Source organism: Musa acuminata, chromosome BXJ1-5, assembly GCF_036884655.1.
Source record: "Musa acuminata AAA Group cultivar baxijiao chromosome BXJ1-5, Cavendish_Baxijiao_AAA, whole genome shotgun sequence".
Classification (NCBI taxonomy): Eukaryota; Viridiplantae; Streptophyta; class Magnoliopsida; order Zingiberales; family Musaceae; genus Musa; species Musa acuminata.
Genome location: NC_088331.1, coordinates 32,959,309 through 33,031,397, shown reverse-complemented (window position 1 = coordinate 33,031,397; position 72,089 = coordinate 32,959,309).

Sequence of the window (72,089 nt, the reverse complement as noted above, 5' to 3'; positions counted from 1 at the left end):
TTGCATAAATCCAAGGACATCACAATATATATATGTACATATGCAATAGGTATAAAGTGATATACGCCAAAATATAATATGCAAAAAGATTTTGTATCAAGTCACACGTGCCATCACTCACGTGATTGGCTTGCTGGGCACCTATGACTAGCAATCTCCCACTTGACCTAAAGCCAATCACCTATGTGTCTGATCCCCATCAGACCCTTGTGATGCTTAAAGACAATATAAGACAATGGCTTTGTTAGTGGATCTGCAATATTATCTTCGGATGGAACTCTTTCCACTACTACATCTCCTCTGGTTACGATCTCTCTAATAAGTTGGAACCTCCTCATAACACTTCTGATGAGACCCGGGTTCCCTTATTTGAGTAATCGCCCCATAGTTGTCGCAATATAAGGAAGTCGGCTTCTCGCTATCCGGCACTACTCCCAAATCTGTGATGAACTTTTTCAACCAAACTCCCTCCTTTGCTGCATCTGATGCAGCAATATACTCCGCCTCTGTGGTCGAGTCAGTAGTAGTATCTTGCTTGGAATTCTTTCAGCACACTACTCCTCCATTCAAGGTGTACACATACCCTGAATTCGACTTCCTATCATCGACATCAGACTGAAAACTTGAGTCTATGTAGCCTTCAACCTTAAGGCTACTACCTCCGTATATTAGTAAAAAATCCTTAGTCCTTCTCAAGTACTTAAGGATACACTTACTTCTTTCTAGTGCTCCAAGCCTGGATCCGCCTGATACCTGCTCGTGATACTCAGAGCATGCGCTATATCAGGCATAGTACATAGCATAGCATACATGATAGACCCTATTGCTGAGGCATTCGGTATCATATCCATGTTCGCCCTTTCTTCTGGAGTCTTTGAGGACATACTCGTAGAAAGCGATATCCCATGTCTCATCGTTATGAGACCTCTCTTGGAATTTTTCATGCCAAACCATTTAACAATGGTTTCTATATACCTGGACTGGGACAAGCCAAGCATCCTCTTGGATCAATCTCTATAGATTCTAATCCCCAAGATATAAGATGCTTCCCCTAAGTCCTTCATGGAGAAGTGTCTAGATAACCAAGCCTTTACTATGGATAGCATTCCTACGTCATTCCCAATTATTAGGATGTCATCCACATATAACACCAAAAAGGTGATAACGCTCCCACTTACCTTCCTGTACACACAAGGCTCATTTTCGTTCTTACGAAGTCATAAGATTTGATTGCCTCATCAAATCTTATGTTCCAACTTTGAGAAGCTTGCTTTAGTCCATAAATGGATCTAAGCAACCAACACACCTTATTTGGGCAGTTCTTGGACACGAATCCTTCAGGTTGAATCATATACATCTCATCCTCGAGGTTCCCATTAAGGAATGCGGTTTTCACATCCATCTGCTAGATCTCATAATCATAGTGTGCTGCAATAGCCAATAGAATTCTGATGAAATTTAGCATTGCTACGGGTAAGAAGGTTTCGTCGTAGTCAACACCTTGCCTTTGACGATACCCCTTAGCCACTAGCCTTGCTTTATAGGTCTCTATCTTTCCATCTACTCCAATCTTTTTCTTAAAGATCCACTTGCAACCGATGGGTACAATACCTTCGGGCATATCAACTAGGTTCCAAACCTTGTTGGAGTACATAGAATCCATCTCAGAATTCATGGCTTCTTGCCACTTCCCAGAGTCTATACTCATAATAGCCTCTTCGTAGGTCTGAGGATCAATATCCTCAACATCCTCTCCTCTAATATGTCCCACATATCTCTCAGGAGGATGAGATACTCTATCAGACCTACGTAAAGTTGAAACTTGTGTATTAGGTACCTGAATAGACTCGGGCTGTAGAGTGGTGCTTGAGCTTGGTTCTCCAAACTCGCTCAACTCTATCATTCTCCCACTATCTCCGCCAAGAATGTGTTCCTTCTCAAGGAACACTACTCTCTTAGCTACAAAGACCTTTTGGTCCTCGAGATGATAGAAATAATACCCACAAGTTTCCTTGTGGTATCCCATAAATTTGCATCGCTCTGTCCTCGATTCTAACTTATCGGAGTTGTGTCTTTTAACGTGGGCAGGACAGCCCCAAATCTTAACAACCTTAAGATCAGGCTTCTTCCCTTTCTATATTTCATGATGACGTGTTGCAAGTATTCATGATGAATATTGCAATGACTTGAATTCAGAGTTATATCAATATGGCATATTGATAGGGGGAGTTTGTTTAAACTCCGAGAGTTAAGGATAACTCCGTCATCAAGTAGTTGTCATCATCAAAAAGGGGGAGATTGTTGAATCTCGTATTTTGATGATGAAACCACTTGATATGTGTTTATGGTTTAATTTGAGTTCTTAGTGATGCAGGATGCTCCGATCAGGATGAGACAATTAAAGCAGGAAAAATCATGTTGTGCGGGAGGAACATATCAGAAGATTGGACATCGGGCCGGTGGATCGGTCGACGTATCGACAGAAGGCTTTAGGTCGTGGACTCAGGCATCGGGCCAAGAAGAGCGGGTATTGTGCCAAGGATATCAAAGTTACGGAGTCAACTAGCCGATTGGGCAATAGGCCGTAGGAGAGGACGATGCACCGAAGAATCGGACGAAGCGTCGAGGGACCAATGACATGCCAGACAACTTGGTTAATTGCTTAGGATTAATTGTCTCGATTGAAGTTTTGTTTTACATGTGCAGGATTAACTACAATGAAAGTAAGACATGCAGCAGGAGTTGCGCCGGAGTTAAGGCTATGATCACGTTGGGAGTTCGAGAGTTCGACGGAAGTCCAGATAGTCGTCGGAGGTTCTGCGGGAACAAATCCGAGAAGTCCAGGAGCTTGCCAAAGAACCGTGTTGAAACTCACTAAGTGGGTCATCGCAAGTCCAGGAGTTTGCCGGAAATCCGCCGGAGCATCGCCGAAGGTTCGTCGGATGTTCGCCGGAAGCTCGCCGAAAGAAGCGATTGATGCAACAGAGCAAGTTGCAATAAATGTCTTAAGAAATTCATAGTTAGCACGATGATTAAGTTAGAAATGGGAGATGATCCCATTAACTTAATCTTAGGGCAATTGGGCCCTTGATAGACCCAAATTGGGCCGAATGGATGAGCCCATTCGGACCTAGATTTCTTGGCCAGAGGTGGCACCGCCTAGGTCGATGGTGGCACCGCCCAGGGCTCAGTCTCCGAGCTCTGGCTGGGCGGTGCAACCGCCTCTGATAGAGGTGCAACCGCCTGAGCTCGGTCTCATAGCTCTGGCTGGCCAGTGCAACTGCCCTAGTCAGGCGGTGGCACCGCCTGAGCTCGGTCTCCGAGCTCTGGCAGGAGGTGCAACAGCCCCTGATAGGAGGTGGCACCGCCCAGAGGCTCAGTCTTCGAGCTCTGCCAGGCGGTGCAACCGCCCCAGTCAAGTGGTGCAACCGCCAGACCTCGAAATTCCGAGAGATGACAGTTTTGAGCTCGAAATTCAAATTGGGTTGGGGCCTATAAATACCCCACCGTTTCAGCAATGAAAGGGAAACCCAAAGGCACCAAAATCCTGATCTTACTCTATGATTTTTAGAGCTCAAAAGTGTCATTTGAGTTAAAAGTTCTCCTTCCTCTTTTCTTCCAAGTTTTGATCTGTCAAGAGAGGAAAGAAAATCCTGTAAGGGTTGTCTCCTAATCCAGTCAAAAGGAGTGAAACTGTAAAAGGGTGGTTGGCCTTCGCCTATTGAAGGAAGGCCTCTAGTGGATGTCGGTGACCTCGTCGGTGGAGGAAGCCAGAAGTGGATGTAGGTCAAGATTGACCGAACCACTCTAAAATCGCGGTGCTCTTTGGTTTGCATTTACTTTGAGCATATTATCTTTACTGCAAACCTCCTCAATAGCTTACTATCTTTTGTGCTTTTATGATCGTATTTTAAAGTTCAGTATTTTCCGAATCGGTGTTTAGACGTAAATCAATTTTATCATACGAACATCATATTTCAGTTTGCGCTTACATTCTGATTTCCATTATAACTACAAACTACCTTTATAGATTCGCTTTAACTGTATCTTGCTTGATCACAAGTTAAAGTGATTTATGAATTGGCTTTTCTACCGAAATCGCTCTTATCGAACGAACGAAGTTTTAATCGTTGATTGTTTTTCGCTGCATTAATTCACACCCCCCCCCCTCCCTTAGTGCTCTTGATCCTAACACAAAGTTCTTTTATTAAAAATATGAAATGCTTTAGAAATAGAAGAATAGCCAAAAAAAATTCCTTCATCAGATTTTGCATCAAACTTTCCTAAGGCATCTTTTTCATTCAAGAGAAAACATTTACACCCGAAAATTTTAAAATATGAAACATTGGGTTTTTTATTATTTCACAACTCATAAGTGTTGAATCTCGGATTTTGATGATGAAGTCAATTGTCATTTGTTATCTAATCTATGTGTTGAGATAAGTGTGCAGGATTAACTACGATGAGAGTAAGACAAGCAGCAGGTGTTGCGCCGGAGTCAAGATCATGATCACGTTGGGAGTTCGAGAGTTCGACGGAAGTTCGGACGGTCGTCGGAGGTTCAGCGAGAACAGATCCGAGAAGTCTAGAAGCTTGCCAAGCGAAGCTCGTCGGAACTCGCCAAGTGGATCATCGCAAAGTCCAGGAGTATGCCGGATGTCCGCAGAAGGATCACCGAGGGTTTATCGGATGATCGACGGAAGTTGGCCGGAAACTCGCCGGAAGAAGCGATTGACGCATCGGAGCAAAGCTGCAGAAGTTGTCTTAGAGTTAATCGTAGTTAGCATGATGATTAAGCATGAAAATGGGAGGTGATCCCATTAGCTTAATCTTGGGGCAATTGGGCCCCTGAAAAGATTCGAATTGGGCCGAATGGAGCGAACCATTCGGACCCTGATTGCACCAGGAGGTGCAACCGCCCCAGCCAGGAGGTGCAACCTCCAGGGCTGTGAGGTTGGGAGGTGCAACCGCCCCAGCCAGGAGGTGCAACCGCCAGGGCTGCGAGGCTGGGAGGTGCAACCGCCCCAGCCAAGAGGTGCAACCGCCCAGAGCTCAGTCTTCGAGCTAGACTGGGCGGTGCAACCTCCTCTGTCAAGAGGTAGCACCGCCAGAGCTCAAGTTTCGAGCTCTGCCAGGCGATGCAACCACCGAGCTCAGTCTTCGAGCTCTGGCAGAGAGGTGCATCAGCCTGAGCTCAGTCTTGAGCTCTGGCAGGTGATGCAACCACCGAGCTCAGTCTTCGAGCTCTGGCAGAGAGGTGCATCAGCCTGAGCTCAGTTTCGAGCTCTGCCAGGTGATGCAACCACCGAGCTCAGACTTCGAGCTCTGCCAGGTGGTGCAACCACCAAGCTCAGTCTTCGAGCTCTACCAGGTGATGCAACCATCGAGCTCGGTCTTCGAGCTCTGGCAGAGAGGAGCAATCGCCTGAGCTCAGTCTTCGAGCTCTGCCAGGCGGTGCCACCTCTCCAGTCAAGAGGTGCAACCGCCTGATCCCAGAATTCTGGGATTTGATCGATTTGATCGTTTTGAGCTCGAATTTTGAATTGGGTTGGGGCCTATAAATACCCCACCCATTCAGCACTGAAAAGATACAGACCTACACCGAAATCTTGATCTTTTCTGTGATTCTAAGAGCTCAAAAGTGTTGTAAAGCCTTTAAGTTTCCTCCTTCTGTTCTTCAAGTTTTCAGTTGTAAAGTGAGGAGAGAAAGGTCTGTAAAGGTTGTCTCCTGAGCCTGTCAAAAGGAGAGAAACTGTAAAAGGGCAGTTAGCCTTCGCCCATTGAAGGAAGGCACCTAGTTGACGTCGGCAACCTCGTCGGTGGAGGAAGCCAAAAGTGGAGTAGGTCAAGGCTGACCGAACCACTCTAAATCTCTGGTTTGCGTTTATTCTCGAGCACTTTATCATTACTGCAAACCTCCTTCATTACTACTGCTCTCTGCGCTTTCACGAACAAGTTCTAAGTGTTGTTCTTCCGAATCTGCATTCAGACGTAAATTCGTATTTTCATACATTACAGTTTACGTTTACGTTTGATTCTGCAGAACTGTCTTCCGTGCTTTTACGAACGAGCTTCTTTGCAGTTTACCCTTACATTTTGATCCTATTGATAACTGCAAACTGTCCTCTACAATTTTACGAACGAGTTTCAACATTTAGACGTAAAATTGCATTCAGACGTAAATCGGCTTTCCTCGCACAATCATCATATCTCAGTTTACGTTTACGTCTTGATTTCAACTGCATACTGCTTTCTGCGAGTATACAAACGAGTTTCAAAGTTTAGACGTAAATCTGCGTCTAGACGTAAAACTGCGTTTAGACGTAAATCTGCGTTTAGACGTAAAACTGCGTTTAGACGTAAATCTACGTTTCGACGTAAATCTGAGTTTAGACGTAAATCTGAGTTTAGACATAAATCTGCGTTTAGACGTAAATCTGCGTTTAGACGTAAAACTGCGTTTAGACGTAAATCTGAGTTTAGACGTAAACTGCGCTTAGACGCAAAACTGCGCTTAGACGCAATCTGCGCTTAGATGCAAACTGCACTTAGATACAAACTGAGAATTTGCTTCTGCATCATAATAGTTTTTGAACGAACGCAGCTTTTGGTTTTTAATCGCTGTAAGATTTCCGCTGCACTAATTCACCCCCCCCCTCTTAGTGCTCTCGATCCTAACAATTGGTATCAGAGCAAGGTTAACTCTCTAGAGGATTAAAACCCAAGAGAGATGGCATACGCCGGAAACCAAGAGGGGCATTCGATTACACGTCCACCCATGTTCAGTGGAACGGACTACACTTACTGGAAGACCCGAATGAGGATCTTTCTTATTTCTATGGATTTTGAACTGTGGAACCTTGTTGAAAATGGATTTTCAAAATCTTCTCTTCCAATGATCGATTGGAACGATTTGGAGAAGAAGGCTTTCGCTCTTAATGCAAAGGCTATGAATGCCTTATTTTGCGCACTTGATAAAAACGAGTTTAATCGTGTTTCAACTTGCGAAACTGCTTTTGATATTTGGCACACACTTGAAGTGACCCACGAGGGCACAAGTAGAGTGAAAGAGTCAAAAATCAATCTGTTGCTGCATTCTTTTGAACTTTTCCGAATGAAACCGAGCGAAACCATTGGCGACATGTTTACCCGTTTCACGGATGTCGTCAACGGTCTAAAAGGACTCGGAAAGAGCTTTTCGGATTTTGAGCTTGTTAATAAGATACTAAGATCCCTTCCTAAGAGTTGGGATCCTAAAGTCACTGTCATTCAAGAGGCAAAGGATCTGCGCAACTTCCCTCTTGAAGAACTAATCGGGTCATTAATGACCTACGAAATGACTTGCAAAGCTCATGAAGAGCAAGAAGACATCCTTCCAAAGAACAGGAAGGATATGGCACTTAAAACTTCTGAATGCCACTTGAGAGAAAACTCAAGTGATGAGGACTGTGATGATGACTTGGCACTTTTGACAAGAAAGTTTAAGAAATTCTTCAAAAGAAACAAGTTTAAAAACGATGTGAAAAATAAACTTGAACCCAAGAAGGACCAAGTGATCTGCTACGAATGTAAAAAGCCGGGACACTACAAGAGTGATTGTCCCCATGTCAAGAAAAGAACAACAAAGAAGAAGGCGCTCCAAGCAACATGGGATGATTCGAGCGCATCTGAGGAAGAGGAGTCCAACACCGAGCAAGTTGCTCATTACGCCTTTATGGCCATCGAAGAGGAGGTAACGGATTTATTAGATGCTGATTTATCTTTCGATGAATTATTAAATGCCTTCCATGATTTATTTGATGAATGCAAAGTTATAAATAGAAAATACAAGTTGCTAAAAAAGGTACATGATAATCTTACTTGTGAGTTTGATAAGTTAAAAGTCGAACATCATGATAGTTTAAATTCATGTATCAAATGTCATGATTTAGAAACTATACAAAAAGAAAACTTGCTACTTAAGGACACCTTGAAGAAATTCGAGGTTGGTAGCAAGTCATTAAACATGATCCTTACAAACAAGGGTCATGCTCCCAAAAGAAGTGGGATTGGATTTGTGAGGAGTCCTCACCGAAATCCAACTACCTTTGTAAAAGGCCCCATCTTACATGTTCAACACCAAACCAAGTGCAACTTTTGTTGCAAATCTGGACACAAGACACATTGTTGTCCATTCAAGAAAATAAGTCCAAACAAATTAATTTGGGTTCCTAAAGGAACCATGATAAACTCTATGCAACATGATAGAAAATGTAGATCTATTTATGAGGCACCCAAAAGCAAATGGGTTCCTAAAGATCATCCCTTCCTATAAAAACATTAAAAGTCTAGGCCGGAGCAAGAAATAACATTCTGCTCCTTGACTCTCAATGGTCATAAACCAAGAATCAAAAAGGAACTCGCAACGCTTAAGTAACAAGTGGAAGTTGTGAAATCACAAATACGATACAACCTTATTAGAAACATATGATATCCAAATTCACATACCCCCCTGATCTTCAAAACCCGTTCATCTACGAATTAATTCTTGTAGAAACTAAATATGTCATGATCTTAAAAGGGATACCAAACAAACATACGTATGCACGTTAAAAGATCTATCTTGATCGTACAAAGAGCTTCCTCCTTAAATAAAAACTCATACGAAATCATGTAACAAACATTAATTGCTCTGAAACTCTCCTCAAGGCAAAGGCTCCCTAATCAAATCATCTTAGGTGCTCACTGGCTGCAGGCGGTGGCACCTCTCCAGCTGGAGGTGGCACCTCCAGCTATCACGGGTTGCCAGAGGTTGCACCGCTCCAGCCAGAGGTGCAACCGCCAGCAGCTCTGCCTTTTAAACCCACACTAGGGCCGGCTAAGGAACCGACCCCAACTCACCCCCATTTCCTCCTCTACTCTTCCAAGTCTCCTCCATTCCCATTTCACTCCTCTAAGCCTTCCAAATACCTCCCATTTCGGAGCAAAACATCAAGAATCCTTCCTTCTCTTGAAGATTTCACAAAGGTACTCTCTAAGAAACTCTTAAATTCTGTTTTGTTCTTCATTTACTTTAGCTCATCATCATCCCTCTAAAACAGCAGTAGTTATGGGATCTAGAAGATCCTCAAGGGACAAGGGAAAGAGGAGAGTAGTAGAAGAGTTTGATCTCACTCTTTTTGATTCCAAAAACCATGCTGAAAAATTTCTCTCCTTCGAACTAAGAAGCATCAATAAGGGAAAATACGTAGATCTGAATGAACTAAGAGATGTAGAGACTATCCAATGGTTTGCAAACCTAAATCTACTTCCAATTTTGCAGATCAACGAACCCATTTATCCTAGACTAGTTAGATTGTTTTACAACAACATGCAAATAGATGATGAAGAAAGGATGTCAACCTATCTCTTAGGACAACACATCTCAATCACTGATAGATTCATTTGTGATATGATAGGTATTCCCATGAAAAGCATAGGACTTTACTTTAAAGGATCATGGGATGAAAAAACCATTGAAACATCCTACGTTGAAGCCTTAGGAATAATCCTTGCCAATCCTAACATAGAATCTGTTCCTAAAAGTTGTGAACATCTATTGCCCTTTAACACTAAGATACTTCATCATATCATGACTAGTATAATTCTTCCTAAACAATACCATCATGATGAAGTGAGTCAATTGGAATTAGGAATTATGTACCTAATCATGAAAGGACGTGATATTTGTCTTGGCTATCTGATCCAACAAAACATGTTAGAATTATCTACGAAAGATATGATGCTCCCATATGGTGGAATAATTACTAGAATAATGAAAGCTTACGACATTCAAATACCACTAGAAGAAGAAGTAATGAAAACAGATAGATTCAACATAATAAACAAAAATCTACTTCACCGACTAAGATGTCACTATAGAAACGGTAACTGGGTTAGAATGCCTAGAAGAACTGATCCCCCTCAGCCTGAACCTGAACCTGAACCAGAACCGGAAACCCCAGTCTTTAGGAGTACCCACTCTCCTCCGATCTGTCCCTTTGAGGAAACATATCCGGTTGAGCAAACTCACACATCATCCATCGAAGATATTGGGATTCGGATGGACCGATTTGAACAAAGACAAGAACGGCTTGAACTTCGACAAGATCAAATCCTAACCGAGCTGCAGCAAATCCATCGACAATTTGACTCTTTACTTAGGCACTTTAATCTTCCACCTCATGAATAAGCTTGTATGAACGTCTGCTGTTTTTGATATGACATGTTGTAAACTCCTTATGTTATTCATGAAGGACTTTGTCTTTATGGTTACCTGATATGCTGTATATATGTTACCCTGATATGGTTATCTTTGTTTGTGTAAGCATATTTGCAAACATCTCTTGTTGTTTATCTCGGTTTTTGCACTGAAACAAAAAAGGTTTAAAAGCCTATGCCTTGAAAAATATGAAGCAACATACCAATATAGTTGATAAGTCAGCAGTATGACATTGATATGGTTGCTATTACTAATATGATTGCTATCATGCCATGTATCAAGATATCAAACAAAAATTTGCATCGTACGAGCTGATATCTTACCATGTGATGCAATGCTACACTTGCTAAAATAAAAATCTTGCTATGCAATATGATAGAATGCTGCACTTGAAATAATTGTGTTACTACATCAAAAGCTTAACACTCAAGAATCAAACACATTGATATTAGACATCACTTTATAAGAGATCATGTCACTAATCATGATGTAACCATAGAGTTTATTGATACCAAACATCAACTGGCTGATATCTTCACAAAACCCCTATGTGAAGAACAATTTGATTACATAAGAAGAGAATTAGGAATGTTGATGTGTCCGAATACTTAAACTAGTTAAAATTATTTTTCGGATGTTATTACTATTACATGCCTTGACAACGCTTGATCAAATAACATGTTGCAAATTATGTGACAAATATTTTTAACCAAATGCATGTAAGAAGTTCATTTTTTGGTTTGTATGGGATGTTCCTGTACACTCTTATGAAAACTCTTTGAAAAATGACTTTCCTCCGTCAAGCAACAAACAATAAAGAGATATATGTGTCATGACTTCCTTTATATGCTTGATAATGCTATCATGCTTTTTGTTGATGACAAAGGGGGAGAAACATATGAATTGATAAACACTATGTCATAGCTGAACTGCCATAATCATGTCTATGTCATAGTTGCAAATACTTGAGTGATGCTATAAACAATGTTATGCCATCCTTGCATCACCAAGAGATATGTGAACATGTGCTATAGTTTGCATCATATCTTGATTTAATATTCTATATTGTGAAGAAAATGCAAACTTGCTAGAAAATCTCAAATGTGTGCATCATGTAAAAAGTCCTTCGTAGCTTTATATTATTACATGATGAATAGTTACAAACACTATCATACAAACCTGATGATGTATGTCATGCCTTGACATCATTCTTGAAGAGATACATCATGATGGGTATCATGATGAGAGCATTGATAAGTTTAACTGATCTAACTTATCAATACGTCACTTGAATTCTTAGATCTTGAATTCAAGGTTGACTTATCTCAACTATGGCATATAGATAGGGGGAGTTAAGGACAACTCCTTTATCAATTGATTGTCATCATCAAAAAGGGGGAGATTGTTGAATCTCGGATTTTGATGATGAAGTCAATTGTCATTTGTTATCTAATCTATGTGTTGAGATAAGTGTGCAGGATTAACTACGATGAGAGTAAGACAAGCAGCAGGTGTTGCGCCGGAGTCAAGATCATGATCACGTTGGGAGTTCGAGAGTTCGACGGAAGTTCGGACGGTCGTCGGAGGTTCAGCGAGAACAGATCCGAGAAGTCCAGAAGCTTGCCAAGCGAAGCTCGTCGGAACTCGCCAAGTGGATCGTCGCAAAGTCCAGGAGTATGCCGGATGTCCGCAGAAGGATCACCGAGGGTTTATCGGATGATCGACGGAAGTTGGCCGGAAACTCGCCGGAAGAAGCGATTGACGCATCGGAGCAAAGCTGCAGAAGTTGTCTTAGAGTTAATCGTAGTTAGCATGATGATTAAGCATGAAAATGGGAGGTGATCCCATTAGCTTAATCTTGGGGCAATTGGGCCCCTGAAAAGATTCGAATTGGGCCGAATGGAGCGAACCATTCGGACCCTGATTGCACCAGGAGGTGCAACCGCCCCAGCCAGGAGGTGCAACCTCCAGGGCTGTGAGGTTGGGAGGTGCAACCGCCCCAGCCAGGAGGTGCAACCGCCAGGGCTGCGAGGCTGGGAGGTGCAACCGCCCCAGCCAAGAGGTGCAACCGCCCAGAGCTCAGTCTTCGAGCTAGACTGGGCGGTGCAACCTCCTCTGTCAAGAGGTAGCACCGCCAGAGCTCAAGTTTCGAGCTCTGCCAGGCGATGCAACCACCGAGCTCAGTCTTCGAGCTCTGGCAGAGAGGTGCATCAGCCTGAGCTCAGTCTCGAGCTCTGGCAGGTGATGCAACCACCGAGCTCAGTCTTCGAGCTCTGGCAGAGAGGTGCATCAGCCTGAGCTCAGTTTCGAGCTCTGCCAGGTGATGCAACCACCGAGCTCAGACTTCGAGCTCTGCCAGGTGGTGCAACCACCAAGCTCAGTCTTCGAGCTCTGCCAGGTGATGCAACCATCGAGCTCAGTCTTCGAGCTCTGGCAGAGAGGAGCAATCGCCTGAGCTCAGTCTTCGAGCTCGGCCAGGCGGTGCCACCTCTCCAGTCAAGAGGTGCAACCGCCTGATCCCAGAATTCTGGGATTTGATCGATTTGATCGTTTTGAGCTCGAATTTTGAATTGGGTTGGGGCCTATAAATACCCCACCCATTCAGCACTGAAAAGATACAGACCTACACCGAAATCTTGATCTTTTCTGTGATTCTAAGAGCTCAAAAGTGTTGTAAAGCCTTTAAGTTTCCTCCTTCTGTTCTTCAAGTTTTCAGTTGTAAAGTGAGGAGAGAAAGGTCTGTAAAGGTTGTCTCCTGAGCCTGTCAAAAGGAGAGAAACTGTAAAAGGGCAGTTAGCCTTCGCCCATTGAAGGAAGGCACCTAGTTGACGTCGGCAACCTCGTCGGTGGAGGAAGCCAAAAGTGGAGTAGGTCAAGGCTGACCGAACCACTCTAAATCTCTGGTTTGCGTTTATTCTCGAGCACTTTATCATTACTGCAAACCTCCTTCATTACTACTGCTCTCTGCGCTTTCACGAACAAGTTCTAAGTGCTGTTCTTCCGAATCTGCATTCAGACGTAAATTCGTATTTTCATACATTACAGTTTACGTTTACGTTTGATTCTGCAGAACTGTCTTCCGTGCTTTTACGAACGAGCTTCTTTGCAGTTTACCCTTACATTTTGATCCTATTGATAACTGCAAACTGTCCTCTACAATTTTACGAACGAGTTTCAACATTTAGACGTAAAATTGCATTCAGACGTAAATCGGCTTTCCTCGCACAATCATCATATCTCAGTTTACGTTTACGTCTTGATTTCAACTGCATACTGCTTTCTGCGAGTATACAAACGAGTTTCAAAGTTTAGACGTAAATCTGCGTCTAGACGTAAAACTGCGTTTAGACGTAAATCTGCGTTTAGACGTAAAACTGCGTTTAGACGTAAATCTACGTTTCGACGTAAATATGAGTTTAGACGTAAATCTGAGTTTAGACGTAAATCTGCGTTTAGACGTAAATCTGCGTTTAGACGTAAATCTGCGTTTAGACGTAAAACTGCGTTTAGACGTAAATCTGAGTTTAGACGTAAACTGCGCTTAGACGCAAAACTGCGCTTAGACGCAATCTGCGCTTAGATGCAAACTGCACTTAGATACAAACTGAGAATTTGCTTCTGCATCATAATAGTTTTTGAACGAACGCAGCTTTTGGTTTTTAATCGCTGTAAGATTTCCGCTGCACTAATTCACCCCCCCCCTCTTAGTGCTCTCGATCCTAACAATTGGTATCAGAGCAAGGTTAACTCTCTAGAGGATTAAAACCCAAGAGAGATGGCATACGCCGGAAACCAAGAGGGGCATTCGATTACACGTCCACCCATGTTCAGTGGAACGGACTACACTTACTGGAAGACCCGAATGAGGATCTTTCTTATTTCTATGGATTTTGAACTGTGGAACCTTGTTGAAAATGGATTTTCAAAATCTTCTCTTCCAATGATCGATTGGAACGATTTGGAGAAGAAGGCTTTCGCTCTTAATGCAAAGGCTATGAATGCCTTATTTTGCGCACTTGATAAAAACGAGTTTAATCGTGTTTCAACTTGCGAAACTGCTTTTGATATTTGGCACACACTTGAAGTGACCCACGAGGGCACAAGTAGAGTGAAAGAGTCAAAAATCAATCTGTTGCTGCATTCTTTTGAACTTTTCCGAATGAAACCGAGCGAAACCATTGGCGACATGTTTACCCGTTTCACGGATGTCGTCAACGGTCTAAAAGGACTCGGAAAGAGCTTTTCGGATTTTGAGCTTGTTAATAAGATACTAAGATCCCTTCCTAAGAGTTGGGATCCTAAAGTCACTGTCATTCAAGAGGCAAAGGATCTGCGCAACTTCCCTCTTGAAGAACTAATCGGGTCATTAATGACCTACGAAATGACTTGCAAAGCTCATGAAGAGCAAGAAGACATCCTTCCAAAGAACAGGAAGGATATGGCACTTAAAACTTCTGAATGCCACTTGAGAGAAAACTCAAGTGATGAGGACTGTGATGATGACTTGGCACTTTTGACAAGAAAGTTTAAGAAATTCTTCAAAAGAAACAAGTTTAAAAACGATGTGAAAAATAAACTTGAACCCAAGAAGGACCAAGTGATCTGCTACGAATGTAAAAAGCCGGGACACTACAAGAGTGATTGTCCCCATGTCAAGAAAAGAACAACAAAGAAGAAGGCGCTCCAAGCAACATGGGATGATTCGAGCGCATCTGAGGAAGAGGAGTCCAACACCGAGCAAGTTGCTCATTACGCCTTTATGGCCATCGAAGAGGAGGTAACGGATTTATTAGATGCTGATTTATCTTTCGATGAATTATTAAATGCCTTCCATGATTTATTTGATGAATGCAAAGTTATAAATAGAAAATACAAGTTGCTAAAAAAGGTACATGATAATCTTACTTGTGAGTTTGATAAGTTAAAAGTCGAACATCATGATAGTTTAAATTCATGTATCAAATGTCATGATTTAGAAACTATACAAAAAGAAAACTTGCTACTTAAGGACACCTTGAAGAAATTCGAGGTTGGTAGCAAGTCATTAAACATGATCCTTACAAACAAGGGTCATGCTCCCAAAAGAAGTGGGATTGGATTTGTGAGGAGTCCTCAACGAAATCCAACTACCTTTGTAAAAGGCCCCATCTTACATGTTCAACACCAAACCAAGTGCAACTTTTGTTGCAAATCTGGACACAAGACACATTGTTGTCCATTCAAGAAAATAAGTCCAAACAAATTAATTTGGGTTCCTAAAGGAACCATGATAAACTCTATGCAACATGATAGAAAATGTAGATCTATTTATGAGGCACCCAAAAGCAAATGGGTTCCTAAAGATCATCCCTTCCTATAAAAACATTAAAAGTCTAGGCCGGAGCAAGAAATAACATTCTGCTCCTTGACTCTCAATGGTCATAAACCAAGAATCAAAAAGGAACTCGCAACGCTTAAGTAACAAGTGGAAGTTGTGAAATCACAAATACGATACAACCTTATTAGAAACATATGATATCCAAATTCACATACCCCCCTGATCTTCAAAACCCGTTCATCTACGAATTAATTCTTGTAGAAACTAAATATGTCATGATCTTAAAAGGGATACCAAACAAACATACGTATGCACGTTAAAAGATCTATCTTGATCGTACAAAGAGCTTCCTCCTTAAATAAAAACTCATACGAAATCATGTAACAAACATTAATTGCTCTGAAACTCTCCTCAAGGCAAAGGCTCCCTAATCAAATCATCTTAGGTGCTCACTGGCTGCAGGCGGTGGCACCTCTCCAGCTGGAGGTGGCACCTCCAGCTATCACGGGTTGCCAGAGGTTGCACCGCTCCAGCCAGAGGTGCAACCGCCAGCAGCTCTGCCTTTTAAACCCACACTAGGGCCGGCTAAGGAACCGACCCCAACTCACCCCCATTTCCTCCTCTACTCTTCCAAGTCTCCTCCATTCCCATTTCACTCCTCTAAGCCTTCCAAATACCTCCCATTTCGGAGCAAAACATCAAGAATCCTTCCTTCTCTTGAAGATTTCACAAAGGTACTCTCTAAGAAACTCTTAAATTCTGTTTTGTTCTTCATTTACTTTAGCTCATCATCATCCCTCTAAAACAACAGTAGTTATGGGATCTAGAAGATCCTCAAGGGACAAGGGAAAGAGGAGAGTAGTAGAAGAGTTTGATCTCACTCTTTTTGATTCCAAAAACCATGCTGAAAAATTTCTCTCCTTCGAACTAAGAAGCATCAATAAGGGAAAATACGTAGATCTGAATGAACTAAGAGATGTAGAGACTATCCAATGGTTTGCAAACCTAAATCTACTTCCAATTTTGCAGATCAACGAACCCATTTATCCTAGACTAGTTAGATTGTTTTACAACAACATGCAAATAGATGATGAAGAAAGGATGTCAACCTATCTCTTAGGACAACACATCTCAATCACTGATAGATTCATTTGTGATATGATAGGTATTCCCATGAAAAGCATAGGACTTTACTTTAAAGGATCATGGGATGAAAAAACCATTGAAACATCCTACGTTGAAGCCTTAGGAATAATCCTTGCCAATCCTAACATAGAATCTGTTCCTAAAAGTTGTGAACATCTATTGCCCTTTAACACTAAGATACTTCATCATATCATGACTAGTATAATTCTTCCTAAACAATACCATCATGATGAAGTGAGTCAATTGGAATTAGGAATTATGTACCTAATCATGAAAGGACGTGACATTTGTCTTGGCTATCTGATCCAACAAAACATGTTAGAATTATCTACGAAAGATATGATGCTCCCATATGGTGGAATAATTACTAGAATAATGAAAGCTTACGACATTCAAATACCACTAGAAGAAGAAGTAATGAAAACAGATAGATTCAACATAATAAACAAAAATCTACTTCACCGACTAAGATGTCACTATAGAAACGGTAACTGGGTTAGAATGCCTAGAAGAACTGATCCCCCTCAGCCTGAACCTGAACCTGAACCTGAACCGGAAACCCCAGTCTTTAGGAGTACCCACTCTCCTCCGATCTGTCCCTTTGAGGAAACATATCCGGTTGAGCAAACTCACACATCATCCATCGAAGATATTGGGATTCGGATGGACCGATTTGAACAAAGACAAGAACGGCTTGAACTTCGACAAGATCAAATCCTAACCGAGCTGCAGCAAATCCATCGACAATTTGACTCTTTACTTAGGCACTTTAATCTTCCACCTCATGAATAAGCTTGTATGAACGTCTGCTGTTTTTGATATGACATGTTGTAAACTCCTTATGTTATTCATGAAGGACTTTGTCTTTATGGTTACCTGATATGCTGTATATATGTTACCCTGATATGGTTATCTTTGTTTGTGTAAGCATATTTGCAAACATCTCTTGTTGTTTATCTCGGTTTTTGCACTGAAACAAAAAAGGTTTAAAAGCCTATGCCTTGAAAAATATGAAGCAACATACCAATATAGTTGATAAGTCAGCAGTATGACATTGATATGGTTGCTATTACTAATATGATTGCTATCATGCCATGTATCAAGATATCAAACAAAAATTTGCATCGTACGAGCTGATATCTTACCATGTGATGCAATGCTACACTTGCTAAAATAAAAATCTTGCTATGCAATATGATAGAATGCTGCACTTGAAATAATTGTGTTACTACATCAAAAGCTTAACACTCAAGAATCAAACACATTGATATTAGACATCACTTTATAAGAGATCATGTCACTAATCATGATGTAACCATAGAGTTTATTGATACCAAACATCAACTGGCTGATATCTTCACAAAACCCCTATGTGAAGAACAATTTGATTACATAAGAAGAGAATTAGGAATGTTGATGTGTCCGAATACTTAAACTAGTTAAAATTATTTTTCGGATGTTATTACTATTACATGCCTTGACAACGCTTGATCAAATAACATGTTGCAAATTATGTGACAAATATTTTTAACCAAATGCATGTAAGAAGTTCATTTTTTGGTTTGTATGGGATGTTCCTGTACACTCTTATGAAAACTCTTTGAAAAATGACTTTCCTCCGTCAAGCAACAAACAATAAAGAGATATATGTGTCATGACTTCCTTTATATGCTTGATAATGCTATCATGCTTTTTGTTGATGACAAAGGGGGAGAAACATATGAATTGATAAACACTATGTCATAGCTGAACTGCCATAATCATGTCTATGTCATAGTTGCAAATACTTGAGTGATGCTATAAACAATGTTATGCCATCCTTGCATCACCAAGAGATATGTGAACATGTGCTATAGTTTGCATCATATCTTGATTTAATATTCTATATTGTGAAGAAAATGCAAACTTGCTAGAAAATCTCAAATGTGTGCATCATGTAAAAAGTCCTTCGTAGCTTTATATTATTACATGATGAATAGTTACAAACACTATCATACAAACCTGATGATGTATGTCATGCCTTGACATCATTCTTGAAGAGATACATCATGATGGGTATCATGATGAGAGCATTGATAAGTTTAACTGATCTAACTTATCAATACGTCACTTGAATTCTTAGATCTTGAATTCAAGGTTGACTTATCTCAACTATGGCATATAGATAGGGGGAGTTAAGGACAACTCCTTTATCAATTGATTGTCATCATCAAAAAGGGGGAGATTGTTGAATCTCGGATTTTGATGATGAAGTCAATTGTCATTTGTTATCTAATCTATGTGTTGAGATAAGTGTGCAGGATTAACTACGATGAGAGTAAGACAAGCAGCAGGTGTTGCGCCGGAGTCAAGATCATGATCACGTTGGGAGTTCGAGAGTTCGACGGAAGTTCGGACGGTCGTCGGAGGTTCAGCGAGAACAGATCCGAGAAGTCCAGAAGCTTGCCAAGCGAAGCTCGTCGGAACTCGCCAAGTGGATCGTCGCAAAGTCCAGGAGTATGCCGGATGTCCGCAGAAGGATCACCGAGGGTTTATCGGATGATCGACGGAAGTTGGCCGGAAACTCGCCGGAAGAAGCGATTGACGCATCGGAGCAAAGCTGCAGAAGTTGTCTTAGAGTTAATCGTAGTTAGCATGATGATTAAGCATGAAAATGGGAGGTGATCCCATTAGCTTAATCTTGGGGCAATTGGGCCCCTGAAAAGATTCGAATTGGGCCGAATGGAGCGAACCATTCGGACCCTGATTGCACCAGGAGGTGCAACCGCCCCAGCCAGGAGGTGCAACCTCCAGGGCTGTGAGGTTGGGAGGTGCAACCGCCCCAGCCAGGAGGTGCAACCGCCAGGGCTGCGAGGCTGGGAGGTGCAACCGCCCCAGCCAAGAGGTGCAACCGCCCAGAGCTCAGTCTTCGAGCTAGACTGGGCGGTGCAACCTCCTCTGTCAAGAGGTAGCACCGCCAGAGCTCAAGTTTCGAGCTCTGCCAGGCGATGCAACCACCGAGCTCAGTCTTCGAGCTCTGGCAGAGAGGTGCATCAGCCTGAGCTCAGTCTCGAGCTCTGGCAGGTGATGCAACCACCGAGCTCAGTCTTCGAGCTCTGGCAGAGAGGTGCATCAGCCTGAGCTCAGTTTCGAGCTCTGCCAGGTGATGCAACCACCGAGCTCAGACTTCGAGCTCTGCCAGGTGGTGCAACCACCAAGCTCAGTCTTCGAGCTCTGCCAGGTGATGCAACCATCGAGCTCAGTCTTCGAGCTCTGGCAGAGAGGAGCAATCGCCTGAGCTCAGTCTTCGAGCTCGGCCAGGCGGTGCCACCTCTCCAGTCAAGAGGTGCAACCGCCTGATCCCAGAATTCTGGGATTTGATCGATTTGATCGTTTTGAGCTCGAATTTTGAATTGGGTTGGGGCCTATAAATACCCCACCCATTCAGCACTGAAAAGATACAGACCTACACCGAAATCTTGATCTTTTCTGTGATTCTAAGAGCTCAAAAGTGTTGTAAAGCCTTTAAGTTTCCTCCTTCTGTTCTTCAAGTTTTCAGTTGTAAAGTGAGGAGAGAAAGGTCTGTAAAGGTTGTCTCCTGAGCCTGTCAAAAGGAGAGAAACTGTAAAAGGGCAGTTAGCCTTCGCCCATTGAAGGAAGGCACCTAGTTGACGTCGGCAACCTCGTCGGTGGAGGAAGCCAAAAGTGGAGTAGGTCAAGGCTGACCGAACCACTCTAAATCTCTGGTTTGCGTTTATTCTCGAGCACTTTATCATTACTGCAAACCTCCTTCATTACTACTGCTCTCTGCGCTTTCACGAACAAGTTCTAAGTGCTGTTCTTCCGAATCTGCATTCAGACGTAAATTCGTATTTTCATACATTACAGTTTACGTTTACGTTTGATTCTGCAGAACTGTCTTCCGTGCTTTTACGAACGAGCTTCTTTGCAGTTTACCCTTACATTTTGATCCTATTGATAACTGCAAACTGTCCTCTACAATTTTACGAACGAGTTTCAACATTTAGACGTAAAATTGCATTCAGACGTAAATCGGCTTTCCTCGCACAATCATCATATCTCAGTTTACGTTTACGTCTTGATTTCAACTGCATACTGCTTTCTGCGAGTATACAAACGAGTTTCAAAGTTTAGACGTAAATCTGCGTCTAGACGTAAAACTGCGTTTAGACGTAAATCTGCGTTTAGACGTAAAACTGCGTTTAGACGTAAATCTACGTTTCGACGTAAATATGAGTTTAGACGTAAATCTGAGTTTAGACGTAAATCTGCGTTTAGACGTAAATCTGCGTTTAGACGTAAATCTGCGTTTAGACGTAAAACTGCGTTTAGACGTAAATCTGAGTTTAGACGTAAACTGCGCTTAGACGCAAAACTGCGCTTAGACGCAATCTGCGCTTAGATGCAAACTGCACTTAGATACAAACTGAGAATTTGCTTCTGCATCATAATAGTTTTTGAACGAACGCAGCTTTTGGTTTTTAATCGCTGTAAGATTTCCGCTGCACTAATTCACCCCCCCCCTCTTAGTGCTCTCGATCCTAACAATTGGTATCAGAGCAAGGTTAACTCTCTAGAGGATTAAAACCCAAGAGAGATGGCATACGCCGGAAACCAAGAGGGGCATTCGATTACACGTCCACCCATGTTCAGTGGAACGGACTACACTTACTGGAAGACCCGAATGAGGATCTTTCTTATTTCTATGGATTTTGAACTGTGGAACCTTGTTGAAAATGGATTTTCAAAATCTTCTCTTCCAATGATCGATTGGAACGATTTGGAGAAGAAGGCTTTCGCTCTTAATGCAAAGGCTATGAATGCCTTATTTTGCGCACTTGATAAAAACGAGTTTAATCGTGTTTCAACTTGCGAAACTGCTTTTGATATTTGGCACACACTTGAAGTGACCCACGAGGGCACAAGTAGAGTGAAAGAGTCAAAAATCAATCTGTTGCTGCATTCTTTTGAACTTTTCCGAATGAAACCGAGCGAAACCATTGGCGACATGTTTACCCGTTTCACGGATGTCGTCAACGGTCTAAAAGGACTCGGAAAGAGCTTTTCGGATTTTGAGCTTGTTAATAAGATACTAAGATCCCTTCCTAAGAGTTGGGATCCTAAAGTCACTGTCATTCAAGAGGCAAAGGATCTGCGCAACTTCCCTCTTGAAGAACTAATCGGGTCATTAATGACCTACGAAATGACTTGCAAAGCTCATGAAGAGCAAGAAGACATCCTTCCAAAGAACAGGAAGGATATGGCACTTAAAACTTCTGAATGCCACTTGAGAGAAAACTCAAGTGATGAGGACTGTGATGATGACTTGGCACTTTTGACAAGAAAGTTTAAGAAATTCTTCAAAAGAAACAAGTTTAAAAACGATGTGAAAAATAAACTTGAACCCAAGAAGGACCAAGTGATCTGCTACGAATGTAAAAAGCCGGGACACTACAAGAGTGATTGTCCCCATGTCAAGAAAAGAACAACAAAGAAGAAGGCGCTCCAAGCAACATGGGATGATTCGAGCGCATCTGAGGAAGAGGAGTCCAACACCGAGCAAGTTGCTCATTACGCCTTTATGGCCATCGAAGAGGAGGTAACGGATTTATTAGATGCTGATTTATCTTTCGATGAATTATTAAATGCCTTCCATGATTTATTTGATGAATGCAAAGTTATAAATAGAAAATACAAGTTGCTAAAAAAGGTACATGATAATCTTACTTGTGAGTTTGATAAGTTAAAAGTCGAACATCATGATAGTTTAAATTCATGTATCAAATGTCATGATTTAGAAACTATACAAAAAGAAAACTTGCTACTTAAGGACACCTTGAAGAAATTCGAGGTTGGTAGCAAGTCATTAAACATGATCCTTACAAACAAGGGTCATGCTCCCAAAAGAAGTGGGATTGGATTTGTGAGGAGTCCTCACCGAAATCCAACTACCTTTGTAAAAGGCCCCATCTTACATGTTCAACACCAAACCAAGTGCAACTTTTGTTGCAAATCTGGACACAAGACACATTGTTGTCCATTCAAGAAAATAAGTCCAAACAAATTAATTTGGGTTCCAAAAGGAACCATGATAAACTCTATGCAACATGATAGAAAATGTAGATCTATTTATGAGGCACCCAAAAGCAAATGGGTTCCTAAAGATCATCCCTTCCTATAAAAACATTAAAAGTCTAGGCCGGAGCAAGAAATAACATTCTGCTCCTTGACTCTCAATGGTCATAAACCAAGAATCAAAAAGGAACTCGCAACGCTTAAGTAACAAGTGGAAGTTGTGAAATCACAAATACGATACAACCTTATTAGAAACATATGATATCCAAATTCACATACCCCCCTGATCTTCAAAACCCGTTCATCTACGAATTAATTCTTGTAGAAACTAAATATGTCATGATCTTAAAAGGGATACCAAACAAACATACGTATGCACGTTAAAAGATCTATCTTGATCGTACAAAGAGCTTCCTCCTTAAATAAAAACTCATACGAAATCATGTAACAAACATTAATTGCTCTGAAACTCTCCTCAAGGCAAAGGCTCCCTAATCAAATCATCTTAGGTGCTCACTGGCTGCAGGCGGTGGCACCTCTCCAGCTGGAGGTGGCACCTCCAGCTATCACGGGTTGCCAGAGGTTGCACCGCTCCAGCCAGAGGTGCAACCGCCAGCAGCTCTGCCTTTTAAACCCACACTAGGGCCGGCTAAGGAACCGACCCCAACTCACCCCCATTTCCTCCTCTACTCTTCCAAGTCTCCTCCATTCCCATTTCACTCCTCTAAGCCTTCCAAATACCTCCCATTTCGGAGCAAAACATCAAGAATCCTTCCTTCTCTTGAAGATTTCACAAAGGTACTCTCTAAGAAACCCTTAAATTCTGTTTTGTTCTTCATTTACTTTAGCTCATCATCATCCCTCTAAAACAGCAGTAGTTATGGGATCTAGAAGATCCTCAAGGGACAAGGGAAAGAGGAGAGTAGTAGAAGAGTTTGATCTCACTCTTTTTGATTCCAAAAACCATGCTGAAAAATTTCTCTCCTTCGAACTAAGAAGCATCAATAAGGGAAAATACGTAGATCTGAATGAACTAAGAGATGTAGAGACTATCCAATGGTTTGCAAACCTAAATCTACTTCCAATTTTGCAGATCAACGAACCCATTTATCCTAGACTAGTTAGATTGTTTTACAACAACATGCAAATAGATGATGAAGAAAGGATGTCAACCTATCTCTTAGGACAACACATCTCAATCACTGATAGATTCATTTGTGATATGATAGGTATTCCCATGAAAAGCATAGGACTTTACTTTAAAGGATCATGGGATGAAAAAACCATTGAAACATCCTACGTTGAAGCCTTAGGAATAATCCTTGCCAATCCTAACATAGAATCTGTTCCTAAAAGTTGTGAACATCTATTGCCCTTTAACACTAAGATACTTCATCATATCATGACTAGTATAATTCTTCCTAAACAATACCATCATGATGAAGTGAGTCAATTGGAATTAGGAATTATGTACCTAATCATGAAAGGACGTGACATTTGTCTTGGCTATCTGATCCAACAAAACATGTTAGAATTATCTACGAAAGATATGATGCTCCCATATGGTGGAATAATTACTAGAATAATGAAAGCTTACGACATTCAAATACCACTAGAAGAAGAAGTAATGAAAACAGATAGATTCAACATAATAAACAAAAATCTACTTCACCGACTAAGATGTCACTATAGAAACGGTAACTGGGTTAGAATGCCTAGAAGAACTGATCCCCCTCAGCCTGAACCTGAACCTGAACCAGAACCGGAAACCCTAGTCTTTAGGAGTACCCACTCTCCTCCGATCTGTCCCTTTGAGGAAACATATCCGGTTGAGCAAACTCACACATCATCCATCGAAGATATTGGGATTCGGATGGACCGATTTGAACAAAGACAAGAACGGCTTGAACTTCGACAAGATCAAATCCTAACCGAGCTGCAGCAAATCCATCGACAATTTGACTCTTTACATAGGCACTTTAATCTTCCACCTCATGAATAAGCTTGTATGAACGTCTGCTGTTTTTGATATGACATGTTGTAAACTCCTTATGTTATTCATGAAGGACTTTGTCTTTATGGTTACCTGATATGCTGTATATATGTTACCCTGATATGGTTATCTTTGTTTGTGTAAGCATATTTGCAAACATCTCTTGTTGTTTATCTCGGTTTTTGCACTGAAACAAAAAAGGTTTAAAAGCCTATGCCTTGAAAAATATGAAGCAACATACCAATATAGTTGATAAGTCAGCAGTATGACATTGATATGGTTGCTATTACTAATATGATTGCTATCATGCCATGTATCAAGATATCAAACAAAAATTTGCATCGTACGAGCTGATATCTTACCATGTGATGCAATGCTACACTTGCTAAAATAAAAATCTTGCTATGCAATATGATAGAATGCTGCACTTGAAATAATTGTGTTACTACATCAAAAGCTTAACACTCAAGAATCAAACACATTGATATTAGACATCACTTTATAAGAGATCATGTCACTAATCATGATGTAACCATAGAGTTTATTGATACCAAACATCAACTGGCTGATATCTTCACAAAACCCCTATGTGAAGAACAATTTGATTACATAAGAAGAGAATTAGGAATGTTGATGTGTCCGAATACTTAAACTAGTTAAAATTATTTTTCGGATGTTATTACTATTACATGCCTTGACAACGCTTGATCAAATAACATGTTGCAAATTATGTGACAAATATTTTTAACCAAATGCATGTAAGAAGTTCATTTTTTGGTTTGTATGGGATGTTCCTGTACACTCTTATGAAAACTCTTTGAAAAATGACTTTCCTCCGTCAAGCAACAAACAATAAAGAGATATATGTGTCATGACTTCCTTTATATGCTTGATAATGCTATCATGCTTTTTGTTGATGACAAAGGGGGAGAAACATATGAATTGATAAACACTATGTCATAGCTGAACTGCCATAATCATGTCTATGTCATAGTTGCAAATACTTGAGTGATGCTATAAACAATGTTATGCCATCCTTGCATCACCAAGAGATATGTGAACATGTGCTATAGTTTGCATCATATCTTGATTTAATATTCTATATTGTGAAGAAAATGCAAACTTGTTAGAAAATCTCAAATGTGTGCATCATGTAAAAAGTCCTTCGTAGCTTTATATTATTACATGATGAATAGTTACAAACACTATCATACAAACCTGATGATGTATGTCATGCCTTGACATCATTCTTGAAGAGATACATCATGATGGGTATCATGATGAGAGCATTGATAAGTTTAACTGATCTAACTTATCAATACGTCACTTGAATTCTTAGATCTTGAATTCAAGGTTGACTTATCTCAACTATGGCATATAGATAGGGGGAGTTAAGGACAACTCCTTTATCAATTGATTGTCATCATCAAAAAGGGGGAGATTGTTGAATCTCGGATTTTGATGATGAAGTCAATTGTCATTTGTTATCTAATCTATGTGTTGAGATAAGTGTGCAGGATTAACTACGATGAGAGTAAGACAAGCAGCAGGTGTTGCGCCGGAGTCAAGATCATGATCACGTTGGGAGTTCGAGAGTTCGACGGAAGTTCGGACGGTCGTCGGAGGTTCAGCGAGAACAGATCCGAGAAGTCCAGAAGCTTGCCAAGCGAAGCTCGTCGGAACTCGCCAAGTGGATCGTCGCAAAGTCCAGGAGTATGCCGGATGTCCGCAGAAGGATCACCGAGGGTTTATCGGATGATCGACGGAAGTTGGCCGGAAACTCGCCGGAAGAAGCGATTGACGCATCGGAGCAAAGCTGCAGAAGTTGTCTTAGAGTTAATCGTAGTTAGCATGATGATTAAGCATGAAAATGGGAGGTGATCCCATTAGCTTAATCTTGGGGCAATTGGGCCCCTGAAAAGATTCGAATTGGGCCGAATGGAGCGAACCATTCGGACCCTGATTGCACCAGGAGGTGCAACCGCCCCAGCCAGGAGGTGCAACCTCCAGGGCTGTGAGGTTGGGAGGTGCAACCGCCCCAGCCAGGAGGTGCAACCGCCAGGGCTGCGAGGCTGGGAGGTGCAACCGCCCCAGCCAAGAGGTGCAACCGCCCAGAGCTCAGTCTTCGAGCTAGACTGGGCGGTGCAACCTCCTCTGTCAAGAGGTAGCACCGCCAGAGCTCAAGTTTCGAGCTCTGCCAGGCGATGCAACCACCGAGCTCAGTCTTCGAGCTCTGGCAGAGAGGTGCATCAGCCTGAGCTCAGTCTCGAGCTCTGGCAGGTGATGCAACCACCGAGCTCAGTCTTCGAGCTCTGGCAGAGAGGTGCATCAGCCTGAGCTCAGTTTCGAGCTCTGCCAGGTGATGCAACCACCGAGCTCAGACTTCGAGCTCTGCCAGGTGGTGCAACCACCAAGCTCAGTCTTCGAGCTCTGCCAGGTGATGCAACCATCGAGCTCAGTCTTCGAGCTCTAGCAGAGAGGAGCAATCGCCTGAGCTCAGTCTTCGAGCTCTGCCAGGCGGTGCCACCTCTCCAGTCAAGAGGTGCAACCGCCTGATCCCAGAATTCTGGGATTTGATCGATTTGATCGTTTTGAGCTCGAATTTTGAATTGGGTTGGGGCCTATAAATACCCCACCCATTCAGCACTGAAAAGATACAGACCTACACCGAAATCTTGATCTTTTCTGTGATTCTAAGAGCTCAAAAGTGTTGTAAAGCCTTTAAGTTTCCTCCTTCTGTTCTTCAAGTTTTCAGTTGTAAAGTGAGGAGAGAAAGGTCTGTAAAGGTTGTCTCCTGAGCCTGTCAAAAGGAGAGAAACTGTAAAAGGGCAGTTAGCCTTCGCCCATTGAAGGAAGGCACCTAGTTGACGTCGGCAACCTCGTCGGTGGAGGAAGCCAAAAGTGGAGTAGGTCAAGGCTGACCGAACCACTCTAAATCTCTGGTTTGCGTTTATTCTCGAGCACTTTATCATTACTGCAAACCTCCTTCATTACTACTGCTCTCTGCGCTTTCACGAACAAGTTCTAAGTGCTGTTCTTCCGAATCTGCATTCAGACGTAAATTCGTATTTTCATACATTACAGTTTACGTTTACGTTTGATTCTGCAGAACTGTCTTCCGTGCTTTTACGAACGAGCTTCTTTGCAGTTTACCCTTACATTTTGATCCTATTGATAACTGCAAACTGTCCTCTACAATTTTACGAACGAGTTTCAACATTTAGACGTAAAATTGCATTCAGACGTAAATCGGCTTTCCTCGCACAATCATCATATCTCAGTTTACGTTTACGTCTTGATTTCAACTGCATACTGCTTTCTGCGAGTATACAAACGAGTTTCAAAGTTTAGACGTAAATCTGCGTCTAGACGTAAAACTGCGTTTAGACGTAAATCTGCGTTTAGACGTAAAACTGCGTTTAGACGTAAATCTACGTTTCGACGTAAATATGAGTTTAGACGTAAATCTGAGTTTAGACGTAAATCTGCGTTTAGACGTAAATCTGCGTTTAGACGTAAATCTGCGTTTAGACGTAAAACTGCGTTTAGACGTAAATCTGAGTTTAGACGTAAACTGCGCTTAGACGCAAAACTGCGCTTAGACGCAATCTGCGCTTAGATGCAAACTGCACTTAGATACAAACTGAGAATTTGCTTCTGCATCATAATAGTTTTTGAACGAACGCAGCTTTTGGTTTTTAATCGCTGTAAGATTTCCGCTGCACTAATTCACCCCCCCCCTCTTAGTGCTCTCGATCCTAACAATTGGTATCAGAGCAAGGTTAACTCTCTAGAGGATTAAAACCCAAGAGAGATGGCATACGCCGGAAACCAAGAGGGGCATTCGATTACACGTCCACCCATGTTCAGTGGAACGGACTACACTTACTGGAAGACCCGAATGAGGATCTTTCTTATTTCTATGGATTTTGAACTGTGGAACCTTGTTGAAAATGGATTTTCAAAATCTTCTCTTCCAATGATCGATTGGAACGATTTGGAGAAGAAGGCTTTCGCTCTTAATGCAAAGGCTATGAATGCCTTATTTTGCGCACTTGATAAAAACGAGTTTAATCGTGTTTCAACTTGCGAAACTGCTTTTGATATTTGGCACACACTTGAAGTGACCCACGAGGGCACAAGTAGAGTGAAAGAGTCAAAAATCAATCTGTTGCTGCATTCTTTTGAACTTTTCCGAATGAAACCGAGCGAAACCATTGGCGACATGTTTACCCGTTTCACGGATGTCGTCAACGGTCTAAAAGGACTCGGAAAGAGCTTTTCGGATTTTGAGCTTGTTAATAAGATACTAAGATCCCTTCCTAAGAGTTGGGATCCTAAAGTCACTGTCATTCAAGAGGCAAAGGATCTGCGCAACTTCCCTCTTGAAGAACTAATCGGGTCATTAATGACCTACGAAATGACTTGCAAAGCTCATGAAGAGCAAGAAGACATCCTTCCAAAGAACAGGAAGGATATGGCACTTAAAACTTCTGAATGCCACTTGAGAGAAAACTCAAGTGATGAGGACTGTGATGATGACTTGGCACTTTTGACAAGAAAGTTTAAGAAATTCTTCAAAAGAAACAAGTTTAAAAACGATGTGAAAAATAAACTTGAACCCAAGAAGGACCAAGTGATCTGCTACGAATGTAAAAAGCCGGGACACTACAAGAGTGATTGTCCCCATGTCAAGAAAAGAACAACAAAGAAGAAGGCGCTCCAAGCAACATGGGATGATTCGAGCGCATCTGAGGAAGAGGAGTCCAACACCGAGCAAGTTGCTCATTACGCCTTTATGGCCATCGAAGAGGAGGTAACGGATTTATTAGATGCTGATTTATCTTTCGATGAATTATTAAATGCCTTCCATGATTTATTTGATGAATGCAAAGTTATAAATAGAAAATACAAGTTGCTAAAAAAGGTACATGATAATCTTACTTGTGAGTTTGATAAGTTAAAAGTCGAACATCATGATAGTTTAAATTCATGTATCAAATGTCATGATTTAGAAACTATACAAAAAGAAAACTTGCTACTTAAGGACACCTTGAAGAAATTCGAGGTTGGTAGCAAGTCATTAAACATGATCCTTACAAACAAGGGTCATGCTCCCAAAAGAAGTGGGATTGGATTTGTGAGGAGTCCTCACCGAAATCCAACTACCTTTGTAAAAGGCCCCATCTTACATGTTCAACACCAAACCAAGTGCAACTTTTGTTGCAAATCTGGACACAAGACACATTGTTGTCCATTCAAGAAAATAAGTCCAAACAAATTAATTTGGGTTCCTAAAGGAACCATGATAAACTCTATGCAACATGATAGAAAATGTAGATCTATTTATGAGGCACCCAAAAGCAAATGGGTTCCTAAAGATCATCCCTTCCTATAAAAACATTAAAAGTCTAGGCCGGAGCAAGAAATAACATTCTGCTCCTTGACTCTCAATGGTCATAAACCAAGAATCAAAAAGGAACTCGCAACGCTTAAGTAACAAGTGGAAGTTGTGAAATCACAAATACGATACAACCTTATTAGAAACATATGATATCCAAATTCACATACCCCCCTGATCTTCAAAACCCGTTCATCTACGAATTAATTCTTGTAGAAACTAAATATGTCATGATCTTAAAAGGGATACCAAACAAACATACGTATGCACGTTAAAAGATCTATCTTGATCGTACAAAGAGCTTCCTCCTTAAATAAAAACTCATACGAAATCATGTAACAAACATTAATTGCTCTGAAACTCTCCTCAAGGCAAAGGCTCCCTAATCAAATCATCTTAGGTGCTCACTGGCTGCAGGCGGTGGCACCTCTCCAGCTGGAGGTGGCACCTCCAGCTATCACGGGTTGCCAGAGGTTGCACCGCTCCAGCCAGAGGTGCAACCGCCAGCAGCTCTGCCTTTTAAACCCACACTAGGGCCGGCTAAGGAACCGACCCCAACTCACCCCCATTTCCTCCTCTACTCTTCCAAGTCTCCTCCATTCCCATTTCACTCCTCTAAGCCTTCCAAATACCTCCCATTTCGGAGCAAAACATCAAGAATCCTTCCTTCTCTTGAAGATTTCACAAAGGTACTCTCTAAGAAACTCTTAAATTCTGTTTTGTTCTTCATTTACTTTAGCTCATCATCATCCCTCTAAAACAGCAGTAGTTATGGGATCTAGAAGATCCTCAAGGGACAAGGGAAAGAGGAGAGTAGTAGAAGAGTTTGATCTCACTCTTTTTGATTCCAAAAACCATGCTGAAAAATTTCTCTCCTTCGAACTAAGAAGCATCAATAAGGGAAAATACGTAGATCTGAATGAACTAAGAGATGTAGAGACTATCCAATGGTTTGCAAACCTAAATCTACTTCCAATTTTGCAGATCAACGAACCCATTTATCCTAGACTAGTTAGATTGTTTTACAACAACATGCAAATAGATGATGAAGAAAGGATGTCAACCTATCTCTTAGGACAACACATCTCAATCACTGATAGATTCATTTGTGATATGATAGGTATTCCCATGAAAAGCATAGGACTTTACTTTAAAGGATCATGGGATGAAAAAACCATTGAAACATCCTACGTTGAAGCCTTAGGAATAATCCTTGCCAATCCTAACATAGAATCTGTTCCTAAAAGTTGTGAACATCTATTGCCCTTTAACACTAAGATACTTCATCATATCATGACTAGTATAATTCTTCCTAAACAATACCATCATGATGAAGTGAGTCAATTGGAATTAGGAATTATGTACCTAATCATGAAAGGACGTGACATTTGTCTTGGCTATCTGATCCAACAAAACATGTTAGAATTATCTACGAAAGATATGATGCTCCCATATGGTGGAATAATTACTAGAATAATGAAAGCTTACGACATTCAAATACCACTAGAAGAAGAAGTAATGAAAACAGATAGATTCAACATAATAAACAAAAATCTACTTCACCGACTAAGATGTCACTATAGAAACGGTAACTGGGTTAGAATGCCTAGAAGAACTGATCCCCCTCAGCCTGAACCTGAACCTGAACCAGAACCGGAAACCCCAGTCTTTAGGAGTACCCACTCTCCTCCGATCTGTCCCTTTGAGGAAACATATCCGGTTGAGCAAACTCACACATCATCCATCGAAGATATTGGGATTCGGATGGACCGATTTGAACAAAGACAAGAACGGCTTGAACTTCGACAAGATCAAATCCTAACCGAGCTGCAGCAAATCCATCGACAATTTGACTCTTTACTTAGGCACTTTAATCTTCCACCTCATGAATAAGCTTGTATGAACGTCTGCTGTTTTTGATATGACATGTTGTAAACTCCTTATGTTATTCATGAAGGACTTTGTCTTTATGGTTACCTGATATGCTGTATATATGTTACCCTGATATGGTTATCTTTGTTTGTGTAAGCATATTTGCAAACATCTCTTGTTGTTTATCTCGGTTTTTGCACTGAAACAAAAAAGGTTTAAAAGCCTATGCCTTGAAAAATATGAAGCAACATACCAATATAGTTGATAAGTCAGCAGTATGACATTGATATGGTTGCTATTACTAATATGATTGCTATCATGCCATGTATCAAGATATCAAACAAAAATTTGCATCGTACGAGCTGATATCTTACCATGTGATGCAATGCTACACTTGCTAAAATAAAAATCTTGCTATGCAATATGATAGAATGCTGCACTTGAAATAATTGTGTTACTACATCAAAAGCTTAACACTCAAGAATCAAACACATTGATATTAGACATCACTTTATAAGAGATCATGTCACTAATCATGATGTAACCATAGAGTTTATTGATACCAAACATCAACTGGCTGATATCTTCACAAAACCCCTATGTGAAGAACAATTTGATTACATAAGAAGAGAATTAGGAATGTTGATGTGTCCGAATACTTAAACTAGTTAAAATTATTTTTCGGATGTTATTACTATTACATGCCTTGACAACGCTTGATCAAATAACATGTTGCAAATTATGTGACAAATATTTTTAACCAAATGCATGTAAGAAGTTCATTTTTTGGTTTGTATGGGATGTTCCTGTACACTCTTATGAAAACTCTTTGAAAAATGACTTTCCTCCGTCAAGCAACAAACAATAAAGAGATATATGTGTCATGACTTCCTTTATATGCTTGATAATGCTATCATGCTTTTTGTTGATGACAAAGGGGGAGAAACATATGAATTGATAAACACTATGTCATAGCTGAACTGCCATAATCATGTCTATGTCATAGTTGCAAATACTTGAGTGATGCTATAAACAATGTTATGCCATCCTTGCATCACCAAGAGATATGTGAACATGTGCTATAGTTTGCATCATATCTTGATTTAATATTCTATATTGTGAAGAAAATGCAAACTTGCTAGAAAATCTCAAATGTGTGCATCATGTAAAAAGTCCTTCGTAGCTTTATATTATTACATGATGAATAGTTACAAACACTATCATACAAACCTGATGATGTATGTCATGCCTTGACATCATTCTTGAAGAGATACATCATGATGGGTATCATGATGAGAGCATTGATAAGTTTAACTGATCTAACTTATCAATACGTCACTTGAATTCTTAGATCTTGAATTCAAGGTTGACTTATCTCAACTATGGCATATAGATAGGGGGAGTTAAGGACAACTCCTTTATCAATTGATTGTCATCATCAAAAAGGGGGAGATTGTTGAATCTCGGATTTTGATGATGAAGTCAATTGTCATTTGTTATCTAATCTATGTGTTGAGATAAGTGTGCAGGATTAACTACGATGAGAGTAAGACAAGCAGCAGGTGTTGCGCCGGAGTCAAGATCATGATCACGTTGGGAGTTCGAGAGTTCGACGGAAGTTCGGACGGTCGTCGGAGGTTCAGCGAGAACAGATCCGAGAAGTCCAGAAGCTTGCCAAGCGAAGCTCGTCGGAACTCGCCAAGTGGATCGTCGCAAAGTCCAGGAGTATGCCGGATGTCCGCAGAAGGATCACCGAGGGTTTATCGGATGATCGACGGAAGTTGGCCGGAAACTCGCCGGAAGAAGCGATTGACGCATCGGAGCAAAGCTGCAGAAGTTGTCTTAGAGTTAATCGTAGTTAGCATGATGATTAAGCATGAAAATGGGAGGTGATCCCATTAGCTTAATCTTGGGGCAATTGGGCCCCTGAAAAGATTCGAATTGGGCCGAATGGAGCGAACCATTCGGACCCTGATTGCACCAGGAGGTGCAACCGCCCCAGCCAGGAGGTGCAACCTCCAGGGCTGTGAGGTTGGGAGGTGCAACCGCCCCAGCCAGGAGGTGCAACCGCCAGGGCTGCGAGGCTGGGAGGTGCAACCGCCCCAGCCAAGAGGTGCAACCGCCCAGAGCTCAGTCTTCGAGCTAGACTGGGCGGTGCAACCTCCTTTGTCAAGAGGTAGCACCGCCAGAGCTCAAGTTTCGAGCTCTGCCAGGCGATGCAACCACCGAGCTCAGTCTTCGAGCTCTGGCAGAGAGGTGCATCAGCCTGAGCTCAGTCTCGAGCTCTGGCAGGTGATGCAACCACCGAGCTCAGTCTTCGAGCTCTGGCAGAGAGGTGCATCAGCCTGAGCTCAGTTTCGAGCTCTGCCAGGTGATGCAACCACCGAGCTCAGACTTCGAGCTCTGCCAGGTGGTGCAACCACCAAGCTCAGTCTTCGAGCTCTGCCAGGTGATGCAACCATCGAGCTCAGTCTTCGAGCTCTGGCAGAGAGGAGCAATCGCCTGAGCTCAGTCTTCGAGCTCTGCCAGGCGGTGCCACCTCTCCAGTCAAGAGGTGCAACCGCCTGATCCCAGAATTCTGGGATTTGATCGATTTGATCGTTTTGAGCTCGAATTTTGAATTGGGTTGGGGCCTATAAATACCCCACCCATTCAGCACTGAAAAGATACAGACCTACACCGAAATCTTGATCTTTTCTGTGATTCTAAGAGCTCAAAAGTGTTGTAAAGCCTTTAAGTTTCCTCCTTCTATTCTTCAAGTTTTCAGTTGTAAAGTGAGGAGAGAAAGGTCTGTAAAGGTTGTCTCCTGAGCCTGTCAAAAGGAGAGAAACTGTAAAAGGGCAGTTAGCCTTCGCCCATTGAAGGAAGGCACCTAGTTGACGTCGGCAACCTCGTCGGTGGAGGAAGCCAAAAGTGGAGTAGGTCAAGGCTGACCGAACCACTCTAAATCTCTGGTTTGCATTTATTCTCGAGCACTTTATCATTACTGCAAACCTCCTTCATTACTACTGCTCTCTGCGCTTTCACGAACAAGTTCTAAGTGCTGTTCTTCCGAATCTGCATTCAGACGTAAATTCGTATTTTCATACATTACAGTTTACGTTTACGTTTGATTCTGCAGAACTGTCTTCCGTGCTTTTACGAACGAGCTTCTTTGCAGTTTACCCTTACATTTTGATCCTATTGATAACTGCAAATTGTCCTCTACAATTTTACGAACCAGTTTCAACATTTAGACGTAAAACTGCATTCAGACGTAAATCGGCTTTCCTCGCACAATCATCATATCTTAGTTTACGTTTACGTCTTGATTTCAACTGCATACTGCTTTCTGCGAGTATACAAACGAGTTTCAAAGTTTAGACGTAAATCTACGTCTAGACGTAAAACTGCGTTTAGACGTAAATCTGCGTTTAGACGTAAAACTGCGTTTAGACGTAAATCTACGTTTAGACGTAAATCTGAGTTTAGACGTAAATCTGAGTTTAGACATAAATCTGCGTTTAGACGTAAATCTGCGTTTAGACGTAAATCTGCGTTTAGACGTAAAACTGCGTTTAGACGTAAATCTGAGTTTAGACGTAAACTGCGCTTAGACGCAAAACTGCGCTTAGACGCAATCTGCGCTTAGACGCAAACTGCACTTAGATACAAACTGAGAATTTGCTTCTGCATCATAATAGTTTTTGAACGAACGCAGCTTTTGGTTTTTAATCGCTGTAAGATTTCTGCTGCACTAATTCACCCCCCCCCTCTTAGTGCTCTCGATCCTAACAATAAGGAGTTTTGGAGAGTAATGGTCTTACTAGAACCCTATTTATGACATAGCATGTCATATTTACAACTTCGACCCAAAAATATTTGGATAGGCTATGTTCGTTTAACATGGTTCTAGTCATTTCTTGTAAGTTTCTATTTTTTCTTTCTACTTGTTAGGATCCTTTTATTTTTTCTTTTATTTTCTGTGCTTTAATTTTATTTTCTGCATATTTATTAAGTCTGTTTAGTTTAGCTAAAGTTAGAACTCTATAAATATGGATGTTACTGCTTCTTTTCAGTTATCTATGAAAAATATTATTTTGTCTTTTGACAAACCCTAGGAGGTCGATCCCCTCGAAGCGATCAAGGAGGGCTGATCCCCTCGAAGCGATCAAGGAGGTCGATCCCCTCGAAGTGATCATCCCTTTCTCTTCTTTTTTTTTACAATAAGACTTTAGGGTTTTATCATTTGGTATTAGAGCGGCGATCCTTGACATTCTCACAGCAACATAACTATTCAAAAAAAAAAAAAAGGAAAAAGGGTTATTACCCCGACAACCACCGAGAAGGGTTCCCTGCTTCCCTTCTTCCCCATCGCCGCCCCTGCTCTCCGACAGACCGTGCCCTACAACGACCCTTGCTGCCTCCTTCCCACCGTCGACGCTGCTTCCTGGCCGATCGACCAACGCCACCGCTGCCCCCCCAGCCAGTGACCTCTCCTCCTCGCTTCCCCATCTCGCTCGAGCGAGAAGGACCACTGGCGCTGTCTCCCTGCTAGCGGACCACCCCTTCGTCGTTGATACTATCGGCGATGCTGCCTTAACTTCCCTGCCACCGTGCCCCCCCTGGGTCGCAGCCGCAGCTGCCGGTTGCCTCCCTCCTCACGGCGACCGAAATAGGGCAACTCACCGCTACTGCCCTTGTTCCGGCCGTGCCTCCACTAGTCATGCCACCTCTAGCACTCCTCTTCCCCTCGAGCGTCGTCGTCACCCAATCGACCCATCACCGCTACGGGCCACCGTTCGATGACCGCCACTCACCTCCCAGCCACCGCTCCACCTTGCTCTACATCCTTTGTAACCGAAACAGAACACCAGCAACTCACCTTGATGCCCCTGTTTCCAGCCGCGCCACAATCGCGTGGGTTCCCTTGTTGTTATGAACGCCAACTGCCGCCATCGTCGCTGCTACTGGCCAGCTACTGTGCAGATGCCCTTGACTAGACATCAAAAATAAGAACTGGGGATTAACGACTTGCAATCGTACAAAATGGTTGTCGATAACTTAGTGAAGACACAAATGGAAGCATTGGAAACCAGAATTGAGAGTCGGCTACAAGAAACTCTTCATGATTTCAAAAAGAGCTTATTGGAGCACTTTAGCGAGTTTCAACAAGATGGGAGCTCCAGTTCTACATTGAATAGATCGAGAGATATAGAAAAAGGGCCCCAGGATGGTGACATACACTATCCATGCATCAGGGTAGAATTTCCACGATGGGAAGATGGGGATCCGACCAGTTGGATCTCTAGGGCAGAAAATTTTTTTCGTTTTCACAGAACCCCAGAAGAATCCAAGGTAGAAGTGGCCTTAATCTAGCTCGATGGAGGTGCAATCCAGTGGTATGATTGGTACGAAACTTATCATGGAGTTCCTTCATGGGAGTAGTATAAAAGAGGACTTCTTGTTCATTTTGGCCTATCCGAATATAAAAATGTTGATAGCCAACTCGCCAAAATTTGTCAGACTTCTACAGTATTGGAATATCATAGTAGATTTGAAAGATTGTCCAACCAAGCTAGAGATTAGTCAGAACGATAACTTTTGGGTATATTTATTGAAGGGCTTATTCTCGAGATCCGGTGCGAGGTTAAGGCTCGTCAACCCCACACTATGATGGCTATAATTTCATTTGCATGCCTACATGAATAAAAAATCAGTGTGGAATATCGTCAAAATAGAGGTGCCAATAAACAGGTGATTAGCAAGCAACCTACCTCATCCACTTCTAGTCGAAACTATAACACTAGCAGACTAACTTGAGAAGAACTTAAAGATAGGTTAGCGAAGGGTTTGTGCTGGCATTGCGATGAAAAGTGGAGTAAGGAGCACCGATGCAAACAAGGAAGACTTTTGATGATTGAACCGATCAAGGAGGAACCAGAAGTAAAAGTATCAGATTTCGATCATGAAGAAGTGGAAACTGTTAGAGCTAGCCCCAGGAAATTTACCAAAGGGTAATTTTGGCAACCCAACAAAGATAATAAAGCAAAAAAAATAAAAGCGACAAGAACACTAGATTTACGTGGTTCGGCCAATTGACCTACATCCACGGACGAAGGAGGAGCAAATCACTACCATAAAAGAGGGACTATTACAAATGCCTTAGGAAGATGTTCCTAGGCCATAAAACACTCGAATCTATTAAACAAGAAAAACCCAAACTATTTAACTGAGTGTGGACTTAAACCCAAAGCAAACACTTAGGTTTTTCTTGTGGTGCATCTGACTTCAAAACCCAGACCCTTATTTATAGTTCTAATAGGAGATAACAAGTCTGATTTTCCCGATGTGGGGCTATATGAGACTTGCAAAACTAACAAATCTCCACCTTAGCATGTCCCAACAAAACTTGCTCCACCTTCTTCACAAAAGCCCCATTGAGCAATCACCAATAATGAATACTAACCAAGTCCAAGCACTGCTTGAACTTGTAAATCGGAAGAGGCTTCGTAAGCATATCAGCTAGATTATCCTTCGTATGAATTTTCTGAACAAGGACTTTTTCCTCAGCAATAGTATCCCATTTGTTGGGAAATCTTGGGGGCGACATCATATGCACAACGGAAGAACAAGAAAACAAAATCCCCGATTCCCAAAGAGATGTTCGTCATCATGCGAAGATTGTTGCGCAAAATCACGAAACTTAAAACTGCATATAGAGTAGATTGTGTTACCTAGGGAGATCGTATATCCCTATTTCCTTGTAGATCCTTAGAAGAGGGTGAAGGAGGTCAAGCGTTCTCCTCTCTAGTGGTGATCCACACACTAGGGTTACGACGACGATCCTCAAAACTCCAGGCCTGCTCTGAGGTGGAGAGGGAGAGGAGAATAGGAAAGGCAAGCAAATGCTCTAAATCCCTCCTATTTATAGAGGTCCCTTGTCAAACCCTAATGGGTCCTCCCCTAGTGGGTATTGGATCTGCATCCAATAAGATAAGGGCTCCGTCGGATATCTCATATTCGAACCTCTACTCATCGTAATACCTACCATATGTGTGTGACCCTCTAGGCCCAATATCGAGCTGGCCGTGAGTCATACCTGTCAGAACTCCTTCTAACTCAGTGAATTATTATCTCCGTAATAATTCACTTGACTCATCGACTACGGACGTACTAGGCCCTACGCCATAGTCCCCAGATGATACAAGGGAATCCAATCCATTGGACCTGTCTGTCCTCAGTTATCGTGTACCTATAGTCCCTCATCCCTGTAATATCCCAGAGACCGTATATCGAGCATGGTGCTGTCAGACCCATATGGTTTCTACTCGAGTCTCGCTCTAATCGGATTCTCCCGGAGAACTCTTTCTCTCTCAACCCGAATGACCCTAGCCAGGGATTTGTCTGAGCGAGAACACATGGGATATTCCTCTCATGACGCCGAGAGTGGATGATCCTCTATCGACACTCAATAGCCCTCGTAAGGTCGACTACCACTCCTAATGACCAACTGTACTAGATCTGGGACAGCCAAACCTATAAGTCTGGTATCAAAGAGTGGAGCACTCATATAGGACATCCTTGGTGTCTCAAGTCTAAGGACTAGATACACCACTAGGACTATGGAATCACTGTCTGACAATAAGGCATTATCAACCATCCAGCATTCCGTAAGCAGATCAATCAGTGAACTCATTCTCCAATGAGCACTGTACTATATCCCTAGTGTCCCTCCACGCGCAGCTATGAGACCAGCTGCATCCATCATATGGACGGGTATACAGCACACTAGTTTGTCCGGTTATCACGATGTCCCTCTCGAGTAACCTATGACCGGGATTATTCAGGATCTATGTTTAAAGGTGAATCGATCTCATTATCGTGATTTCATCACGATCCGATTCCCATTGCACAAATCCAAGGACATCACAATATATAAATGCACATATGCAATAGTTATAAAGTGATATACGCCAAAATATAAAAAGCAAAAAGATTCTGTATCAAGTCACACGTGCCATCACTCACGTGATTGGCTTGCTGGGCACCTATGACTAGCAATCTCCCACTTGACCTAAAGCCAATCACATATGTGTCTAATCCCTATCAGACCCCTGTGACGCTCAAAGACAATATGAGACAACGGCTCTGTTAGTGGATCTGCAATGTTATCTTCGGATGGAACTCTTTCCACTGATACATCTCCTCGGGTTATGATATCTCTGATAAGGTGGAACCTCCTCAGAACACTTCTGATGAGACCCGGGTTCCGTTATTTGAGTAATCGCCTCATAGTTGTCGTAATATAAGGAAGTCGGCTTCTTGCTATCCGACATGACTCCCAAATCTGTGATGAACATCTTCACCCAGACTCCCTCCTATGCTACATCTGATGCAGCAATGTACTCTGCCTTTGTGATCGAGTCAGTAGTAGTATCTTGCTTGGAACTCTTCCAGCACACTACTCCTCCATTCAAGGTGTACACATACCCTGAATTCGACTTGCTATCATCGATATCAGACTGAAAACTTGAGTCAGTGTAGCCTTCAACCTTAAGGCTACTACCTCCATATACTAGTAAAAGATCCTTAGTCCTTCTCAAGTACTTAAGGATACACTTTACTGCTTTCCAGTGCTCCAAGCCTGGATCCGCCTAATACCTGCTCGTGACACTCAGAGCATGCGTTATATCAGGCCTAGTACATAGCATGACACACATGATAGACCCTTTTGCTGAGGCATAAGGTATTATATCCATGTTCGCCCTTTCTTTTGGAGTCTTTGGGGACATACTCGTAGAAAGCGATATCCCATGTCTCATCGGTATGAGACCTCTCTTGAAATTTTCTATGCCAAACCATTTGACAATAGTTTCTATATACCAGGATTGGGACAAGCCAAGCATCCTCTTGGATCTATCTCTATAGATTCTAATCCCCAAGGTATAGGATGCTTCCCCTAAGTCCTTCATGGAGAAGTGTCTAGATAACCAAGCCTTTATTGTGGATAACATTCCTACATCATTCCCAATGATGAGGATGTCATCCACATATAACACCAAAAAGGTGATAGCGCTCCCACTTACCTTCTTGTACACACAAGGCTCATCTTCATTCTTAACGAAGTCATAAGATCTGATTGCCTCATCAAATCTTATGTTCCAACTTCGGGAAGCTTGCTTTAGTCTATAAATGGATCTAAGCAACCTACACACCTTATCTGGGTAGTTCTTAGATACGAATCTCTCAGGTTGTATCATATACACCTCCTCCTTGAGGTTTCCATTGAGGAATGCAGTTTTCACATCCAGTTGCCAGATCTCATAATCATAGTGTGCTACAATAGCCAATAGAATTCTGATGGATTTTAGCATTGCTACGGGTGAGAAGGTTTCGTCGTAGTCAACACCTTGCCTTTGACGATACCCCTTAGCCACTTGCCTTGCTTTATAGGTCTCTACCTTTCCATCTACTCCGATCTTTTTCTTAAAGATCCACTTGCAACCGATGGGTATAATACCTTCGGGCGCATCAACTAGGTTTCAAACCTTATTGGAGTACATAGAATCCATCTCAGAATTCATGGCTTCTTGCCACTTCCCGGAGTCTATACTCATAATAGCCTCCTCGTAGGTCTGAGGATCAATATCCTCAACATCCTCTCCTCTAATATGTGCCACATATCTCTCAAGAGGATGGGATACTCTATCAGACCTGCGTAAAGTTGAAACTTGTGTATTAGGTACCTGAACAGACTCGGGCTGTAGAGTGGTGCTTGAGCTTGGTTCTCCAACCTCGCTCAACTCTATCATTTTCCTACTATCTCCTCCATGAATATGTTCCTTCTCAAGGAACACTGCTCTCTTAGCTACAAAGATCTTTTGGTCCTCGAGATGATAGAAATAATACCCACAAGTTTCCTTGGGGGATCCCACAAATTTGCATCGCTTTGTCCTTGATTCTAACTTATCGGGGTTGTCTTTTAACGTGGGCAGGGCAGCCCCAAATCTTAACAACCTTAAGATCATGCTTCTTCCCTTTCCATATTTCATATGGTGTAGACACTACCGACTTAGTTAGAACTCTGTTCAGAAGGTAAGCTGCGGTCTATAGGGCATATCCCTAGAATAAGATGGGTAGGTCGGCGAAACTCATCATGGACCGTACCATATCTAATAGCGTACGATTCCTTCTTCCAGAGACACCATTGAGATGAGGTGTATAAGGAAGTGTTCATTGGGATAATATCCCATGGTCCTTGACGAACTGAGTAAACTCTGTACTTAAGTACTCATCTCCTCGATCTGATCGAAGAGTTTTGATACTTTTTCCAGTCTGGTTCTCCACCTCTTTCTTATACTCTTTGAATTTCTCAAAAGCTTCGGACTTGTACTTCATTAAGTACACATACCCATACCTTGAGAAATCACCAGTAAAGGTAATAAAGTAGAAGTAACCATCAATGGCATGAGTTGACATGGGTCCACATACATCACTATGTATGAGTTCCAACAACTTAGTGGCTCTCTTTCCAGTTCCACTAAATGGAGAGTTGGTCAGTTTTCCACAAAGGCAAGGCTCACAAGTTGCATATGACACATAGTGGAATGGATCTAGATATCCATCATTTAACAACTTTTGAATCCTTCTTTCATGGATGTGACCTATCCTACAATGCCACATGTTAGGATCAAGAGCACTAAGAGGGGGGGCGGGGGTGAATTAGTGCAGTAGAAAACTTTCGACGATTGAAATCACATTCATACGATAAGAGCGATTTCGGTAGAAAATCTGATTCGTAAATCACTTTAACTTGTAACCAAGCAAGATGCAGTTAAAGCAAAGATATAAAGGCAGTTTGCAGTTATGATAGAAATCAGAACGTAAACGCAAACTGAAATATGATGTTCGTATGATAAAAACGATTTACGTCTAAACGTCGATTCGGAAAATGTAGAGTTGAAACACGATCGTATATGCGCAGAAGGAAGTAAGCTTTTGAGGAGGTTTGCAGTAAAGATAAGATGCTCAGAGTAAATGCAAACCGAGATTTAGAGTGGTTCGATCAATCTTGACCTACATCCACTTTTGGCTTCCTCCTCCGACGAGGTCACCGACGTCTACTAGAGGCCTTCCTTCAATAGGCGAAAACCAACCACCCTTTTACAGTTTCACTCCTTTTGACGGGCTTAGGAGACAACCCTTATAGAATTTTCTTTCCTCTCTTAACAGATTAGGACTTGGAAGAAAAGAGGAAGAACAACTTTCAACTAATACAACACTTTTGAGCTCTAAAAATCATAAAGTAAAATCAGAATTTCAGTGGTTTCTGGGTGCCCTTTCAGTGCTGAAAGGGTGGGGTATTTATAGGCCCCAACCCAGTTTGAATTTGGAGCTCAAAACTGTCAATTCCTGAAATTTCGGGATCTGGCGGTTGCACTGCCTGACTGAGGCGGTTACACCGCTTGGCAGAGCTCGAAGACTGAGCCTCTGGGCGGTGCCACCTCCTGTCAGGGGCGGTTGCACCTCCTGCCAGAGCTCGAAGACCGAGCTCAAGCGGTGCCACCTCCTGTCAGGGACGGTTGCACCACCTAGTCTCACTCGAAGACTGAGCCCAGGCGGTGCCACCGCTTGGCTGGGGTGGTTCAACCGCCTGGCAGAAATCAGGGTCCAAATGGGTTGATCCATTCGGCCCAATTTGGATTTTTCAAAGGCCCAGTTGCCCCAAGATTAAGTTAATGGGATCACCTCCCATTTCCAACTTAATCATTGTGCTAATTACGATATTTTCTAAGACATTTACAACAACTTGCTCCGGTGCGTCAATCGCTTCTTCTAGCGAGCTTCCGGCGAACTTCCGTTGATAATCCGATGAACCCTCGGTGATGCTCCTGCGGACTTCTAGCAAACTCCTGGACTTGCGACGATCCACTTGGCGAGTTCCGACGAGCTTCTTTGGCAAGCTCATGGACTTCTCGGATTTGTTCCCGTAGAACCTCCGACGACTGTCCGAACTTCCGTCGAACTCTCGAACTCCCAATGTGATCATTGTCTTGATTCCGGCGCAACTCCTACTGCATATCTTACGTTCATCATAGTTAATCCTGCATACTTAAAACAAAACTTCAATTGAGATAATTAATCCTAAGCAATTAACTAAGTTGTCCGGCATGTCATTGGTCCCTCGACGCTTCGTCCGATTCTTCGGCGCATCGTCCTCTCCTGCAGCCTATTGACCAATCGGCCAGTTGACTCCGCAACTCCAATATCCTTGGCACAATACCCACTCTTCTTGGCCCGATGCCTGAGTCCACGGCCCAAAGCCTTCTATCGATACGTTGACCGATCCACCGGCCTAACGTCCAATCTTCTGACATGTTCCTCCGGCACAACATGATTTTCCTGCTTTAATTGTATCATCCTGATCGAAGCATCCTACGTCACTAAAAACACAAATTAAATCATAAACATATATCAAGTAGTTTCATCATCAAAATACGAGATTCAACAATGTCCCCCTTTTTGATGATGACAACCACTTGATGACGTAGTTAAACTTAACTCCCGGAGTTTAAACAAACTCCCCCTATCAATATGCCATATTGATAGAATCTTGAATTCAAACTGAATTCAAGTCATTACAATATTCATCATGAATACTTGCAACACGTCATCATGAACTTATGCATAAACTTATGCATAACATCATAATTCTCCCCCTTTGTCATCAACAAAAAGGAGAAGTCCAACTATTCTTGTGTTTGGAATATTAGTTTAACTTATTGTATGAAAAACATAATATCAAGTTTTATCATCATGCAGTTTTGAAGCCAGAAAATTTAGCAAATGTTACATCATGCTTAGAACATTCAAGCTATCAAGTTTTAGATATGCAAGTTTTACAGCATACAAGATAGCAAAAATTTCGAAAGCAAATGTAAGATAGCTCTCTTGTGTAAGCTTATGATTCTTGCTTCCTATTGAAATGTGCAAGTTGCAACTTTTACGTCTTGAGATAGGCAAGATAGCACTTTTGCAATTTTTGTTTGGCAAGCTTGTGATTTTCAAGATAACAAGCTCTTTCTTCTCTTTTGAGAAGTGTCATTTTTGCCTTTTTTTGCAAATTGCAAGCTAGCAAAATGCCAAACTAGCAAGAGATAATGTTTTACATGAGGCAAGCAAACAATTTTGCAAGTGTTACATTTGCATCTTCTTTTTAGAGCAGTGTAATTTTTGCTTTCATCTTGAATTGTGTAAGCTAGCTAGTTTGCCTCTTTTCATGATGTCCACTATAGAAATTCTTGCTCCCCCTTTGTCATTGTCAAAAAGAAGGGAAGTCCCTTTTTTCAATTTTCAGATTATGACAAAGGTAAGTATCAATTTTATTTGTGCATTATTAAATATTCAAATGAAACATACACAATTTCAAAAACCTTATTTTTCATGCACGATACAGAAAAATAAATCAATCATCGTTAATGGGTATATCATATATGATACTCAAACATTAAAATTTTTAAGCATTTATCAACATGTTGATCATGATACCAAATATTCATCATTTCAAGCATTCATGATACATATCATATGCAATACATTAAGTACATCATTGTCATAAGTATTGCATGCATTATTTCAAATTCCTGAATATTTCATCATTGCATGCATCATGCCAAATCATAAAATATACAATCATCATTAATGCATGATTCCTATGTTGAATCTCGGATTTTGATGATGAAGTCAATTGTCATTTGTTATCTAATCTATGTGTTGAGATAAGTGTGCAGGATTAACTACGATGAGAGTAAGACAAGCAGCAGGTGTTGCGCCGGAGTCAAGATCATGATCACGTTGGGAGTTCGAGAGTTCGACGGAAGTTCGGACGGTCGTCGGAGGTTCAGCGAGAACAGATCCGAGAAGTCCAGAAGCTTGCCAAGCGAAGCTCGTCGGAACTCGCCAAGTGGATCGTCGCAAAGTCCAGGAGTATGCCGGATGTCCGCAGAAGGATCACCGAGGGTTATCGGATGATCGACGGAAGTTGGCCGGAAACTCGCCGGAAGAAGCGATTGACGCATCGGAGCAAAGCTGCAGAAGTTGTCTTAGAGTTAATCGTAGTTAGCATGATGATTAAGCATGAAAATGGGAGGTGATCCCATTAGCTTAATCTTGGGGCAATTGGGCCCCTGAAAAGATTCAAATTGGGCCGAATGGAGTGAACCATTCGGACCCTGATTGCACCAGGAGGTGCAACCGCCCCAGCCAGGAGGTGCAACCGCCTGGGCTGTGGGGTTGGGAGGTGCAACCGCCCCAGCCAGGAGGTGCAACCGCCAGGGCTGCGAGGCTGGGAGGTGCAACCGCCCTAACCGAGAGGTGCAACCGCCCAGAGCTCAGTCTTCGAGCTAGACTGGGCGGTGCAACCTCCTCTGCCAAGAGGTAGCACCGCCAGAGCTCAAGTTTCGAGCTCTGCCAGGCGATGCAACCATCGAGCTCAGTCTTCGAGCTCTGGCAGAGAGGTGCATCAGCCTGAGCTCAGTCTCGAGCTCTGCCAGGTGATGCAATCACCAAGCTCAGTCTTCGAGCTCTGGCAGAGAGGTGCATCAGCCTGAGCTCAGTTTCGAGCTCTGCCAGGTGATGCAACCACCGAGCTCAGTTTCGAGCTCTGCCAGGTGATGCAACCACCAAGCTCAGTCTTCGAGCTCTGCCAGGTGATGGAACCATCGAGCTCAGTCTTCGAGCTCTGGCAGAGAGAAGCAATCGCCTGAGCTCAGTCTTCGAGCTCTGCCAGGCGGTGCCACCTCTCCAGTCAAGAGGTGCAACCGCCTGATCCCAGAATTCTGGGATTTGATCGATTTGATCGTTTTGAGCTCGAATTTTGAATTGGGTTGGGGCCTATAAATACCCCACCCATTCAGCACTGAAAAGAAACAGACCTACACCGAAATCTTGATCTTTTCTGTGATTCTAAGAGCTCAAAAGTGTTGTAAAGCCTTTAAGTCTCCTCCTTCTGTTCTTCAAGTTTTCAGTTGTAAAGTGAGGAGAGAAAGGTCTGTAAAGGTTGTCTCCTGAGCCTGTCAAAAGGAGAGAAATTGTAAAAGGGCAGTTTGGCCTTCGCCCATTGAAGGAAGGCACCTAGTTGACGTCGGCAACCTCGTCGGTGGAGGAAGCCAAAAGTGGAGTAGGTCAAGGCTGACCGAACCACTCTAAATCTCTGGTTTGCGTTTATTTTCGAGCACTTTATCATTACTGCAAACCTCCCTCATTACTACTGCTCTCTGCGCTTTCACGAACAAGTTCTAAGTGCTGTTCTTCCGAATCTGCATTCAGACGTAAATTCGTATTTTCATACGTTACTGTTTACGTTTACGTTTGATTCTGCAGAACTGTCTTCCGTGCTTTTACGAACGAGCTTCTTTGCAGTTTATACTTACATTTTGATCCTATTGATAACTGCAAACTTTCCTCTACGATTTTACGAACGAGTTTCAGCATTTAGACGTAAAACTGCATTCAGACGTAAATCGGCTTTCCTCGCTCAATCATCAGATCTCAGTTCACGTTTACGTCTTGATTCCAACTGCATACTGCCTTCTGCGAGTATACAAACAAGTTTCAAAGTTTAGACGTAAATCTGCGTCTAGACGTAAAACTACGTTTAGTCGTAAATCTGCGTTTAGACGTAAATCTGAGCTTAAGACGTAAATCTGAGTTTAGACGTAAATCTGCGTTTAGACGTAAAACTGCGTTTAGACGTAAATCTGCGTTTAGACGTAAATCTGCGTTTAGACGTAAATCTGCGTTTAGACGTAAAACAGCGTTTAGACGTAAATCTGAGTTTAGACGTAAACTGCGCTTGGACGCAAAACTGCGCTTAGACGCAATCTGCGCTTAGACGCAAGCTGCACTTAGATACAAACTGAGAATTTGCTTTTGCATCATAACAGTTTTTGAACGAACGCAGCTTTTGGTTTTTTAATCGCTGTAAGATTTCCGCTGCACTAATTCACCCCCCCCCTCTTAGTGCTCTCGATCCTAACAATTGGTATCAGAGCAAGGTTAACTCTCTAAAGGATTAAAACCCAAGAGAGATGGCTTACGCCGGAAACCAAGAGGGGCATTCGATTACACGTCCACCCATGTTCAGTGGAACGGACTACACTTACTGGAAGACCCGAATGAGGATCTTTCTTATTTCTATGGATTTTGAACTGTGGAACCTTGTTGAAAATGGATTTTCAAAATCTTCTCTTCCAATGATCGATTGGAACGATTTGGAGAAGAAGGCTTTCGCTCTTAATGCAAAGGCTATGAATGCCTTATTTTGCGCACTTGATAAAAACGAGTTTAATCGTGTTTCAACTTGCGAAACTGCTTTTGATATTTGGCACACACTTGAAGTGACCCACGAGGGCACAAGTAGAGTGAAAGAGTCAAAAATCAATCTGTTGCTGCATTCTTTTGAACTTTTCCGAATGAAACCGAGTGAAACCATTGGCGACATGTTTACCCGTTTCACGGATGTCGTCAACGGTCTAAAAGGACTCGGAAAAAGTTTTTCGGATTTTGAACTCGTAAATAAAATACTAAGATCCCTTCCTAAAAGTTGGGATCCTAAAGTCACTGCCATTCAAGAGGCAAAGGATCTGCGCAACTTCCCTCTTGAAGAACTAATCGGGTCATTAATGACCTACGAAATGACTTGCAAAGCTCATGAAGAGCAAGAAGACATCCTTCCAAAGAACAGGAAGGATATGGCACTTAAAACTTCTGAATGCCACTTGAGAGAAAACTCAAGTGATGAGGACTGTGATGATGACTTGGCACTTTTGACAAGAAAGTTTAAGAAATTCTTCAAAAGAAACAAGTTTAAAAACGATGTGAAAAATAAACTTGAACCCAAGAAGGACCAAGTGATCTGCTATGAATGTAAAAAGCCGGGGCACTACAAAAGTGATTGTCCCCAAGTCAAGAAAAGAACAACAAAGAAGAAGGCGCTCCAAGCAACATGGGATGATTCGAGCGCATCTGAGGAAGAGGAGTCCAACACCGAGCAAGTTGCTCATTACGCCTTTATGGCCATCGACGAGGAGGTAACGGATTTATTAGATGCTGATTTATCTTTCGATGAATTATTAAATGCCTTCCATGATTTATTTGATGAATGCAAAGTTATAAATAGAAAATACAAGTTGCTAAAAAAGGTACATGATAATCTTACTTGTGAGTTTGATAAGCTAAAAGTCGAACATCATGATAGTTTAAATTCATGTATCAAATGTCATGATTTAGAAACTATACAAAAAGAAAACTTGCTACTTAAGGACACCTTGAAGAAATTCGAGGTTGGTAGCAAGTCATTAAACATGATCCTTACAAACAAGGGTCATGCTCCCAAAAGAAGTGGGATTGGATTTGTGAGGAGTCCTCACCGAAATCCAACTACCTTTGTAAAAGGCCCCATCTTACATGTTCAACACCAAACCAAGTGCAACTTTTGTTGCAAATCTGGACACAAGACACATTGTTGTCCATTCAAGAAAATAAGTCCAAACCAATTAATTTGGGTTCCTAAAGGAACCATGATAAACTCTATGCAACATGGTAGAAAATGTAGATCTATTTATGAGGCACCCAAAAGCAAATGGGTACCTAAACATCATCCTTTCTTGTAGAAAACTAAACAATCGCAAGCTAGGAGCAAGAAATGGTACCTTGATAGTGGATGCTCAAGGCATATGACCGGAGATCCATCTCAATTCTCTAAGCTCTCTAGCATAGACGAAGGATATGTCACCTTCGGAGACAACAACAAGGGTAAAATCATTGGCAAAGGAACCATAGGTAACAAATCCAACCTCTCTATTGAAGATGTTTTACTAGTTGATGGTTTAAAACATAACCTCTTGAGCATTAGTCAATTATGTGATAAAGGATATATTATAAGATTTGAATCTAATGCCTGCATCATTGAAAAACCACACAAAAATATATCTATGATTGCATTAAAACAAAACAACGTATACACTATTGACATCAATGACTTATGTGATGAAATGTGCTTTGCCGTTATGAATGAGGATGCTTGGCTATGGCATAGAAGATTAGGTCATGCTAGCATGAAACTAATCAATCAAGTATCATCTAGAGAACTTGTAAGAGGAATTCCTCATATCAAGTTCATCAAAGATAATGTATGTGATGCTTGCCAATTAGGTAAGCAAATTAGGGGTAGCTTCAAAGCTAAGAATCAAATAAGCACCTTTAGGCCCTTACAATTGATCCATATGGATTTGTTCGGACCAATCTCTACATCAAGTCTAGGAGGTAGCAAATACGCCTTTGTCATTATTGATGACTACAGCAGATATACATGGACCTACTTCTTAAAACAAAAAAATGAATGCTTTAGACATTTTACCAAGTTTTGTAAACTTGTTCAAAATGAGAAGGAATCTATGATTTCGTCAATTAGAAGTGATCACGGTGGAGAATTTCAAAACCATGACTTCCAAGAATTCTGTGAACTCAACGGATACAATCATAACTTCTCTACTCCAAGAAATCCTCAACAAAATGGGGTAGTAGAAAGAAAAAATCGAAATTTACAAGAAATGGCAAGAACCATGTTGAATGAACATAGCCTACCCAAATATTTTTGGGCCGAAGCTGTAAACACTGCATGCTATATTTTAAATAGAGTCCTAGTAAGACCCTTACTCACCAAAACTCCTTATGAGTTATGGAATAACAAAAAACCCAATGTCTCATATTTTAAAGTCTTTGGGTGTAAGTGTTTTATCTTGAATGAAAAGGATAACTTAGGAAAATTCGATGCTAAATCTGATGAAGGAATCTTTCTTGGTTATTCTTCGGTTTCTAAGGCTTTTCGCATCTTCAATAAAAGAACCTTAATTATTGAAGAATCCATCCATGTTGTTTTTAATGAGATTTCAGAAATTAAGAAAAATGATCTTGATGATGATGTTAATTTTGATTCCTTGAATTTAAACGAAACCCCGTCTCCAACTAGCAACTTGGTTGCATCCACTTCCAAAACATCCTTACCCAAGGATTGGAAGTATATAGATGCTCATCCTAAGGAGCTAATCCTAGGAGACACATCAAAGGGGGTTCAAACACGATCTTCTTTTAAAAACTTTTGTGCCAACGCCGCTTTTCTCTCCCAAATTGAACCCAAATGTGTTGATGAAGCCATGAAAGATAATTCATGGATTATCGCAATGCAAGATGAATTAAATCAATTTGAGAGAAATGAGGTGTGGACGCTTGTTCCTAAGCCAAATGACCATTTAGTAATTGGTACTAAATGGGTCTTTAGAAACAAGCAAGATGAAAATGGTATCGTGGTTAGAAACAAGGTTAGATTAGTGGCCAAAGGTTTCAACCAAGAAGAAGGTATCGATTACGAAGAAACCTTCGCACCTGTGGCTCGATTGGAAGCCATAAGGATGCTCCTTGCCTACGCTAGTTGCAATAATTTTAAGTTATTTCAAATGGATGTTAAAAGCGCTTTTCTAAATGGTTTCATTTCCGAAGAAGTTTATGTTGAACAACCTCCTGGATTTGAAAATAATGGCTACCCTAATCATGTGTTTAGATTAACTAAAGCTCTCTATGGTTTAAAACAAGCCCCAAGGGCTTGGTATGAGAGACTTAGCTCTTTTCTCATTGAAAATAATTTCATAAAAGGCAAGGTTGATACTACATTGTTTATCAAGAATTTTGAAAATGATTTTCTCATTGTTCAGATTTATGTTGATGATATTATCTTTGGTTCTACAAATGAATCTCTTTGTGAATCCTTTGCGAAAACTATGAGTCATGAATTCGAAATGAGTCTAATGGGAGAGTTAACATTCTTCTTAGGCCTACAAATCAAACAACTAAGCAATGGCATCTTTATTAGTCAAACCAAATATGTTGTGAGTTTGCTAAAGAAGTTCAAAATGAATAATTCAAAAGCCATTGACACTCCTATGAGCACCTCCACTAAGTTAGAAATTGATGAGAATGGAGAAAGCTTCGATCAAAAAACCTATAGGGGTATGATAGGAAGTTTACTTTACCTCACTGCCACCAGACCAGACATCATGTTCAGTGTAGGACTTTGTGCTAGATTTCAATCAGACCCTAGGATATCTCATCTCAAAGCAGTCAAAAGAATACTCAGATATCTTAATGGAACTACCAATCTAGGATTATGGTACCCAAAATCAGAAAATTTTGAATTAACATCTTATGCTGATGCGGACTTCGCTGGCTGTAAACTAGACAGAAAAAGCACATCAGGATCATGTCAATTTTTAGGACATGCCCTTGTATCCTGGTCATCTAAGAAACAAAACTCGGTTGCCCTATCAACAACCGAAGCTGAATACATTGCAGCAAGTGCATGCTGTGCACAAGTTGTATGGATGAAAAACACTTTAGAAGATTACAAAGTGAATCTTAAAGATATTCCCATTAAATGTGATAACACGAGTGCAATATGCTTAACTAAAAATCCTATACAACACTCAAGAACAAAACACATTGATATTAGACATCACTTTATACGAGATCATGTCACTAATCATGATGTAACCATAGAGTTTATTGATACCAAACATCAACTGGCTGATATCTTCACAAAACCCCTATGTGAAGAACAATTTGATTACATAAGAAGAGAATTAGGAATGTTGATGTGTCCGAATACTTAAACTAGTTAAAATTATTTTTCGGATGTTATTACTATTACATGCCTTGACAACGCTTGATCAAATAACATGTTGCAAATTATGTGACAAATATTTTTAACCAAATGCATGTAAGAAGTTCATTTTTCGGTTTGTATGCTAAAAATGGGATGTTCCTGTACACTCTTATGAAAACTCTTTGAAAAATGACTTTCCTCCGTCAAGCAACAAACAATAAAGAGTTATATGTGTCATAACTTCCTTTATATGCTTAATAATGCTATCATGCTTTTTGTTGATGACAAAGGGGGAGAAATATATGAATTGACAAAACACTATGTAATAGCTGAACTGCCATAATCTTGTCTATGTCATAGTTACAAATACTTGAGTGATGCTATAAACAATGTTATGCCATCCTTGCATCACCAAGAGATATGTGAAGATGTGCTATAGTTTGCATCATATCTTGATTTGATATTCTATAGAAAATGCAAACTTGCTAGAAAATCTCAAATGTGTGCATCATGTAAAAAGTCCTTCGTAGCTTTATATTATTACATGATGAATAGTTACAAACACTATCATACAAACTTGATAATGTATGTCATGCCTTGACATCATTCTTGAAGAGATACATCATGATGGGAGCATTGATAAGTTTAATTGATCTAACTTATCAATACGTCACTTGAATTCTTAGGTCTTGAATTCAAGGTTGACTTATCTCAACTATGGCATATAGATAGGGGGAGTTAAGGACAACTCCTCTATCAATTGATTGTCATCATCAAAAAGGGGGAGATTGTTGAATCTCGGATTTTGATGATGAAGTCAATTGTCATTTGTTATCTAATCTATGTGTTGAGATAAGTGTGCAGGATTAACTACGATGAGAGTAAGACAAGCAGCAGGTGTTGCGCCGGAGTCAAGATCATGATCACGTTGGGAGTTCGAGAGTTCGACGGAAGTTCGGACGGTCGTCGGAGGTTCAGCGAGAACAGATCCGAGAAGTCCAGAAGCTTGCCAAGCGAAGCTCGTCGGAACTCGCCAAGTGGATCGTCGCAAAGTCCAGGAGTATGCCGGATGTCCGCAGAAGGATCACCGAGGGTTATCGGATGATCGACGGAAGTTGGCCGGAAACTCGCCGGAAGAAGCGATTGACGCATCGGAGCAAAGCTGCAGAAGTTGTCTTAGAGTTAATCGTAGTTAGCATGATGATTAAGCATGAAAATGGGAGGTGATCCCATTAGCTTAATCTTGGGGCAATTGGGCCCTTGAAAAGATTCAAATTGGGCCGAATGGAGTGAACCATTCGGACCCTGATTGCACCAGGAGGTGCAACCGCCCCAGCCAGGAGGTGCAACCGCTTGGGCTGTGGGGTTGGGAGGTGCAACCGCCCCAGCCAGGAGGTGCAACCGCCAGGGCTGCGAGGCTGGGAGGTGCAACTGCCCCAGCCGAGAGGTGCAACCGCCCAGAGCTCAGTCTTCGAGCTAGACTGGGCGGTGCAACCTCCTCTGCCAAGAGGTAGCACCGCCAGAGCTCAAGTTTCGAGCTCTGCCAGGCGATGCAACCATCGAGCTCAGTCTTCGAGCTCTGGCAGAGAGGTGCATCAACCTGAGCTCAGTCTCGAGCTCTGCCAGGTGATGCAATCACCAAGCTCAGTCTTCGAGCTCTGGCAGAGAGGTGCATCAGCCTGAGCTCAGTTTCGAGCTCTGCCAGGTGATGCAACCACCGAGCTCAGTTTCGAGCTCTGCCAGGTGATGCAACCACCAAGCTCAGTCTTCGAGCTCTGCCAGGTGATGGAACCATCGAGCTCAGTCTTCGAGCTCTGGCAGAGAGAAGCAATCGCCTGAGCTCAGTCTTCGAGCTCTGCCAGGCGGTGCCACCTCTCCAGTCAAGAGGTGCAACCGCCTGATCCCAGAATTCTGGGATTTGATCGATTTGATCGTTTTGAGCTCGAATTTTGAATTGGGTTGGGGCCTATAAATACCCCACCCATTCAGCACTGAAAAGAAACAGACCTACACCGAAATCTTGATCTTTTCTGTGATTCTAAGAGCTCAAAAGTGTTGTAAAGCCTTTAAGTCTCCTCCTTCTGTTCTTCAAGTTTTCAGTTGTAAAGTGAGGAGAGAAAGGTCTGTAAAGGTTGTCTCCTGAGCCTGTCAAAAGGAGAGAAATTGTAAAAGGGCAGTTTGGCCTTCGCCCATTGAAGGAAGGCACCTAGTTGACGTCGGCAACCTCGTCGGTGGAGGAAGCCAAAAGTGGAGTAGGTCAAGGCTGACCGAACCACTCTAAATCTCTGGTTTGCGTTTATTTTCGAGCACTTTATCATTACTGCAAACCTCCCTCATTACTACTGCTCTCTGCGCTTTCACGAACAAGTTCTAAGTGCTGTTCTTCCGAATCTGCATTCAGACGTAAATTCGTATTTTCATACGTTACTGTTTACGTTTACGTTTGATTCTGCAGAACTGTCTTCCGTGCTTTTACGAACGAGCTTCTTTGCAGTTTATACTTACATTTTGATCCTATTGATAACTGCAAACTTTCCTCTATGATTTTACGAACGAGTTTCAGCATTTAGACGTAAAACTGCATTCAGACGTAAATCGGCTTTCCTCGCTCAATCATCAGATCTCAGTTCACGTTTACGTCTTGATTCCAACTGCATACTGCCTTCTGCGAGTATACAAACAAGTTTCAAAGTTTAGACGTAAATCTGCGTCTAGACGTAAAACTACGTTTAGACGTAAATCTGCGTTTAGACGTAAATCTGAGCTTAAGACGTAAATCTGAGTTTAGACGTAAATCTGCGTTTAGACGTAAAACTGCGTTTAGACGTAAATCTGCGTTTAGACGTAAATCTGCGTTTAGACATAAAACAGCGTTTAGACGTAAATCTGAGTTTAGACGTAAACTGCGCTTGGACGCAAAACTGCGCTTAGACGCAATCTGCGCTTAGACGCAAACTGCACTTAGATACAAACTGAGAATTTGCTTTTGCATCATAACAGTTTTTGAACGAACGCAGCTTTTGGTTTTTTAATCGCTGTAAGATTTCCGCTGCACTAATTCACCCCCCCCCTCTTAGTGCTCTCGATCCTAACAATTGGTATCAGAGCAAGGTTAACTCTCTAAAGGATTAAAACCCAAGAGAGATGGCTTACGTCGGAAACCAAGAGGGGCTTTCGATTACACGTCCACCCATGTTCAGTGGAACGGACTACACTTACTGGAAGACCCGAATGAGGATCTTTCTTATTTCTATGGATTTTGAACTGTGGAACCTTGTTGAAAATGGATTTTCAAAATCTTCTCTTCCAATGATCGATTGGAACGATTTGGAGAAGAAGGCTTTCGCTCTTAATGCAAAGGCTATGAATGCCTTATTTTGCGCACTTGATAAAAACGAGTTTAATCGTGTTTCAACTTGCGAAACTGCTTTTGATATTTGGCACACACTTGAAGTGACCCACGAGGGCACAAGTAGAGTGAAAGAGTCAAAAATCAATCTGTTGCTGCATTCTTTTGAACTTTTCCGAATGAAACCGAGTGAAACCATTGGCGACATGTTTACCCGTTTCACGGATGTCGTCAACGGTCTAAAAGGACTCGGAAAAAGTTTTTCGGATTTTGAACTCGTAAATAAAATACTAAGATCCCTTCCTAAAAGTTGGGATCCTAAAGTCACTGCTATTCAAGAGGCAAAGGATCTGCGCAACTTCCCTCTTGAAGAACTAATCGGGTCATTAATGACCTACGAAATGACTTGCAAAGCTCATGAAGAGCAAGAAGACATCCTTCCAAAGAACAGGAAGGATATGGCACTTAAAACTTCTAAATGCCACTTGAGAGAAAACTCAAGTGATGAGGACTGTGATGATGACTTGGCACTTTTGACAAGAAAGTTTAAGAAATTCTTCAAAAGAAACAAGTTTAAAAACGATGTGAAAAATAAACTTGAACCCAAGAAGGACCAAGTGATCTGCTATGAATGTAAAAAGCCGGGGCACTACAAAAGTGATTGTCCCCAAGTCAAGAAAAGAACAACAAAGAAGAAGGCGCTCCAAGCAACATGGGATGATTCGAGCGCATCTGAGGAAGAGGAGTCCAACACCGAGCAAGTTGCTCATTACGCCTTTATGGCCATCGAAGAGGAGGTAACGGATTTATTAGATGCTGATTTATCTTTCGATGAATTATTAAATGCCTTCCATGATTTATTTGATGAATGCAAAGTTATAAATAGAAAATACAAGTTGCTAAAAAAGGTACATGATAATCTTACTTGTGAGTTTGATAAGCTAAAAGTCGAACATCATGATAGTTTAAATTCATGTATCAAATGTCATGATTTAGAAACTATACAAAAAGAAAACTTGCTACTTAAGGACACCTTGAAGAAATTCGAGGTTGGTAGCAAGTCATTAAACATGATCCTTACAAACAAGGGTCATGCTCCCAAAAGAAGTGGGATTGGATTTGTGAGGAGTCCTCACCGAAATCCAACTACCTTTGTAAAAGGCCCCATCTTACATGTTCAACACCAAACCAAGTGCAACTTTTGTTGCAAATCTGGACACAAGACACATTGTTGTCCATTCAAGAAAATAAGTCCAAACCAATTAATTTGGGTTCCTAAAGGAACCATGATAAACTCTATGCAACATGGTAGAAAATGTAGATCTATTTATGAGGCACCCAAAAGCAAATGGGTACCTAAACATCATCCTTTCTTGTAGAAAACTAAACAATCGCAAGCTAGGAGCAAGAAATGGTACCTTGATAGTAGATGCTCAAGGCATATGACCGGAGATCCATCTCAATTCTCTAAGCTCTCTAGCATAGACGAAGGATATGTCACCTTCGGAGACAACAACAAGGGTAAAATCATTGGCAAAGGAACCATAGGTAACAAATCCAACCTCTCTATTGAAGATGTTTTACTAGTTGATGGTTTAAAACATAACCTCTTGAGCATTAGTCAATTATGTGATAAAGGATATATTATAAGATTTGAATCTAATGCCTGCATCATTGAAAAACCACACAAAAATATATCTATGATTGCATTAAAACAAAACAACGTATACACTATTGACATCAATGACTTATGTGATGAAATGTGCTTTGCCGTTATGAATGAGGATGCTTGGCTATGGCATAGAAGATTAGGTCATGCTAGCATGAAACTAATCAATCAAGTATCATCTAGAGAACTTGTAAGAGGAATTCCTCATATCAAGTTCATCAAAGATAATGTATGTGATGCTTGCCAATTAGGTAAGCAAATTAGGGGTAGCTTCAAAGCTAAGAATCAAATAAGCACCTTTAGGCCCTTACAATTGATCCATATGGATTTGTTCGGACCAATCTCTACATCAAGTCTAGGAGGTAGCAAATACGCCTTTGTCATTATTGATGACTACAGCAGATATACATGGACCTACTTCTTAAAACAAAAAAATGAATGCTTTAGACATTTTACCAAGTTTTGTAAACTTGTTCAAAATGAGAAGGAATCTATGATTTCGTCAATTAGAAGTGATCACGGTGGAGAATTTCAAAACCATGACTTCCAAGAATTCTGTGAACTCAACGGATACAATCATAACTTCTCTACTCCAAGAAATCCTCAACAAAATGGGGTAGTAGAAAGAAAAAATCGAAATTTACAAGAAATGGCAAGAACCATGTTGAATGAACATAGCCTACCCAAATATTTTTGGGCCGAAGCTGTAAACACTGCATGCTATATTTTAAATAGAGTCCTAGTAAGACCCTTACTCACCAAAACTCCTTATGAGTTATGGAATAACAAAAAACCCAATGTCTCATATTTTAAAGTCTTTGGGTGTAAGTGTTTTATCTTGAATGAAAAGGATAACTTAGGAAAATTCGATGCTAAATCTGATGAAGGAATCTTTCTTGGTTATTCTTCGGTTTCTAAGGCTTTTCGCATCTTCAATAAAAGAACCTTAATTATTGAAGAATCCATCCATGTTGTTTTCAATGAGATTTCAGAAATTAAGAAAAATGATCTTGATGATGATGTTAATTTTGATTCCTTGAATTTAAACGAAACCCCGTCTCCAACTAGCAACTTGGTTGCATCCACTTCCAAAACATCCTTACCCAAGGATTGGAAGTATATAGATGCTCATCCTAAGGAGCTAATCCTAGGAGACACATCAAAGGGGGTTCAAACACGATCTTCTTTTAAAAACTTTTGTGCCAACGCCGCTTTTCTCTCCCAAATTGAACCCAAATGTGTTGATGAAGCCATGAAAGATAATTCATGGATTATCGCAATGCAAGATGAATTAAATCAATTTGAGAGAAATGAGGTGTGGACGCTTGTTCCTAAGCCAAATGACCATTTAGTAATTGGTACTAAATGGGTCTTTAGAAACAAGCAAGATGAAAATGGTATCGTGGTTAGAAACAAGGCTAGATTAGTGGCCAAAGGTTTCAACCAAGAAGAAGGTATCGATTACGAAGAAACCTTCGCACCTGTGGCTCGATTGGAAGCCATAAGGATGCTCCTTGCCTACGCTAGTTGCAATAATTTTAAGTTATTTCAAATGGATGTTAAAAGCGCTTTTCTAAATGGTTTCATTTCCGAAGAAGTTTATGTTGAACAACCTCCTGGATTTGAAAATAATGGCTACCCTAATCATGTGTTTAGATTAACTAAAGCTCTCTATGGTTTAAAACAAGCCCCAAGGGCTTGGTATGAGAGACTTAACTCTTTTCTCATTGAAAATAATTTCATAAAAGGCAAGGTTGATACTACATTGTTTATCAAGAATTTTGAAAATGATTTTCTCATTGTTCAGATTTATGTTGATGATATTATCTTTGGTTCTACAAATGAATCTCTTTGTGAATCCTTTGCGAAAACTATGAGTCATGAATTCGAAATGAGTCTAATGGGAGAGTTAACATTCTTCTTAGGCCTACAAATCAAACAACTAAGCAATGGCATCTTTATTAGTCAAATCAAATATGCTGTGAGTTTGCTAAAGAAGTTCAAAATGAATAATTCAAAAGCCATTGACACTCCTATGAGCACCTCCACTAAGTTAGAAATTGATGAGAATGGAGAAAGCTTCGATCAAAAAACCTATAGGGGTATGATAGGAAGTTTACTTTACCTCACTGCCACCAGACCAGACATCATGTTCAGTGTAGGACTTTGTGCTAGATTTCAATCAGACCCTAAGATATCTCATCTCAAAGCAGTCAAAAGAATACTCAGATATCTTAATGGAACTACCAATCTAGGATTATGGTACCCAAAATCAGAAAATTTTGAATTAACAGCTTATGCTGATGCGGACTTCGCTGGCTGTAAACTAGACAGAAAAAGCACATCAGGATCATGTCAATTTTTAGGACATGCCCTTGTATCCTGGTCATCTAAGAAACAAAACTCGGTTGCCCTATCAACAACCGAAGCTGAATACATTGCAGCAAGTGCATGCTGTGCACAAGTTGTATGGATGAAAAACACTTTAGAAGATTACAAAGTGAATCTTAAAGATATTCCCATTAAATGTGATAACACGAGTGCAATATGCTTAACTAAAAATCCTATACAACACTCAAGAACAAAACACATTGATATTAGACATCACTTTATACGAGATCATGTCACTAATCATGATGTAACCATAGAGTTTATTGATACCAAACATCAACTGGCTGATATCTTCACAAAACCCCTATGTGAAGAACAATTTGATTACATAAGAAGAGAATTAGGAATGTTGATGTGTCCGAATACTTAAACTAGTTAAAATTATTTTTCGGATGTTATTACTATTACATGCCTTGACAACGCTTGATCAAATAACATGTTGCAAATTATGTGACAAATATTTTTAACCAAATGCATGTAAGAAGTTCATTTTTCGGTTTGTATACTAAAAATGGGATGTTCCTGTACACTCTTATGAAAACTCTTTGAAAAATGACTTTCCTCCGTCAAGCAACAAACAATAAAGAGTTATATGTGTCATGACTTCCTTTATATGCTTAATAATGCTATCATGCTTTTTGTTGATGACAAAGGGGGAGAAATATATGAATTGATAAACACTATGTCATAGCTGAACTGCCATAATCTTGTCTATGTCATAGTTACAAATACTTGAGTGATGCTATAAACAATGTTATGCCATCCTTGCATCACCAAGAGATATGTGAACATGTGCTATAGTTTGCATCATATCTTGATTTGATATTCTATAGAAAATGCAAACTTGCTAGAAAATCTCAAATGTGTGCATCATGTAAAAAGTCCTTCGTAGCTTTATATTATTACATGATGAATAGTTACAAACACTATCATACAAACTTGATAATGTATGTCATGCCTTGACATCATTCTTGAAGAGATACATCATGATGGGAGCATTGATAAGTTTAATTGATCTAACTTATCAATACGTCACTTGAATTCTTAGGTCTTGAATTCAAGGTTGACTTATCTCAACTATGGCATATAGATAGGGGGAGTTAAGGACAACTCCTTTATCAATTGATTGTCATCATCAAAAAGGGGGAGATTGTTGAATCTCGGATTTTGATGATGAAGTCAATTGTCATTTGTTATCTAATCTATGTGTTGAGATAAGTGTGCAGGATTAACTACGATGAGAGTAAGACAAGCAGCAGGTGTTGCGCCGGAGTCAAGATCATGATCACGTTGGGAGTTCGAGAGTTCGACGGAAGTTCGGACGGTCGTCGGAGGTTCAGCGAGAACAGATCCGAGAAGTCCAGAAGCTTGCCAAGCGAAGCTCGTCGGAACTCGCCAAGTGGATCGTCGCAAAGTCCAGGAGTATGCCGGATGTCCGCAGAAGGATCACTGAGGGTTATCGGATGATCGACGGAAGTTGGCCGGAAACTCGCCGGAAGAAGCGATTGACGCATCGGAGCAAAGCTACAGAAGTTGTCTTAGAGTTAATCGTAGTTAGCATGATGATTAAGCATGAAAATGGGAGGTGATCCCATTAGCTTAATCTTGGGGCAATTGGGCCCCTGAAAAGATTCAAATTGGGCCGAATGGAGTGAACCATTCGGACCCTGATTGCACCAGGAGGTGCAACCGCCCCAGCCAGGAGGTGTAACCGCCTGGGCTGTGGGGTTGGGAGGTGCAACCGCCCCAGCCAGGAGGTGCAACCGCCAGGGCTGCGAGGCTGGGAGGTGCAACTGCCCCAGCCGAGAGGTGCAACCGCCCAGAGCTCAGTCTTCGAGATAGACTGGGCGGTGCAACCTCCTCTGCCAAGAGGTAGCACCGCCAGAGCTCAAGTTTCGAGCTCTGCCAGGCGATGCAACCATCGAGCTCAGTCTTCGAGCTCTGGCAGAGAGGTGCATCAGCCTGAGCTCAGTCTCGAGCTCTGCCAGGTGATGCAATCACCAAGCTCAGTCTTCGAGCTCTGGCAGAGAGGTGCATCAGCCTGAGCTCAGTTTCGAGCTCTGCCAGGTGATGCAACCACCGAGCTCAGTTTCGAGCTCTGCCAGGTGATGCAACCACCAAGCTCAGTCTTCGAGCTCTGCTAGGTGATGGAACCATCGAGCTCAGTCTTCGAGCTCTGGCAGAGAGAAGCAATCGCCTGAGCTCAGTCTTCGAGCTCTGCCAGGCGGTGCCACCTCTCCAGTCAAGAGGTGCAACCGCCTGATCCCAGAATTCTGGGATTTGATCGATTTGATCGTTTTGAGCTCGAATTTTGAATTGGGTTGGGGCCTATAAATACCCCACCCATTCAGCACTGAAAAGAAATAGACCTACACCGAAATCTTGATCTTTTCTGTGATTCTAAGAGCTCAAAAGTGTTGTAAAGCCTTTAAGTCTCCTCCTTCTGTTCTTCAAGTTTTCAGTTGTAAAGTGAGGAGAGAAAGGTCTGTAAAGGTTGTCTCCTGAGCCTGTCAAAAGGAGAGAAATTGTAAAAGGGCAGTTTGGCCTTCGCCCATTGAAGGAAGGCACCTAGTTGACGTCGGCAACCTCGTCAGTGGAGGAAGCCAAAAGTGGAGTAGGTCAAGGCTGACCGAACCACTCTAAATCTCTGGTTTGCGTTTATTTTCGAGCACTTTATCATTACTGCAAACCTCCCTCATTACTACTGCTCTCTGCGCTTTCACGAACAAGTTCTAAGTGCTGTTCTTCCGAATCTGCATTCAGACGTAAATTCGTATTTTCATACGTAACTGTTTACGTTTATGTTTGATTCTACAGAATTGTCTTCCGTGCTTTTACGAACGAGCTTCTTTGCAGTTTATACTTACATTTTGATCCTATTGATAACTGCAAACTTTCCTCTACGATTTTACGAACGAGTTTCAGCATTTAGACGTAAAACTGCATTCAGACGTAAATCGGCTTTCCTCGCTCAATCATCAGATCTCAGTTCACGTTTACGTCTTGATTCCAACTGCATACTGCCTTCTGCGAGTATACAAACAAGTTTCAAAGTTTAGACGTAAATCTGCGTCTAGACGTAAAACTGCGTTTAGACGTAAATCTGCGTTTAGACGTAAATCTGAGCTTAAGACGTAAATCTGAGTTTAGACGTAAATCTGCGTTTAGACGTAAAACTGCGTTTAGACGTAAATCTGCGTTTAGACGTAAATCTGCGTTTAGACGTAAATCTGCGTTTAGACGTAAAACAGCGTTTAGACGTAAATCTGAGTTTAGACGTAAACTGTGCTTGGACGCAAAACTGCGTTTAGACGCAATCTGCGCTTAGACGCAAACTGCACTTAGATACAAACTGAGAATTTGCTTTTGCATCATAACAGTTTTTGAACGAACGCAGCTTTTAGTTTTTTAATCGCTGTAAGATTTCCGCTGCACTAATTCACCCCCCCCCTCTTAGTGCTCTCGATCCTAACATCCTAATCATCATTTATTTTGCAACATGATGGTACTAAATTTGTCAAATTAGATTCTACCATACATGATCGAAACTTCTTATTTGTATACATCAAAATAAATTAATGAATATTTCATGTATTCTTATCATCACATAAGGAATATCAAGAAGAATTATTAGGTGATGAGATAAACATTTCATGAATACAAGGAATTGCATAAAATTCATATCATGAAAGATTAGAATATGTGAATACCAAAAGACATGATTTCTTTTTGAAAAACCTACTCCATAATTAATAAAAAGAAAATCTTAGGAGAACGATTAATGAAAAAATCTTGATTCATAATAAATCTTAATTTGTAAATATCAAGGAACCAAGATCATGATTTTGAATAAAACTCATTCAAATTCAAATCACCAAAAATCATTTTTATGGTTCAAAAAATTCGTAATATATTTTCCCCTTTTTTAAGTATTTCATTTTAAGTGATTGATTTCATGTTAGCATGCTTTTTCATTTATTTTAAACATGCATCAACGTTTAGGATCGAAAAATGAATTTCATCATAAAACCATCAAGATCAATAGATTCTTAAAAATGAACTATTATGATCAAGAAAATCCGAAAATAAAATTTAACACTTTTATGCATTCGGACAAAGTTTTGCTATAAATTTTCAAGTTCAATCATGAAGATAAAACATGCTCATGATCATAAAAATTTTTGTATCCAAAACACATAATTTCCAACATGTTATTAAGGCATGTAATAGTGTAAAATCATCATGGCAATTAAGTGATTTGAACATTGAATCAAGAAAGTCCAAAAATTAATCTTAACAAGTTCATGCATTCGAGCACATTTTTGCCATAGTTTTTCAAATACACTCATGAAAATAACATATGCTTATCATCATGTATAGCTTAAAATCTTATGCATAAAATTGTTAATCAAAATATTTAATATTACATCATTATGCATTTCTTCAAATCAAACATGATTTTTTTTTTAAATCAAAATGGAAATCAACGTAATACACATTATTACTTCTTAACCATGATTTCATATTTTCAATCAAAATAATTTTATTTGTTTATCATAAAATATGTAATATTTCCATTTTCGAAATTACTTAGCATTATCATAATTTTTTTTTTAAACATGTAATTTTTAAGAAAATTAATTCTAAACTAAAAAAGAAAATACATCATGAGAGCATCAAGTAATTTCAAAATAAATTAGGGGGTTTTTGATTACCTCATCATTGAAAGCGGTTAAGGCGTAGTTAGCCACCTCGCCTTTCTTGATTTTCTCCTCGTCTTCAGAGGAGCTCGATTCATCCCACTTTGTGTTCTTCTTCTTTGGCCTCTTCCTTCGTTCAAGTTTATTATTTATTTTAGAATTTTGTTTAATAAACTTATTAAGATTTAGTGTTCGAAGTTCAAGTTCATCATTGTCCTCATCACTTGAGTCATCGCTCAAGTGGTATTCATTTGTCCGGAGTTCCAAATCCTTCCTGTTCTTTGGAAGGTGATTTTGTTCATCATGTTCATCATGTGCATTGTGCACCATTTCATATGTCATCAACGAACCAATTAGTTCTTCAAGTGGTAAGTTGTTTAGGTTTTTAGCTTCTTGTATTGCAGTTACTTTTGAATCATACTTCTTAGAAAGAGAACGCAAAATCTTGTTTACGAGTTCAAAATTCGAAAAACATTTTCCAAGAGCTCTTAAACTATTGATGACATCCGTGAAACGGGTGTGCATGTCGCCTATAGTCTCGCTTGGCTGCATTCGAAAAAGCTCAAAATCATGCAATAAAATGTTAACTTTCGAGTCTTTGACTCTACTAGTTCCCTCGTGCATGATTTCAAGTGTTTGCCAAATGTCAAAAGCTGTTTTGCACGTAGAAATCCGATTGAACTCATTTTTGTCTAAAGCGCAAAATAAGGCATTCATAGCCTTTGCATTTAAAAAAAAAATACTTCTTCTCCAAATCCGACCATTCGTTCATCGATTTAGAGGGAAGTTGAAAATCATTTTCAATGATATTCCATAAATCCAAATTCATAGAAATCATGAAACTCTCATTCGAGTTTTCCAATAAGTGTAATCCAATCCGTTAAACAACGGTGGACGAACAACCGATAAGCCCTCTTGAAAGCCATGAAGAGCCATTTCTCTCGGGTGTAAATTCGAAATGAGAAATACCGGGCTCTGATACCAATTGTTAGGATCAAGAGCACTAAGAGGGGGGGGGGGGGGGGTGAATTAGTGCAGTAGAAAAGTTTCGACGATTGAAATCACATTCGTACGATAAGAGCAATTTCGATAGAAAATCCGATTCGTAAATCACTTTAACTTGTAACCAAGCAAGATGTAGTTAAAGAAAAGATATAAAGGCAGTTTGCAGTTACGATAGAAATCAGAACGTAAACACAAACTGAAATATGATGTTCGTAAGATAAAAACGATTTACGTCTAAACGCCGATTCAGAAAATGCAGAGCTTGAAACACGATCGTATATGTGCAGAAGGTAGTAATCTTTTGAGGAGGTTTGCAGTAAAGATAAGATGCTTAGAGTAAATGCAAACTGAGATTTAGAATGGTTCAGTCAATCTTGACATACATCCACTTTTGGCTTCCTCCTCCGATACGGTCACCGACGTCCACTAGAGGCCTTCCTTTAATAGGGGAAGGCCAACCACCCTTTTACAGTTTCACTCCTTTTGACGGGCTTAGGAGACAACCCTTACAGAATTTTCTTTCCTCTCTTAACAGATTAGGACTTGGAAGAAAAGAGGAAGAAGAACTTTCAACTCATACAACACTTTTAAGCTCTAAAAATCACAAAGTAAAATCAGAATTTCGGTGGTTTCTGGGTGCCCTTTCAGTGCTGAAAGGGTGGGGTATTTATAGGCCCCAACCCAGTTTGAATTTGGAGCTCAAAACTGTCAATTCCTGAAATTTTGGGATCTGGCGGTTGCACCGCCTGACTTAGGCGGTTGCACCGCCTGGCAGAGCTCAAAGATTGAGCCTTTGGGCGGTGCAACCTCCTGTCAGGGGCGGTTGCACCTCCTACCAGAGCTCGAAGACCGAGCTAAGGCGGTGCGACCGCCTAACTAAGGCGGTGCCACAGCCTGACTGAGGCGATTGCAACTCCTACCAGAGCTCGAAGACCGAGCTCTGGCGGTTGCACCGCATAGTCTCGCTCGGAGACTGAGCTGGGGTGGTTCAACCGCCTAGCAAAAATCAGGGTCCGAATGGGTTGATCCATTCGGCCCAATTTGGATTTTTTAGGGGCCCAATTGCCCCAAGATTAAGTTAATGGGATCATTGCTAGTCATAGGTGCCCAGCAAGCCAATCACGTGAGTGATGGCACGTGTGACTTGATACAGAATCATTTTGCTTATTATATTTTGGCGTATATCACTTTATAACTATTGCATAAATGCATATATATATTGTGATGTCCTTGGATTTGTGCAATGGGAATCGGATCGTGATGAGATCACGATAATGAAATCGATTCACCTTTAAACACATATCCTAAATAATCTCGGTCATAGGTTACTCGAGAGGGACATCATGATAACCGGATAGACTGGTGTGCTGTATACCCGTCCATATAATGGATGCAGCTGGTCTCATAGCTGCTCGTGTAGGGACACTAGGGATACAGTACAGGTGCTCATTGGAGAATGAGTTCACTGATTGATACGCTTATGGAATGCTGGATGGTTGATGATGCCTTATTGTCAGACAGTGATTCCGTAGTCCTAGTGGTGTATCTGGTCCTTAGACTTGAGACACCAAGGATGTCTTGTATGAGTGCTCCACTCTTTGATACCAGACTTATAGGTTTGGCTGTCCCAGATCTAGTACAGCTGGTCATTGGGAGTGGTAGTCGACCTTACGAGGGCTATTGAGTGTCGACAGAGGATCATCCACTCTCGGCGTCATGAGAGGAATATCCCATGTGTTCTTGCTCAGACAAATCCCTGGCCAGGGTCATTCGGGTTCAGAGAGAAAGAGTTCTCCGGGAGAATCCGATTAGAGCAAGACTCGAGTAGAAACCGTATGGGTCTGACAACACCATGCTCGATATACGATCTTTGGGATATTAGATGGATGAGGGACTATAGGTACATGGTAACTGAGAACAGACAGGTCCAATGGATTGGATTCCCCTGTATCGTTTGGGGACTACGACATAGTGGCCTAGTACGTCCGTAGTCGATGAGTCGAGTGAATTATTACAGAGATAATAATTCACTGAGTTAGAAGGAGTTCTAACAGGTATGACTCACGGCCAGCTCGATATTGGGCCTAGAGGGTCACAAACATATGGTAGGCATTGCGATGAATAGAGGTGCGAATATGAGATATCCGACGGAGCCCTTGTCTTATTGGATGCAGATCCAATACCCACTAGGGAAGGACCCATTAGGGTTTGACACGGGATCTCTATAAATAGGAGGGATTCACAGCCTCATAGGCTAGAGTCTTTGCTTGCCCTTCCTATTCTCCTCTCCCTCTCCACCTCAGAGTAGGCCTGGAGTTTTGAGGAGCGTCGTCGCAACCCTGCTGTGTGGATCATCGTTAGAGAGGAGGACGCTTGACCTCCTTCACCCTCTCCTAAGGATCTGCAAGGAAACAGGGATATACGATCTCCCTAGGTAACACAATCTCTATACGCAGTTTTGTGTTTTGCGGATTTTTGCGCACCAATCTTCGCACGACGACGAACATCCTTTTGGGAATCGGGGATTTTTGTTTTCTTGTTCTTCCGCTGCGCATATAATGTCGCCCCCCATGATTTCCCAACAGTGGTATCAGAGCCAGATTGTTCGTGCGAATGATTGGTTTTGAACTGCGTGTGTTGTGTTTAGGACGAATTTTGACGTCAAAATCGTTGACGCAAAAGCGAGAAAGGGCAGCAATAGTTGCTGCCCTCGATCGGCGTGCGTGAAGCGTAGCCGAAGGCGGGCAGCACAGGGGCTGCGTCTACAGTAGCCGGCCGGCGACCTGCTTGCAGGAGCCTTGCTGCCGGCGGGGCTGGCAGCCCACGGGCAGAGGCGCCGCAGGGCAGCGGCGCCTGCCGCCGTAGGGCAGCGACGCCTGCCGCTGCTGCTCCCGCGGGCGAAACCCCCCCCCCCCCCCCCCCCGGCGGGACAGCACCGCCCGTAGGCGAGGGCAGTGCCCTCGCCTCGCCGCACAGGCCGCCGCCAGTAGGGTGGCGGCGACGGCGGCAGCAGCAAAGGATAGTAGGGCATTAGGGTTTTTAGGAAAAGACAGTTTTACCCCTCGAAATTTGAGAAATTCTAGTTTCTGTCTTTTGTCCAAATTATAAAAATACCCCTATAAATTCCGAAATTCCCTACATGTCCCTGATTTCTGAAAATATTAATTAATTAAAAGGTTTAGTTGATTATTATTTTTATTATTATCTAGTAGTCCTACATGATGATGATTATTTATACATGTGATGTATGATGTGTGGACGGATGATCATGGACCGTGTGATGTGTGTACTTGTGATTATTATTATTGAGGTCTGCGAGCCTCCATTATATTTCTCGTTTATTGTCGGGCCTGCGTGCCTATGATTAAGTTGTAATCACATGAGGAGGCGCAGCGGGAGCGTGGATGCGATAGCGGGACCCACGAGACGGACGATCGTGATGTATGAAGATGCATCAAGATGTCGACGGAATCGACGAGGACGAGATGGACGATCACAGGGCATGGAGATGCACCGTTGCACACATAGATCTTGATGTGAGTGATTAGGCCTACTGGCTCGGGCCTAATCATATTAGGTTGTGGTCCATGATCATCTGGTGTGATTGTTTATACACATACTAGATAAGTATATATATTTGCATGCGATGTAGATATATATTAAATATGTATATGTGTGACATGTCATATTAGGAGACCAAATTATAGAAACATCTCTCGATAATATTAAGTCGGTAAATGTGAGGCAATTAGATTGACCCACGTGGCCTTCCATCGTTATGAGTAGGAATCGATTCCTGGTGTAGGTTGAGTTGGTCGAGTCCCTCGAGACTCACCTATATCGCGATTCGCTATCTTGCTTACGACATAGAGATGTCACCGGTGACCTGAGGGCATGGTATGCTTGGTCGAGTCCCTCGAGGGTATATCATCAAATCAGACTCATCTTGTAACGAAGGTGTTGACTTAACCGAGCATCATAGTTGGTCGAGTCCCTCGAGGCCATGGTGATTCGAAGGCCGAACATGACGGGAATCACAAGGAGTTGTGATCGGCAAGAGTTGCCTACCTTTTAGGCTTAGTGTGATTGGTCGAGTCCCTCGAGGTTACACTAAGACGCTGATTGGATCCTGATCCCCACTAGAAGTCTGCTGGAGACTTCCGTTTTACGTGCTGAGGGTGTCGCGTGACTCGATAGTAAAATAGTGGGAGCATATTAAGATAGAAGTCCATATCTTGATAGTTTATTTCTTGCAAAATCTGCATGTTATTCATTTCTGCTACATCTTTATTTTCAGAAAATGTCGTTTTCAAATCCCTTACATGGCATACTTGATGTCAACCGTCTCACTGGTCCAAATTATACGGATTGGCTCCGTAACTTGAGAATTGTTCTCACAGCGGAGAAAATCGTGTACGTCCTTGATATAGTGATGCCTACGCCCGAAGAAGGGGCAAGCGAGGATGAGATCGCTCGCTACATGAAGTACATTGATGACTCCACTCTTGCTCAGTGATATATGTTGGGCTCTATGACTCCAGAGTTACAGAGACAACATGAAAAGATGGATGCCAGATCCATTCTCCTACATGTCCATAAATTGTTTGAGGAACAGGGAAGGACTCAACGATATGAGATATCCAAGAGCCTTTTTCGCGCTAGGATGATTGAGGGGACACCGATTCAGAACCATGTCCTAAAGATGATTGAGTGGATAGAGAAACTCACTGGTCTAGGAATGGTCCTAGAGGATAACTTATGTGTGGACATTGTGCTTCAATCCCTACCAGATTCCTTTTCACAGTTCATAATGAATTTTAATATGAACAAGCTTGAGGTGACTCTCCCAGAGCTCCTCAATATGTTGAGGGAGGCAGAGAGTACTATTAAGAAAGAGAAGCCAGTTCTCTACACTGGTGAGACCAGAAAAAAAAGGAAAGCAGAAAGGTCCCTTAAGAAGGGAAAGGACAAGGGCAAACAAGGTAAAGCAAAGGTTGCTAAGAAATACCCAGCAAAGGACAAAGGCCAGTGCTTCCACTGTGGTAAAGATGGGCATTGGAAGAGAAACTGTAAAGAGTACCTTGCAGAAAGGGCGAAACAAAAGCTTGATGAAGCTTCAGGTACATTCATGATCAGTCTCCATTTGTCAGACTCTTATAATAACACATGGGTATTGGATACCGGTAGTGCTTATCATATATGCAATTCGTTGTAGGTTCTGGCAAGGCATAGGAGACTAGAGAGAGACGAGATGGACCTCAAGATGGGTAATGAAGCAAAAGTTACTGTATTAGCTGTTGGCGAGGTCGCCCTACATCTGCCTAGTGGAGCTTTTATTGCGTTAGATGCATGTTATTTTGTTCCTTCTATTATCAAAAACATTATCTCCATTTCATGTTTAACAGTTAGTGGATATAAATTTGTTTTCGAGAACAATGGTTGTTCGATATTATTAGATGATAAGATCATCACGAAAGGAACATTGCATAATGGTTTATTTATATTAGACACCACTCCACATATCATGAATGTAAATGTGTCCAAAAAGAAACGAGATGAGTTGAACAGTGTATACCTGTGGCATTGTAGGCTAGGTCACATCCATGAAAGAAGGATTCAAAAGTTGCTAAATGATGGATATCTAGATCCATTCGACTATGTGTCATATGCAACTTGTGAACATTACATTCGTGGAAAACTGACTAAATCTCCATTTAGTAGAACTGGAGAGAGAGCCAATGAGTTGTTGGAACTCATACATAGTGATGTATGTGGACCCATGTCAACTCATGCCATTGGAGGTTACTCCTACTTCATTACATTTACTGATGATTTCTCAAGGTATGGATATGTGTACTTAATGAAGTACAAGTCCGAGGCCTTTGAGAAATTCAGAGAGTATAAGAATGAGGTGGAGAACCAGACTGGAAAGAGTATCAAAACTCTTCGATCAGATCGAGGAGGTGAATACTTAAGTACAGAGTTTACTCAGTTCCTCAAGGACCATGTGATATTATCCCAATGGACACCTCCTTATACACCTCAGCTCAATGGTGTCTCTGAAAGGAGAAATCGTACATTATTAGATATGGTACGGTCCATGATGAGTTTCGCTGACCTACCCATCTCATTCTGGGGATATGCCCTAGAAACTGCAGCTTACCTTTTGAACAGAGTTCCAACTAAGTCGGTAGTGTCTACACCATATGAGATATGGAAAGGGAAGAAGCCTG